The sequence below is a fragment of the Caretta caretta genome, chromosome 5 (assembly GCF_965140235.1).
Source record: "Caretta caretta isolate rCarCar2 chromosome 5, rCarCar1.hap1, whole genome shotgun sequence".
Classification (NCBI taxonomy): domain Eukaryota; kingdom Metazoa; phylum Chordata; order Testudines; family Cheloniidae; genus Caretta; species Caretta caretta.
Window position 1 is genome coordinate 16217348 of NC_134210.1, and position 72089 is coordinate 16289436.

The 72089-nt window shown below is 43.3% G+C and overlaps 1 long non-coding RNA gene across 3 annotated transcripts; it reads right to left on the reverse strand.

Annotated features, from left to right (window-relative positions):
* Positions 1–20098: 20098 nt before the first annotated feature.
* Positions 20099–56830, reverse strand: LOC142072100 (uncharacterized). 3 transcript variants are annotated; one of them, XR_012668370.1, is made up of 3 exons: positions 56619–56830; positions 22031–22084; positions 20099–20676 (listed from the first exon to the last, which is right to left on the reverse strand). It is a non-coding gene; the product is annotated as an uncharacterized LOC142072100 (long non-coding RNA). The 3 variants fall into 3 exon arrangements; XR_012668372.1 differs by lacking the exon at positions 56619–56830 and adding an exon at positions 56382–56608; XR_012668371.1 differs by lacking the exon at positions 22031–22084.
* Positions 56831–72089: the final 15259 nt, after the last annotated feature.

Below are 72089 nucleotides of genomic sequence, written 5' to 3' on the forward strand. Positions count from 1 at the left end.
GAGAAGCCTGTTTGCCTCCCACAAGGCCCAAACACCCTGGTTTCCTTCCATAACCCCCGTGGGGGAAGGAATTAACTCCAGACAAATGCTGCACTCAGCTATAAAAACATTTTATCTGGGCAGAGGCAAACCCATGATTAGCACAAGGGACCATTCGGGGACATCTGTGTGGAGTCCCACATTCCTCCTCTCTGAGCAGTAGCACGATGGGCTGAGTCTCCAATTTCTAGATAGAGAGAGGAATGGTCTCTAACCCAACCAACTCCAAATAGCCCCCCACCCCAGTTCCGGTCTTAGTTCCAAGCACGGGCACCCCATGCCCTTTGCACTGGTAATTGGTGCTGGGTACAGTGCAGGCTTAGAGGGTGAAGCTCATGCCCGCCCCTATGGTCACCATATTGGTCAAAACTCCTGTTCTGGGCCTTAGCTGTTCCTTCGGGCTGGCGGTGGTCACGCCCCTGGCCTGCTTGCTAGGTCAGGCTCTTAGCTCTGGGTTCAGGCTGCATTTGTGCCTGTTGCTCCAGCAGCAACTGCATATCCCCAAGCCTCAACATGTGTGTCCATTCTCCAGCCCCACCCCTGTCTCATCTGACTGGCCCAAAGCAACCAGGTGGCCTGAAACTAATACCCTGTCTCAACTTGGGTAATGCTGAGCTCCAGCTCTGGAGTGGTCTACCTCCTCTCCAATACAGAGATGGGCTGGCACCAGGCAGTCGGGGTGGGATTGCCTCCCAGACCTCTAACAGTCCGCTGGGTCCAGTTCCTCTGTCTGCCTACTCCCTAACCAGTCAGAGTTGGCCTTTTCTCATGCTGCTGATCTGTGGAGTGGGGCTCCATGATTGTATAATTCCACTGAGCAACAAAAGATTCCACTTTCCTGGTCTGTAAATCTGGTCCCTTTCACCAGCACCAAATTCATTTGAAAAAGAAAGAAGAACTAGCTATGAGATGTCCACCCATGAGAGGTCATCTTCTCCCACTATAGTCAGGTCCTGGGTGACTTCTTGCACTCTCACAACTTCATTTGCCACCGCTTTGCTGACAATTCCCAAATCTCTCTGCCATGTGCCTCTTCCACTCCATTCAGTGTTGTCTGCAACTGTCTTTCTGACAATTCATCCTGGAAGTCATACCTATGTCTCTTAGCCTGCCCTGAGAGCAAACAGTCCTTGTGCCCTTACTGGGTAACACTACCGCATATAGGGAAAACTGAGACACACATAGGATTCATAAAAATATTACAGAAAATTCCCACTTCATCACAACATGTGCTTCTAAATTATCTCATCATGTGAACATTTCACGTAGAAAATTAAATATCTGATTAAATTTGCTGCAGATGCTACATTCAAATGAATGCAAACAAGGTTCCAGAAAATTAAAACAAAACCTCTTCATTAGATCTCCTGAGAAACAAAATGTTTTAATGGCAGTCTGGTTCTTCCTATAGGGCCTGAATTGTCTGGGAGGCAGAGAGCGAGAAGAGAGAGAAAAAAATCTTAAAGCTGGTCCACGCACAAATTTTCACTCTAAGCCTACAAACTGATGTTCTGTCCACACAAGGGTTTGCACTGGTTTAACTACATGGATTTGAAAATGGATTTTAATGAAACCAGTCAAGTTGGTTGTGTGAACTGGCCTTTATATAATAAATAATGTCATTCAAACTGTGCCTGTTGGTGTGGCGCTGATGTCATAACCGTTGAGCTCTTTGGCATAGTTAGCGATCAATTCACCTCACAGCGGAGGGTCTTCAAAAACCTCTTTAGGGAGAGGAATGGATACTGCTTTGTATTTAGATACAATCAAACTTGGGAGGTTTTATACCAGACCTACCATGAAAATAAATATCTTTAATCCTTCACCTTCAATAATCCTTTTTTCAATATTTAAAAAAACCACCATCAAAAACTGAAAATCCTTCCCAATGGCAGAGATAAGAAAAGAATCCACAAGACTTTGCCAGATGCACAATACATTAGAAATAGGACAGAACTAGAACCTTTTAACCTCAACTGGCCTCTTGTATCCACCCCCAACCTGGTAGCTTAGAGATAAAATGAATCCTGGACTTGAACCGCTCCTGCTTTTGCAAAAGCTAGATCTGAAGGATGAGGTTTTGCAAAACTGCTTGTTGCCTTATTATAGAGATGGGAACAAATCCTAACCTTTTATTCAACCCACTAGCGATCTTTGGTCGGTTGCCGAAAATAGAATCTGAATGCAAACTCCTGAATTTGAAGTTTGGTCTTGCAAAACCAAAACAACCTTCTAGGCCCATCTATAAAATAATGCTTTGCACTAGCTCTGTATCTCAGCAGGTTATTTTCAACAGAGATAATGAGTGCACTGTAAAAGCAATAACATGAGACAGAGATAACATGCTGTGGCTGAGACAGTGTACTAGATCAGGGGTAGTGTGCCATGCTCAGGATAACGGAGAGATCAAAAAAAGTCCTCTTACTGAGAGAACACACTCTGACAAAGACATCCGTCCTCTGATTTGTTTACTTTTATTTGCATGCAAATTCAGTGGGCATCTTCCCCTCCATGTTTCTCAAATACAAGCGCTCAACTTTATCTTTCTTCCAAGTATTTCCAGTAATTAATTTCTGTGCAATACTTTTGTGATGGGATCCCCAGGGTGCAGCCTGGGACTGTGGGACCGCTGTGCCCCCCGAACTCTCTCCAACCTAGGCTATTTCTCACAATGCCTTGCTAGTGACCAGCAGCAAACCCTTCCAGGTGCTGTTATCACTCAGTATAACCGGATGTGGAGACCCAGCACCAGCTGGATTGCATGAATGATCCCAGAGCCACTCATGAATCACACAGAGAAAGGCACCAGAGCCAAATTCCCCCAGCTCCCAGCACTGTACCCTCAGGAATATACCATCTTGTACTGCTCAAGACGAGCAATGCAGATTTATTAATTGGTTCATCACTTCATCAATGGAAAGTGGATATACACCAGTCTTTATAAAACCTGAAGCAGATTTACCACACACTTCAGACAAGCTCACTGGTAAAGATAAACAGTTAAATAAATTTTTGACTACAAAAGACAGATTTTAAGTGATATTAAGTGACAGGCAAAAAATCAGAGTTATTTACCAAAATAAAATAAAATATAAGCACTCAGTCTAAATTCTCAACCCTATTAGACTGGGCAACATCTAGATTAAGCAGTTTTTCTCCCCCGCCCCCCGGATATTTCAGTTCATAGTTCACAGATTTCACCCTTGAAATCTGGCCCAGTCTCCTCTGCTTAAGTCGTCTCAGTGTCCTTGTTGCTTGCAGCATAGGTGGGTGAAAGAGAAAGGAAAAGCCTGGGCCGCCTGTGTTCAGTTTTATACCCTCAGTCCATGTGCTTGTAGAACACAAGTCCAGGCATGTCTGGGGGGCATTGCTGGGTCTCCAGGGGAGGTTGAGCAATTTCTCTCATGTGGGGATCTACTGACCAGACATCCAAAGTCCAGTGACTGCAGGCGAGGGAGGCGGGGAGACACTGAGTCATCACCCACACCAGCCGCTACTCAGCTGAGGCCGCCTCCTACCTGCATTGGACAGCTGCAGCTCCCAGCCCTGGCTTTGCAGGCAAGTCCTTCGCAACCCACGCAGGGAGGAGGGAGAGGGGAAGAGCAGTGAGTGATATGGGGAGGAAACAGGAGCTACTGGAGGGTGGGGCCTCGGGGGAAGAAGCAGGGCAAGGGTGAGGCCTGGGGGCTAGGGTGGGGTCTAGGGGAGGGACAGGGAAGGACAGGGGCAGGGAAGGTTCTGGCACTCCTGCTGGAGTGTCTGTTTTTTATATGTTACAAAACTGGGACTCAAATATGTGGCCTGATTTTCAAGAGTTCAACAAGAACTTCTTCTGAAAACCTGGTCTTTATTTAGGTGCCTAAATTCTGAACCCCCCAAGCCTGCTCCCACTGAAGCCAGTAGCAAAATTTCCATTGATTGCAATGGAGCAGTATCAGGGCCTAACTGAAGAGTTTCCTAAGAATAGGGCCCACCACTTTGCAGCATTCACGGTACTTTTCAGTGGAGAATAGACAATCTCATCGAAACTTTGTTTTTCTGGAGACTCAGCTAGTAACAATGTACACAACCCGCAGGCAGCAATGTTCTTATCCTACAACCAGGCACCCTTTCTATAATTATATTAAAGAATGTTAAATCCATATGTATTAATGGTTTTATGCTGATGGTTTAGGAATTGCAAGGACCCCAGTTTGTTCCCTCAAGCCTCATTAAGAGCAACTGCAGCATTAGTACCTGTGGAACAATTGCTCTTTTGAGTTCAAAAAGCCAGAATGAAACAAAAGAGCCCATTGTTAAGTTGAAGGGCCACTACCATGCTGGGGCTGAAACATTCAAACAGAAAGGAATGTCCTTCAGCAAGATTTCAAGTTATACCATTCTGGCAGCGTTCCTTCTGATTTGCAAATCAGACTCACTCAAGCAGCCAGTGAATGAAGGAAACAGGCTTGTTTGCTGACATTTTAGCCACACTTAACTAGGCAAGACTTTAAATATCCAGCCTTACATTTTCCCTTCCTCACCTCATTGTCCATCTCTCTCCCCGATGAACTAAAGCAAGAAGAAATCTTTAGCTTATCAGGCCTAGCCATTAATTTTTGATGTCCACTTTGTGTCTGGGCAGCATCTTTATTTGACATGACTCCAGGCAGAAGGACCTTTCGATTAGTCCATGGTACCAGCTTACAATCATACCCTTTGATTTTACCATAGCACAGCAAAGTCCTCCAGTACAGAAGCCCCAGTAAAACGAATAAGACCAGCAGCAAAGTAACTTATGAGAAACAGAACAAAAGTTCTAATAGTGTATGTATAGTGTCTATCATATAAACTGATAATTGGACCTATATCCCATCAACAATTCCCATAAGCCATTTATTTTTCCCATAGGAATGAGCTAATGTTGTCAATGCTCTCTCAATGGAATGATACCAACATTGATGCAAACAGTATGGGCCAACTGTGGCCTATTTACTCCTTCTAGCCTGGGAAATGGGAGACCCTGACAACACCACCATTCGTTTTAAGGTAGACAAGGCCAGATACAACCTCTTCATTCCAGTTCCTCACAATGTGTTACATTCACTGTATGCCTTATGGAAAGTTAATGTCATCCTAGCTAATATATAACAGCATGTTTTTCTTCAAGGGATCCCATTAAATTTAAAGAGGTGGGATGCTCATTAATGTGTTCTGGAGTAATAGTACATTTGATCAGTTATCAGAACTGAATTAATCCAGCTTGACGGTGACCAGTCTAAGAAAACCCATGTGCTATGCACTATTTAGCTTCATTACTAATCTTATGCTATGATTAGGCAAATATGACTTTATACACTGTACAGTGGTTGCGTTGAAGCAAAAAGAGGACATTGGAAGACACTGTCCAGTGTCCACATTACAAAGAGCTGCCAAGAGACACAAAGTTTCTTCCTATACTTATTCAGAATAAATGTTTACCTAAAACAAGAATTTTCCTAACTTGGTTGCATGGATGCAACTGAGGGTGAATTTTGGCCTATAGGTTTTAAGTTGCCACACACAGGAGCATGCTTTTATTGGGTTATTTTATCAAGCAAAAAGAAAAGGAGTACTTGTGGCACCTTAGAGACTAGCCAATTTATTTGAGCATAAGCTTTCGCGAGCTACAGCTCACTTAATCGGAGTGAAAGCTTATGCTCAAATAAATTGGTTAGTCTCTAAGGTGCCACAAGTACTCCTTTTCTTTTTGCGAATACAGACTACAGGGCTGTTACTCTGAAATTTATCAAGCAAGGCATTCATGCTCCCCTGAGATGCAAAGACACAAATGTTCATGGTGAGCCCTCCGGCCCCAGTGAGGATGTGAGTGGTGAGGAGATGCCTGATCTTCCAGTTAGTCAGACTGCAGGTGACCTGGCAGCTACTGCAGCATCCATATCTCCATCTGAAATGGATGTAACCATGCACATTCCTGAAGAAAAGTGTAGATCAGAGAACAGTGTGGTGGAGGCACAAGAAACAGCTGCTGCTGAGTTTAGTTCCTTAAGTCTAGATGATCCAGGACTGTGGACCCACTTGAGTAGTAGCCTGAGGGACTTCCTTGTACTGCATGGGCCACAGCACGTTAAAACCTTCCTGTTTAGATAGAAAATCTTCCTTTGCTTTCTCTCTTTTTCTGAATGCTGCCCCAGAGGGGCGTTTTCTTCTTTCACTCATGACTGCTGTTCTGTGCCAGCTATAGTGGCTCTCAACACTCAGTTGAAGGGGACAAATAAGCAGGCTGGTAGCAGGGCCTGAGTGAGGGAAGATATCAGCGTCTTAAGGGCCTAACTGGCTCCTACTACTTCAGCTGACTGCCTGTTCTCCTCAGGTGGGTTCAGAGAGCCAGCAGGAAACAGGAAGCTCCCTGAGAAGCTGGGGTTAATCAGTCCAGGCTCCTGGGGTGCTAGAGAGGTACATAAAAGGCTTCTCCTCTCTCTCTCCCTGCAGCTTCTGCTGCTTTCTGTTATTTCCTCTCACCTTTTCTCCTGCCTGCCTGTTATGTCTCTTGTGCCCTCCTTCCTCCAGCACAGCACTCCACCATCTCTGTGCATCTAGAGCAGAGAGAATACAGATGCACCAGCAGCAGATACAATTTTCTACACTCTGGGTCCTAGTGGCGCCCCCTCCCCACAGTCTGGCACCTGAGGCGGCCGCCTCAGTTCGCCTCATGGTAAGACCAGCCCTGGTCTACAGCTTCTGTAGTTTTTAACTTTTTTTAAAAAACTTAAGAAATTTTGGGTCATGTGCTGCTCTCTGACATATACAGTCACCTTCTACTCTAACCAATGAGAGAGAAGAATTTGGCCCTCAATTTGAAGTTTAATAGACATATCTATCTCAGATATTCCTATAGCAGTAAACACCACAGAAGCTACCTTAAAAATAATTTATGAAATAAGATGAACTGCTAGCTCATGGTCTAGCTCATGGTTGCAGAAAAAAAGCTGAGAAGTATGAACCTAAAATACTCCGACACATAGAAGACAAATAACTCCCCCCAAAGTATTTTTTGAAATCATGTTTAAGCATTTTTCATGATTTGGGTGGGGCCTTACTTGTGACTTTTGAACTATTGGGGTTGATTGCCATTGAAACTATGATAATGCCATACAAGTATCTGAAGTGCAGAAGCAAAAGAGGACTTATTTAGAGTAGACTGAATATAACTAGTACTAATGGGGAGAAATGGAGCATAGAATAGTTTTCCAAGGGAAGCAGTAGAAACTTCATTGCCTGGGCCATTTAAAAATAGAGGGGACCAAAGCAGAACCTAAAATGCAATGACCCCTTAAACTTCACAGGATTTTGTATTTGCATTCCTGGATCTGAGCTTCCCCATTACTGGGATTTCTCACTCTTCAGCCATTTAAGACTGTGCACGAGATTTTGGGGCAGGGGGGCACATGTACTCCCTAGGTCACAGATATCACCGCCAGCTGCAGCCCAGTGCCTTCAGCTATAGACACTGCGGGGCTCACAAATTGAAAGGATTGGCCACCTAACTATAATGCACTATATAGAGACCTATATAAGTCCAACAAACTTAGGGTATGTTTGCACTTAAAACACTGCAGCGCATCTCTGTAGCGCTTCAGTGTAGACACCTATTCCGATGGGAAGGCTTCTCCTGTTGGCACAGGTAATCAACCTCCCCAAGAGGCAGTAGGTGGGTCGATGGAAGAATTCTTTGTCAACCTAGAACTACTCTGGGGGCTAGGTTGGTATAGCTACGTCTTTCAGCAGTGTGGATTTTTTACACACCTGAGAGAACTAGCTATACCAATGCAAGTTTCTAATGTAGAGCTGCCCTTATTACGTGGCACTATCAGTGGAACAGAAATGTGGGTGGTAATGGATATTTTAAGGGAGTGGGCAAAATTTGCCAGATCACATTATCATATTTATCACGGTAGTGCCTACGGGCCAACCACGAATGGGGCCCCATTGTGCTAGCTGCTGTATAAACAAGAGCAGCGAATGATATCTGCCCGAAGAGCTTACAATCTATATAGATAAGACAGACACAAGGAGGGGGGAGAGGTAGAACACACCACCAGAGTCAACAATGGGATGGTAGCTGTGTGAGTGTCACGGTTTTTTGTCCGAGGGGGGGGAGATTTACTTAGGAGAGATCACCTAAAGGGAAAGAGCAGAGGGGACAGGGCAAGGGAGGAGAAGGAAGGAAGGAAGGAGGGGCAGGTGTCGCGTGAAGCTGAGGTAAAAAGACTAGCAAGGGATGGGGAAGTTTGGAGCAAAGAGCCGATCAGCACAGGGCAGAGAAAGCCAGAACATTCCATAGATTTAACTGGAATGCTCAGAGCTCCCACCTTTGGCTGGACTTCTGAGCTGCCTATGGCTGGAGTCTCTGGCTCCTCTCTGCAGTTGTCCCCCAAGGTCACATGTCGGGGGTGGAGGGGGGTGTGTTTCTGAGCCATCACCCTGTGTGAGGAGTTAGACAGCCATAATCTTCTGAGAGGCTGTCAGAGGGACACACACAGAGATCTGTTATGGGATGCATCTTCATTAGGAAAAAGGTGTGTTCTTAATTGTGTGTTAGCTAACATGCAGTAACTAACACAAGGTAAAGTCCTAGTGAAGACAAGGCAGTTTGTAGCTTTCACACATGAACAGGTTGAGGTAAAGATGGGGGAGGCGGCTAGGGTCTAGCTTGATCAGCTAACTTGTGTGGAAAATTACAGATTCTCTTGTCTTCATTGGGCTTTTACCGTGTGTTAATAGCCACACACCGAAAACAAAAATACAGGTCTTTGCTGTTAGAGCTATACAAAGAAACCCCTGAGCTAGGTAGCAGTAGCAGGTTACACACCCTCTCTATTGACCAGCTACTAGGAGGCAACATCAGACACAAAGCCAATATATTATATAGCCTCCATATCTGACACAGCTGTAGGAGTTTGGTCACCTCTGTGTCCTGTCACTCTCTGTAATACTTAGCACTTATTTTCAAAGTGCTGTATTAAACTGCAGAATTTAAGTCCAGAAAAGACCATTATTATCATGCAGTCTAGCCTCCTGCATAAAAGAGTCACTGACTAATCCTCGCAGCTCCACAGTGAGGTAGTTTATTAGCAGTGAGGAAAAATGAAGTACAGTGTGGTTAGGTGGTTGCCAAAACGACAGAGCTGGGCTTAGAACTCAGCAGTCCCTCGCTGCTAGCACCATGCTGTTGCTCTGTTTTTCATTCCTCTTGAGGTGTGTTTAATGGTATAACTGTACAGACTGGGAAATGGGCAGTCAGGCCTAGTGGTCAGAAACAGGGTTTGCCAGGAACCAAAGCCAGAGTCAGAGTTGGGGTCAGCACTGGAGTCAGAGAGCTGTGCCAAGGGTGAAGCCAGAGTCAAGAACCAGGGAACAGTGCCAGGGTCCAAGTCAAAATCAGAGTCAGATAGCAGCATCAAGGATCAAACTGGAGTAGGGAACAATGCCACTGTCAAACCACAGTCAGGAGTTAGATTTCAGAGGAACAGCCGTGTTAGTCTGTATTCACAAAAAGAAAAGGAGTACTTGTGGCACCTTAGAGACTAACCAATTTATTTGAGCATGAGCTTTCGTGAGCTACAGCTCACTTCATCAGATGTATACCGTGGAAACTGCAGCATCATATCAAATGTTCACTCAGGTGGTCAAATAACTTCTTGTGTCTCCTTCTGGCTTAAATAATGTGTCCGGGCCAATTGGTGGGGCTGGATGTCTGCTCCAATCAGGAGTTTCATGGGCAGCAGTTTCATGGTGAGCCACAGTTCTGCTAGTCCCCTTCTCTGGGGATTCCAGAAAACTGTTAGTGATAGTTGCAGTCTGGGTACCACTTAGAGACCTACTGACCTGGGTTCAGGACCTGTGATCCTTCACCGTAATTCCTTTTGTCCTCATCAAGGTGGTGATAAACTAAACAGGAGTCACCAAAAAAGCCCACTTTGTCAGTGTTTATTTTCACATTGTAAGAGTCATATTTAATTACAGTGTGAAGCGTAGTTGTTTGGCAGTCTTTGTAATAGTGTCTCATCTCCATTATAATGCTCTTCGCGGATTCCCTACAGTAATGTTATGTTTATGAAATTGTTCCAACCTCTGCAGTCCAGCCCTCATTTGAACAATGTGCTCAGTGTAAGCTAATGAATAGAAAACATCAGACCATGGTGGTATAACACCGGTCAGTGCCCAACCCAACACATGGGATAAATGTGCTTTTCAATGCATTCTTAAGGGGGAAAAACTGCTTACACAGTATTCCCTTCAATCTGCTAATGCTACTAACAGCCATTGATAGTAAGAATTAGCATTAATCTTAGCAAGCAGTTCCAATGATCTTTATGTTTCTGAAATGCTACAATTTTTCTTAAAATTATCCTTGTGGGGGAAACAATGGAAAATATACCGAAGAATTTCATGGCAAACAAATGGACACTTGTTCAAAAGCCAGGAATCTTATAACACTAGATTTGCCTTCTGATTATGGATCTGTTCCTGTGGCTAGAGAAATCCACAATATTGATGTATTAAGGGGCAAAACAAAAGCAAGTCTAATCTAAAGATTGCAATATACTTTTTATACATTGGGGAACTCACTGCCACATGATATTTAAAAATTAGACATTTTAATTTACGAACAGGGCCAAGTGATCATGGCAACCCTCTCTTTTTTAAAGACAGCCTCAGAAGATGATCTCAACATTTATATTCTCTTGTAACATGGGGTTAAGATCTGAGGAAGGCAAAGAGAACCAGTGGTTTAGACTTGAGATCATAGAATGAATTCTTTAGGAGAAGCAGTACAAAGCAATTACACAGAGATAAAGTATTGAGTGAATAGAGGATTGGATTGGAAAAACAGACAGAGGAAATTTCCTCTCCCCAATTTCTTTGTATGCAACAAATGGGAGTGTTGAACACTAGTTGATACCTTTCTCAGAGAAAGCTGTTATTCTGGGCTTCACATGACCAGACACTTGCTGAACTGAAGTCTAGAGGAAATATGACAACTGGAAAAAAATGGAAATCCTGGCAAGGAAAATTCAACAAAGGAAAATGGTACAAAAATGGTTACAGGAACAAACCCTGAGAGATTCTGCACCAAAATTAATCTGACAATGGAAACTATATGCAAAGCTGCCTTGAGATGGGAAGAAAAAACATTCTAGAAATGTGTCACATCAGAACTAATTAAAATTTCAGGAACACTGAAAAATCATTGACAGCAAAATGGAATAGTCCCACTCTTTCCACAATAAATGAACAATTTCATATCAGACCTTTTTATAAACATAATGATTCAGCTATTTTTTTATGATGTGGAACAAAATTAAAAGTTAGGTCTTATCTTTGTAGTTAAGATCTCGGAGTTATATGTTTCATTTTTGCTAAGACTCCTACACCCCTAACTGTGTTTGACTGAACATCTTCTGTTCACGCACATGTCTGTTATGGGGGCTGGCGCCAGATCCTGAGAGGTGCTTAGTATGTTCAGATCTGAAATCACAGACTGCCCTTTTTCCTCCCTTGACACCAGCCCAGGGGAGAGCAACCTTCTACTCAATTCGCTTCCTGAACAATTCTCTCCCTTCCACTCCAACTTAATTCTCCTCAGCCCCCACTACTTCACATTACATTTCCCACCAACCTAGCAATCAGCTTCTATGGCCCTCTGACAATTAAAACAAAATGAATTCCTCGCCCTCTCATATCACTGTCTTGAGCACAGGAAAAAAAAATCACCTTTCAACACTCCCTCTCCATATGCATTGTCCCTTAAGGTTCTTGGCCCCTCTCCTCCTTCACCTTTTCCAAGGTCTTGGCTCATTTATGGCCAGCTCTTACCCCTCCTGCCCTTACCCCTTCCAGAGCCCTCCTTCCTCCCCCAGCCTTATCGTGGGCCTGTTTCTTTCCTCCTACTTCCTTTCCACAGTCCTGTCCCAGCTATGTCCTAACTCCTAATCATTTTAGGGACCCTGCTCCCCAGTCCTTCTTGTTTCCGATACCAATCTCCTCCTATCCTAAGACGGTAACGGGGACTGAGCTTCTCTGCCTATATCTGCCTGAAGAATAATTCAGAAGGAAGCATAGTAGTCTAGCTTGGATGTGACTATAGTGAGGCCCACTTCCAAATGAGACTATGCACAACATTGGCACTCCTTAGAAACAGCAAGAAACTTAAGATATAAAAGATGAGCCTACCTTCATGCAAATATGACAGAAAGCATATCCGGACCTCAGGACAATACTGGACTCTTGTCCGTGAATCCTATGAAGAAGGCCTCACTTGGTCATTGTGTGTGTGCGTGCACTCATGGATGTCCTAATGTTGTGTCTCATTACACCAGTGTGCATTTTGTGCTTTATCTACAAAAACCAAAATACATGTGCTATGCTAGGCCTTGGGTGCTGGAGGACATAAAAGTCAACATACACATGCTCCTGGATGGGGAAATCATTGTGTCACCCCATGGAAATCTGTATACCAGAGGGCTTTTTCCTTGCATGTGTTTTGATTTTTGAAACCTTACACACAAGTTGGTTTTTTTTTTTTTAAAAGGATAATGAATTGGTTCTAGAAGAACCCTCCCTCATTTTAATCCAGTTTTAGAAGAAAGTAACATTGAACCTTGCTTGTCCCCTACTCTGATTGCAACTCGATTCCTTTAGGTGTCGTATCTTTTAAATAGCAATTATGATCCAGAACTGCAGTTCTTATTCAAGCAAAACTCTTTGGCCTTGTCTACAGGAGAGGGTTAAGTCACTGTAAGTTATAAAGCTTAAAGTTACATAATGTACACAATGTAAGTCAACGTAGTTTACATCGACTTAACGCGGAGTCTATACCGCACTGTGTCAGCGGGAGACGCTCTCCTGCCGACTTAGTTTCCACCTCTCGTTGAGGTGGAGTACTGAAGTTGATGGGATAGTGTTCTCCAATTGACTTATTGCGTCTTCACCAGACCCGCTAAATTGATGTTGTTGCATCAATTGCAGCAGCGACGATTTAGCCTATAGTGAAGACAAGCCCTTTGTTGCAGTCAGTAAAGAGTTTTGTCTAAGTAAGGACAAATCATACACCTGCTGCCCTGGACATCATTTATATAGCTCTCAGTCAGGAGTAACCACTCTGCTTATTAGATGTTGCCAGTAAGAGTGAGAAAGACCTTAAGAAACCTTGAAGATACTGAGCCAAATTGAGTCCTTTTTCAAAGAGGTGAAACGGCATTGTCCTGACTATTTACTCCATAGATCAGTGGCATTTCACCCATTTGCCATCTTGGATTATAGCTTATTGTTCCCAGTAACAGCTTGCATAATGATGGCTAGCACAAATTTAAGCTGTCAACAACTGAGAGGATGGAATATTTGCAAACCTTGTTCAATATTTCTTATTCCATTTGGCATTTCATCCACGATTCATTTTGGGAAATTTCTGCTGCTGCTGCTCAGGGCTTTTCATCTGGACGGTGGAGTTCTCCTCAGGAAACTCTTCAGTATGAAGGAAATTAGATAAACAGAAATCACCAAACAGCTCAACCAGGGATGAGAAAAGAAAGGATTTTGCTTTCGTAATAAAATAACTGTCAACTTTCCGGGGAAACCTTCATGGGAAATTCCCAAGAACTCCTACTGTGGGGCTAGTACTAAAATGATCCTGAGTGAGCTCAAGATGGCTGGTGTAATAGATGAGGCCCATGTAGCTGCTGGCCTGTAGGGCCAGGGCATCTAGGAAGAGTTTAATTCCACATGGAACAGCCACAACTCTGTCCTGTCTTTATGAACTGAAAATCACGAGTACAGCATTATCTCTGCATAGGTCATAAAAAAAAAAATAGATTCACAATAAGCCAGCAGGAGCCAAGGAACATGTGAAGTAAGGAAACATCTGAAGCAGGCAAAAAGGCTTCCCCTTCATAAAGACTGTGTACACTGTTTAGTCTAATGGTGTTACAAATGCTGGAAATATGCCCAAGCTGAGCCCTGCAGTTCAAGTTGAAGCTTTCGTAATTTTCATGCCAGGAGACTAAATTAAACCTCAGCAGACTAATCCTAATTCAGCATTGTCAGCTCTCATTCTTGTATTGTGAGTATCATGATATTTGGTGTTTTTCCTTAAAGCCTCTGGAACTATGACTACAAGAAAATCTCAGCTTTCATTTTTTTAAAAGTATGGTGAGAAAAGTAAAGTATGGAGACGTAACCCATGTGTACCCTAAAGGCTCGAAAACCAAAAGGAAAATAAAAGAACCCAAAAAGTGTATTATTTTAAAAAAATAAAATCTCATGATTTTTGAGCCACTCATATTTTTTGGGGGAGCCCGTCTTCTGAATCTTGAATACTTGAGGCTGATAATATTGCTAGTTCTGAATTCTAACATTCCTACATGACAGAAAAGGGAGGGAATTTCTAGATTCAAACTTCCTGTAACTTCTGGATTCAAGGGTTTGGTTCATGCCCATAGGTAAAAGCTGACAACTTGTCTTAAAGGTTAGCTTTAACTTTGTCTTTGGACAAAAATGGAAATCTTGCAAGAATAGGCTCCCTTATTAGGCTGGAAAGACCATGAAAAGAGCCATTCTCCTGGCACTTCAGCATCTCCTCTCCCTGCTCCAGCTAGAATGTGGAAATGCAGATGTGTGGGGAAAGTGAACAATGTTTAAAAAACAAACAAACAAACAAAAACCCTAGTGTGTTGTGAACTTCAAAAGAGCGTTTAGGCCTAATTTAGGGCAAACATTTGGGGTGAATTATTTTCTTCCATCAGAATTAATGTAGCTATTCTTAGGTTCATGGGCACAGTAGTTGATTATAACAGAGACAAACAGCAAGAAGAGCCTCTGTTTGGAAATGGTCAAGGAATGATGATGTGATTGGAATAACAGAGACTTGGTGGGATAACTCACATGACTGGAGTACTGTCATGGATGGATATAAGCTGTTCAGGAAGGACAGGAAGGGCAGAAAAGGTGGGGGAGTTGCACTGTATGTAAGAGAGCAGTATGACTGCTCAGAGCTCAAGTATGAAACTGCAGAAAAACCTGAGAGACTCTGGATTAAGTTTAGAAGTGTGAGCAACAAGGGTGATGTCGTGGTGGGAGTCTACTATAGACCACCAGACCAGGGGGATGAGGTGGATGAGGCTTTCTTCTGGCAACTCGCAGACGTTACTAGATCGCAGGCCCTGGTTCTCATGGGAGACTTCAATCACCCTGATATCTGCTGTGAGAGCAATACAGCGGTGCACAGGCAATCCAAGAAGTTTTTGGAAAGGGTAGGGGACGATTTCCTGGTGCAAGTGCTGGAGGAACCAACTAGGGGCAGAGCGCTTCTTGACCTGCTGCTCACAAACCGGGAAGAATGAGTAGGGGAAGCAAAAGTGGATGGGAACCTGGGAGGCAGTGACCATGAAATGGTCGAGTTCAGGATCCTAACACAAGGAAGAAAGGAGAGCAGCAGAATACAGACCCTGGACTTCAGAAAAGCAGTCTTTGACTCCCCCAGAGAACTGATGGGCAAGATCTCCTGGGAGAATAACATGAGGGGGAAAGGAGTCCAGGAGAGCTGGCTGTATTTTAAAGAATCCTTACTGCGGTTACAGGGACAAACCATCCCGATGTGTAGAAAGAATAGTAAATATGGCAGGCGACCAGCTTGGCTTAATAGTGAAATCCTTGCTGCTCTTAAATACAAAAAAGAAGCTTACAAGAAGTGGAAGATTGGACAAATGACCAGGGATGAGTATAAAAATATTGCTCGGGCTTGCAGGAGTGAAATCAGGAAGGCCAAATCACACCTGGAGTTGCAGCTAGCAAGAGATGTTAAGAGTAACAAGAAGGGTTTCTTCAGGTATGTTAGCAACAAGAAGAAAGTCAAGGAAAGTGTGGGCCCCTTACTGAATGAGGGAGGCAACCTAGTGACAGAGGATGTGGAAAAAGCTAATGTACTCAACGCTTTTTTTGCCTCTGTCTTCACGAACAAGGTCAGCTCCCAGACTACTGCACTGGGCAGCACAGCATGGGGAGAAGGTGACCAGCCCTCTGTGGAGAAAGAAGTGGTTCGGGACTATTTAGAAAAGCTGGACGAGCACAAGTCCATGGGGCCGGATGCGTTGCATCCGAGAGTGCTAAAGGAGTTGGCGGATGTGATTGCAGAGCCATTGGCCATTATCTTTGAAAACTCATGGCAATTGGGGGAAGTCCCGGACGACTGGAAAAAGGCTAATGTAGTGCCCATCTTTAAAAAAGAGAAGAAGGAGGATCCTGGGAACTACAGGCCAGTCAGCCTCACCTCAGTCCCTGGAAAAATCATGGAGCAGGTCCTCAAGGAATCAATTCTGAAGGACTTCGAAGAGAGGAAAGTGATCAGGAACAGTCAGCATGGATTCACCAAGGGCAAGTCATGCCTTACTAATCTAATTGCCTTCTATGATGAGATAACTGGCTCTGTGGATGAAGGGAAAGCAGTGGACGTGTTGTTCCTTGACTTTAGCAAAGCTTTTGACACAGTCTCCCACAGTATTCTTGCCAGCAAGTTAAGGAAGTATGGGCTGGATGAATGGACTATAAGGTGGATAGAAAGCTAGCTAGATTGCCGGGCTCAACAGGTAGTGATCAATGGCTCCATCGGCAGCCGATATCAAGTGGAGTGCCCCAGGAGTCGGTCCTGGGGCCGGTTTTGTTCAATATCTTCATAAATGATCTGGAGGATGGTGTGGATTGCACCCTCAGCAAGTTTGCAGATGACACTAAACTGGGAGGAGTGGTAGATACGCTGGAGGGGAGGGATAGGATACAGAGGGCCCTAGACAAATTGGAGGATTGGGCCAAAAGAAATCTGATGAGGTTCAACAAGGACAAGTGCAGAGTCCTGCACTTAGGACGGAAGAATCCAATGCACCGCTACAGACTAGGGACCAAATGGCTCGGCAGCAGTTCTGCAGAAAAGGACCTAGGGGTTACAGTGGATGAGAAGTTGGATATGAGTCAACAGTGTGCCCTTGTTGCCAAGAAGGCCAATGGCATTTTGGGATGTATAAGTAGGGGCATTGCCAGCAGATCGAGGGATGTGATCGTTCCCCTCTATTCAACATTGGTGAGGCCTCATCTGGAGTACTGTGTCCAGTTTTGGGCTCCACATTACAAGAAGGATGTGGAAAAATTGGAAAGAGTACAGCGGAGGGCAACAAAAATGATTAGGGAACTGGAACACATGACTTATGAGGAGAGGCTGAGGGAACTGGGGTTGTTTAGTCTACGGAAGAGAAGAATGAGGGGGGATTTGATAGCTGCTTTCAACTACCTGAAAGGGGGTTCCAAAGAGGATGAATTTAGACTGTTCTCAATGGTAGCAGATGACAGAACAAGGAGTAATGGTCTCAAGTTGCAGTGGGGGAGATTTAGGTTGGATATTAGGAAAAGCTTTTTCACTATGAGGGTGATGAAACACTGGAATGCGTTACCTAGGGAGGTGGTGGAATCTCCTTCCCTAGAAGTTTTTAAGGTCAGGCTTGACAAAGTCCTGTCTGGGATGATTTAGTCAGGGATCGGTCCTGCTTTGAGTAGGGGGTTGGACTAGATGACCTCCTGAGGTCCCTTCCAACCCTGATATTCTATGATGCTATGATTCTATGAAATTAGGGTTACCAAGTAGCAACTGTGAAAAAATGGGACAGGGGATGTCGGATAATAGGTGCCTATATAAGAAAAAGTCCCAAAAAGTCCCTTTAAAAATGGGACATCTGGTCACCCCATTGGGAATCCTTCCGAAAGGGCATTAACATTAGCTTGGAGCTGGAACAGAATTCAGTTTACAAGGTGAAGACGACCAAAGGCATAGTTAATGCTAACCTTAAGGCTCCTTGCCAGTTTTGCAGCAGCTGGGCATGTCTGAAGAGGAGACAGAGAACAATGGAGAGTCATTACAGATAGGAAATGTTGTGACGAAAGAGAGACCTTGCGATAAGTATAAAATGTGTCCAATAGATACTTAGACCAAATAAAAATCTCACGCTCACAGAAATTTCCTGGGCTTAAAAAGTTCTGCCTGTTCAGATATTAAAAGCTTAACTTGCTTCTTTTTGAGACGGGCCCAAGCCAAAAACCCGATCCAAAACACTTCTGAACTCTGAGGTAATTTGGATCCACTGTCCACAATTTTTGAATGTTTGGGGTTGGCAGTGCTGCAGCAGACCAATAATAATCTTTAATCACAAGAACAAAACCCCATCCAAGTTAGTCGATTTCTTAGAAATGTTTCTTGAACATGGTAGAGGCAAATTAAAGATTTTGTTTCACGTTGCTAATATACTGGCCTCCACAACCACCAGTCCAACCTAAACTTGTACCAAAATTGCAATCATCTAATCACTGGAGCAGAACTCAGCAGATGTTTCTGTTTCTGCTAGCAAAACGGTATGATGGGATTTTCCTCTACACAATGGCAGCACATCAAATTCCCTACACCAAGTGCTATTTAGGGAAATGAGAAAGCTCACCAGCTCATCCTGACTGTTCTGGTGTTACAGCTGATTTTCTAGAAATCCCCCTAAGTACTGTACTGTTTGTTAGTCAACTGTCTCCTCTTAAACTGCATGCAGAAGTTTATAGCTGAAAAACACACAACAAATGCTGATTAGCCGGAAATAATCCATCTACTCAAAGTTTACCAGAAGGAAGATTTCATAGTTGGCTATTTTTAAAGAATTAAACGCATATAAACTCTTGTTTTAAATCTGCTGCCTATTCGTTTCATTTGGTGACCCCTAGTTATGAAAAGGAGTACATAACACTTCCTTATTTACTTTCTCCACACCAGTCAGGATTTTATAGACTTCTATAATATCACCCCTTAGACGTCTCTTTTCCCAACTGAAAAGTCCCAGTCTTATTAACCTCTTCTCACTTGGAAGCTGTTCCATACCCCTAATCATTTTTGTTGCCATCTTTGGGCTTTTTTCAATTCTATATATCTTTTTTGAGACGGAGTGACCACATCTTCATGCAGTATTCAACATGGGGGCATACCTCTGATTTATACAGAGGCAATATGATATTTTCTTTCTGATTATTTATCCCTTTCCTAATGATTCCCAACATTCTGTTCGCTTTTTTGACTACAGGTGCACACTGAATGAATGTTTTCAGAGAACTATCCACAATGACTCCAAGATCTCTTTCTTGAGTGGTAACAGTTAATTTAGACCCCATCATTTTATATGTATAGTTGGGATCATGTTTTCCAATGTGCATTCCTTTACATTTATCAACATTGAATTTCATCTGCCATTTTGTTGCCGAGTCACCCAGTTTTGTGAGGTCCCTTTGTAATGCTTCACCGTCTGCTTTGGACATAACTATCTTGAGTAGTTTTGTATCATCTGCAAATTTTACCACCTCACTGTTTAGCCACTTATCCAGATCATTTATGAATACGTTATGATTTCTCCAAACCCCCTAATCCTAAGGTTACTAGTTTTTGATGCTTCTAAATAAAATTTAAGGTAAAACTGAATACACACCCTTTACATGTTAGTCACAAGAACATTTGGTTCCAATTTTGCCTGGGCTTTGTTTAGGTGCATGAGAGAAACAGAAGGTGAAGGGACTCTGGTAGTGGAAAAACTCTGCAGGGCTTGTGCCTGCATTCTGCTATCCAGGATTTTATATTGGCGCCCATCACTGTACAGTAGCATCAGGGCCTGTGCAAATGAGGAAGGGCACAGGAGGTGAGCCAGGACAACCTTCTCCCCTGCATTAGACTGGGAAATTGGCCAGGGGCAGAGGGATGCATAGGTTGCACCATCTTTAAGGATGGTATGAAGGCTTTAGCCTCTTGAAGCTGAAAAACTCGGGCTTAATGTCAATGTCAACATTTCACCTTTGAGCTCTTTGTGTAATTCAGGTTCTGCAATGAAGCCACTACATAGTGCCTTCACTCAAACCTCCATGCTACAATTATGGGTCAAGTCTCCTAAGGCAATTAAGGGCGTATTATGCCGGACATTCCAACACAAGTGAGAGAAACAAAATCAAGGAAAGGAACTTTCATTTGTTTAACCATGTTCATTTATTTTAACACTTAATATCAAAAAGGATTGACTGAAACCAGGTGACTGGTCACATTTGTAAGTCAACAAAATATGCATGAGAGAGAGAGAGCGCGCGCACGTGCGAGAATACTCCCAGGGTCTCTAGTCATGCAAACTCATCTAACCTTACAGATAAAGCGGAGTCAATACTTATAGATGAAACCTCCAAGAAAAATCCATGCTGCAGGGCATAATTCAATTGAAGGCCAACCAAGTCAGTATTGAACCAATGACTTCATGTGGTTGAAAACAGAGCTATGGTTCTCATTGCAATTTTTATGCATAGCCCTATTTTGATTATTAAATTATGCATTCTTAAGTATCTATTCCTGTAGAACCTGGCATAAATTCCAGCTCCAGTCCACCTTCGAGTTCTCTTCAGCTATGAAATTCTTCACTTCCTCTCAACTCCTGTCGTACGTTAGTGGCACAGAATGCCGTCATCTCTCTCTGTTGCAAAGTGGATATCAGCGGTCGGTGATCGAGTACTGGGTGAGCAACCCAGAGATGCAGAATATTGATGGATGGTCTGCTGTAAAGACAATATAATTTTGATTAGAGAGAGATCTTCAACCCATTCACACATTGAAGTCAATGTAAGGTGATCAAGATTTGGCCCCTGGAGACAGAGATATGGGGCCTGATTCGGATCACACATCACCATAAATCAAGAGTTACACCAGCGTAAAACAAGCACTCAAACATCAGGCCCTTGCAATTTATCAAGGTTTTGGGGATGCTTCAATGGTCAAAGGCACTTGTGACAGGAGACACTCATCTCCTGTGAGCGCCTCCATTCGCTTGGGTGCACACCTGCACTCTCTCTCTGCTCCTGGCTTCTCCTTTCAGCTATTAACCTCATCAGGTGGGTCTTCAGTAGCCCAGCCCTCCAGCTAAGTCACACAAAGTCTAACACATGAAGGGACCCCTTCCGGGGTAAAAGATCCAACAGGGCCTATCCACGTGCCCTTCTTAAAGTCTTTACCCCTGTCTCTGGGCTCAGTCCTCAGCCCCTTCTGGACTAGCTTTATGTCCATGCCTGCCCTGTTATAAAGCAGTGCCTCCAGGGCTTTCTCTAGGGAGACTCCTTGCCTAATCGGTTCTTATTGCCTCTGCTCTCCAGCCAGGTCACTCCAAGTTCAGAACCCTACCCGGGGTAACAAAGTTCAACCAATGCTTGGCCCTCTTCAGGGTCTTCAGCCCCATCCTAGAGCCCTTGAAACTCCAGTTCTATGCTTGGCTTCTACAAGAAACTTGTCCCCTTCTGGGGACTTTGGCCACTCTGCATGTGGCTGGTGGGGAGAACCAGGCCCATCCATTACTCTGGGTCCCAACCCAGGGACCCTACAAATAGCAGCCACATGCTGCCTCCTTTAACTCCACTGCTGCTGCTATTCCCTGAGCCACTTCCCACATAGCACCTTCCTCTTCACCCTGGCTGAACCTCAGGGTTCTCGGTCTGTTCCCTGCTTAGGCCTGGGAGAGACCCTGCTCCTTTTCTCCATTGAAGTCAATGGCAAAGCTCCCACCAATGTCCCTGGGACCAGGATTTCACCCTGAGTTTATTGCACAAGTGGTTCACTCAAGCAACACAGCCTGTTTTTCGAAAAGCTGGTCGGGTCAGCGTTTTATGTTTATGGCGACGTTCTGTATAGATTTACTTTAGTTGCAAACTCCAACTATTTCTTATAAACAAGCTCGGACTTCATGATAGCACTTCCGGCCAAGTAAGCATCTTCTGGGAACGCACAGCATTTAATAAACAGTAGGTAAACACTCACTTGGGTTTGTATCCAAAGTAAACACGAACAAATGCATGTGCAATAATGACCAGAAGGCTGCTGCAGCCATTCCTTGGCAGTTATATTTTCATGCTGCATATTTACCTGTGTAATCAGGCCTTGTCTTCCACCTTCCACATCATTATACTGACGAAGAACCTTTAATAAAATGGGGACATGGTCACAGTGCATGGTGTAGCTGCACAACTTTTTATACTGTGTATCTGGCAAGCCATACAGATGACAGGAGAGGAAAAAACAGGACTTCTCTGAAAGTCAGGCTACAGTGTACATTAATACCTTTCCCAAAGAGGAGGAAAAACATGTACCTTTGGGACTGACTGATCTGAGAACAGGGATGTATGTTACAGAATATGTAACTGTCCTGTCATCCTGTGGACTGGACCTAGTGGAATCCCTGCTTAGGGGCATATTTGAGGTAGCTGCCATCCTGTGCACCATCTCTGGGACAGACTGTTACAAAGTGAGTCACCATGCTCCCTCTCTTTTATGAAGCCTCTTTGTTCTTTGTTTTCCTTCATCTAGACTGAGAAATCACACTTTGCTCACTGAGCGGGACAGACTAGAGGCAAGTATCAGAAAACATAGCATTAGCCATTTAAAAATGACCAGAAGTCACTATGTCCAATAAATCAATATTATTCCTGAATAATTTACTCATCGGTAAATCCCCTCTTAAGAATCAGAGGCCCGGACTGAGATTTTCAAAGCAATCTAGGACATTTAGGCACATCTCTTCATTAATTTTAACAGCAGATAAGTGTCTGAATCCCTTAGACTGCTTGGAAAATTTCAACCCTGGTTTCTTTCTCAGTTCTCTCTATTTATCCCTCTCTCGGCTACATCCTTTTTTTCAAGTCATTGTTGATATAGAGGCATTATGAACATTTCATTCAGGTTAATGTTAGCATGCTCTACGGTCTAACTCCCCTATTGTAGTTTACAGTGTTGTAGCTGTGCTGGTCTGGGATATTACAGAAATAAGGTGTGTGAGGTACAGCGTTCCCTTTAATTTTTCCCACCCATGTGCAGAATGAATTTTTTTATGTGCACCAATATGGGGGTGAAGTATGACACATCACCTTCATAACGGTGCACATAACAAAATTCATGTGGTGGGGGTGGGGCTGAGGGGTTCTCAGTGTGGGAGGGGACTCAGGGCTAGGGCAGAGGGTGGGGGTGCAGGCTCTGGGATGGGGCCAGGGACGAGGGGCTCAGGGCTGGGGCAGAGGGTTGGGGTGGGGGAGTGAGGGCTCCATCTGGGGGTTCTAGGGTGGGGCCAGGGATGAGGGGTTTGGGCTACAGGAGGGTGCTCAGGGGCTGCGACGGAGAAAGAACTCCCCTCAGCTCTCTCTCCCCGCAGCAGCACCTGGGCTGAGGGCGGGGCTGGGGCTGCGGGAGAAGTGCCCCTTCCCTGGGCTGCTCCAGCCGTGCCTGGGGCTGGGCCGCGGCAGTTCCAGGCCGCAACAGAGTGGAAGTCGGTGGAGGGGCACCCTGGACGCGGCAGATCCGGGCCACCGTGGCTGTGCCGTGTTGGTGGTCAGGCTAGGTTGGGGCTGGACAAGGGGCGCCCCTTGTCCAGCCACTCCCTGGCCACGACAGGTCCCCAGACGGGTTCCCCAAGCGCCTGCATGGCACTAAATAGGCTGCTGCGTGGCCGCACAGCTTCCAGGGAGCTTAGGAGAGATAATACCTTATATTGCACCTACTTCTGTTAGCAAAAGAGCTCTGTGTAAGCTTGAAAGCTTGTCTCTTTCACCAACAGAAGTTGGTCTCAAAAAAAATATTACCTCACCCACCTTGTCTCACTTATTATAGCACACTTATTCTAGATAATGATGACTGCAATTATTCATTACTAGAGCTTTGCAAAGTTTTTGGTCCAAAAATAAAGATTTGGGGACACTGAAACGTTTAGTGAATTCACGTTGGTTTCACCAAATGTTTTGTTTAAAAATACAATTTTAAAAAAACTTTTGTTTCAACATTTTAAAACAAAAGGTTTCAATTTTTTGGTTTGAAAGAATTTTCATTTCAAAATATCCTTTAATTTTTTTTACAATTCAAAAATCTATAAAAATGTTTGAAATCAAAATGGAACATTTCAGTTTTGTCCATTTTTTTTTTTTTACTTAAAACAATTTTTTTCTTCAACTTTTCAATTTGTTGAAAGTTTTGAAATTTTTCATTTTCTGTCTAGCCTGAAATCATTTTTACTTCAACTTTTCAAAATTGCCAGTGAACCAAAAAATCTCTTATTCTACTCGGCGCATTGGCTTTTCCATTCTCCAGTCTGCTCATTGTTATGAATTGCTTGGTTCATATTTACTTGGACTTAGTCACTGCATACTAATACACAGGCTGCATTTCTGTAAAAACATTCATTCCTTCCATCTCCAGAGAAAATCACAAAATATAGACCTCAAACATAACTCGACCTTTTTGGCTTGAAAGCTTGTATGCTGCAAATTAGCTTCTGCTCTAATAAAGGGTGTCACATTCTATGCTGGCTTTATCCATAAAATTGTTAAGTCTTGTCAATTACTGAGCTGCCTTTCATTTATTGCACTGCTTCCCAGCCAGCATTGTTAAAGTACCATAAATTCACCAAAAAAATTCCAGTTCTACAGAGAGGTTATAATGGTCTCAACATGCATACAAAAAACTTGACAATCATTAAGGCGCTCCATCATGCTGACTACAATTACTTCCTTTTTGTTCTGTGTTTGTACAGCACCTAGCACAATGGGGTCCAGGTCCAAGAATTTGGGCTCCTAGGTGTTACCAAAATACATGTAATTCAGAATATGTCCATATAAAGAGTATTGAAAGCCCTCATAGCCCCTTTTTATTCCTAGCTGGTTTTCAGGTTACATTTTTGTACTTAAGTTGTACATCGTATTTTGGTGCTGGACTGCAGGGTATTTAGATAGGAGCCCCAAACAAAATTTTAGACCTGAGTAGCCTGATTCTAAAAGACACAAAGATAGTTGTAAGAGAAATGGATGGCATCGTGGGTGGAGTGGAACTGATATGACAAGAAATTCACTAATCAAGATTTAAGTACCAGCAATAATTTTAAAGAGTGCTTCTTATGTGTGCACATCTGAAATATGCTACAGGAGTTAAAGAGTATTCTTAATAATAATTTTGGGGACTGGAAGTCAAAGGCTAAGCAAAATCTGCTGAAAAAAAAAGGGGCTGCTGTTTGTTAAACAAAAGAGGTACAAAATAGCCACTGGATTTACTACTGTTGCTTCCCCCTCCTGTGTTTTAACCTGTAGGGCCAGGGCCTCTAGGGAGAGCTTAATTCCATATGAAACAGACACAACTCTGTCCAGTCTTTATGAACCGAAAATCACGAGTACAGTATTATCTCTGCACAGGTCAGAGGAGATGTACAATAAGCCAGCAGGAGTCAAGCAACATGTGAAATAAGGAAACATCTGAAGCAGGCAAAAAGGCTTCCCCTTCATAAATGCTGTATACACTGTTTGGTCTAATGGTATTACCCAGTGCTGGAAATATGCCCAAGCTGAGCCACACTGTTCAAGTGGAAACTTTGCTAATTTTCATGCCAGGAGACTAAATTAAACCTCAGCAGACTAACCCTAATTCAGCATTGTCAACTCTCATCCTTGTATTGTGAGTGTCATGATATTTGGTGTTTTTCCTTAAAGTTTCTGGGACTATGATTACATGAAAATCTCAGCTTTCATTTTTTTAAAAGTATGGTGAGAAAAGTGTGGAGACGTAACCCATGTGCACCCTAAAGGCTCGAAAACCAAAAGGAAAATAAAAGAACCCAAAAAGTGTGTTATTTAAAAAAAATCCTCATGATTTTTAAGCCAGTCTCATGCTTTTGGGGGGAGCCTGTCTCCTGAATCTTGAATACTTGAGGCTGATAATATTGCTAGTTCTGAATGCTAACATTCCTACAAGACAAAAAAGGGAGGAAATTTCTGGATCCAAACTTCCTGTAACTTCTGGAGGTGTTCAGATCCAGGGGTTTGGTTCATGCCCATATGTAAAAGCTGACAACTAGTCTTAAAGGTTAGCTTTAACTTTGTCTTTGGACAAAGATGGAAATCTTGCCAGAATAGGCTCCCTTATTAAGCTGGAAAGACCATAAAAGAGCCTCTCTCTTGGCACTTCAGCATCTCCTCTCCCTGCTCCAGCTAGGATGTGTGGGGAAAGTGAACAATATTTAAAAAACACAAACAAAAACAAAAACCCTAGAATGTTGTGAACTTCAAAAGAGCGTTTAGGTCTAATTTAGGGCAAACAGTTGTGGTAAATTGTTTTCTTTTATCAGAATTAATGTAGCTGTTCTTAGGTTCAGGGGCATAGTAGTTGATTATAACAGAGACAAACAGCAAGAAGAGCCTCTGTAGGAAATCCTTCTGAAAGGGCATTAACATTAGCTTGAAGCTGGAATAGAATTAGGTGAGGAAGACCAAAGGCATAGTTAAAGCTAACCTTAAGGCTCCTTGCCAGTTTTGCAGCAGCTGAGCATGTCTGAAGAGGAGACAGAGAACAATGGAGAGTCATTACAGATAGGAAATGTTGTGACGAAAGAGAGACCTTGCGATAAGTATAAAATGTGTCCAATAGATACTTAGACCAAATAAAAGTCTCACGCTCACAGAAAGTTCCTGGGCCTAAAAAGTTCTGTCTGTTCAGATATTAAAAGCTTAACTTGCTTCTTTTTGAGAAATTGCAAATTGTTTTTTACCAAAATTGCAATCATCTAATCACTGGAGCAGGACTCAGCAGATGTTTCTGTTTCTGCTAGCAAAACGGTATGATGGGATTTTCCTCTACACAATGGCAGCACATCAAATTCCCTACACCAAGTGCTATTTAGGGAAATGAGAAAGCTCACCAGCTCATCCTGACTGTTCTGGTGTTACAGCTGATTTTCTAGAAATCCCCCTAAGTACTGTACTGTTTGTTAGTCAACTGTCTCCTCTTAAACTGCATGCAGAAGTTTATAGCTGAAAAACACACAACAAATGCTGATTAGCCGGAAATAATCCATCTACTCAAAGTTTACCAGAAGGAAGATTTCATAGTTGGCTATTTTTAAAGAATTAAACGCATATAAACTCTTGTTTTAAATCTGCTGCCTATTCGTTTCATTTGGTGACCCCTAGTTATGAAAAGGAGTACATAACACTTCCTTATTTACTTTCTCCACACCAGTCAGGATTTTATAGACTTCTATAATATCACCCCTTAGACGTCTCTTTTCCCAACTGAAAAGTCCCAGTCTTATTAACCTCTTCTCACTTGGAAGCTGTTCCATACCCCTAATCATTTTTGTTGCCATCTTTGGGCTTTTTTCAATTCTATATATCTTTTTTGAGACGGAGTGACCACATCTTCATGCAGTATTCAACATGGGGGCATACCTCTGATTTATACAGAGGCAATATGATATTTTCTTTCTGATTATTTATCCCTTTCCTAATGATTCCCAACATTCTGTTCGCTTTTTTGACTACAGGTGCACACTGAATGAATGTTTTCAGAGAACTATCCACAATGACTCCAAGATCTCTTTCTTGAGTGGTAACAGTTAATTTAGACCCCATCATTTTATATGTATAGTTGGGATCATGTTTTCCAATGTGCATTCCTTTACATTTATCAACATTGAATTTCATCTGCCATTTTGTTGCCGAGTCACCCAGTTTTGTGAGGTCCCTTTGTAATGCTTCACCGTCTGCTTTGGACATAACTATCTTGAGTAGTTTTGTATCTGCAAATTTTACCACTTCACTGTTTAGCCACTTATCCAGATCATTTATGAATACGTTGAATAGTACTGGTCCCAGTATGGACCCTTGATGGACACCACTATTTACCTCTCTCCATTTTCTGTGGTGGCTGAGAAAAAGTCAAAGAGAAGGTTACAGGTTTGCTATTTCTCTGTTTACTTCCTGTTCCCGAAATAAGCAGGCACAGAAAAAGCAGAAACATAAGTGAAAGTGATGCAGTTGCAAAGTTGGAGCTGTACAGACTGAGGCTGCAGAAAAAGAGAAAGATCATCATCAAATCTTGGAGCTAATAGAGTTGGAGATAAAGAAAAAAGAAAAGAAAATCTCAGAAGCAAGCTGATGAGTTAGCACATCAGCAGGCCCTCAAGCTGAAAACCCAGGAAAGAAAGAGAGCAAAAGCACCAATTGGACTTGCTAAAAAAGCAGAACGAGAACCCTTCTACACCATTGATTCCCACTGCTCCAAAAATCTACAAATGGGAACAATTGTGTCCTGCATACTTGTAGGATCATATTAAAGAAGTTCTGTATTAAAATCACAAATGAGTTTGATTCCCCATAGTTTAAATTCCAGGGTATTACTAATTAAAAGGTCTCTTGGTTTTTGGTACTGTTTCTCTCCCTCTATGTGTGAAACTTGCAAGCTGCTAATTGTGTTAGTACATTCTAAGACAGAGTCTGTTCTCAAACCAATTCCTTGTAACAACAACTACTCACAGAGAGAGAGACTCAAAGCAATACTCTGTAACAATAGAAACAGCACCCAGAGACTCCCCGCCCTTTTGTTGTATTCATCTCGCTTTGTTAACAATTGTGATTAAAATAGAGATAGAGGATGTATGTGGATGGATGCTTGGTGTGGATAATAACTGAATGATCAGGGAGGTGCCAGCCTAAGAATCCAGTGTCCATCGGCTGAAGAAGGTGTCAAGTGGAAATAACCAGAGGACCCCCAGAGAGCAGACTGGAATCCACCCAACAGCCTCAAGAATGGGAGAACCAAAGAACAAGATAACATCTGGCAGCACGGAGCCGTCAGGAATGTGCCATCTGCTGATTGATTCAGCAACAGCATGATGAAGCAATTCCCATAGACTGGCATAGGAAGAAATTCCTATAAAAATGGACTCTAGAAAGTGAGAATTTTGGGGTCTGATTCTGCAAACCAACTCCCAGGAGCATCAGATGTGCATCTGACAAGGCCCTGCTCCCTCCTCATGTCCAGGCCACCTGGCCAGTAGCTTGGCATGAGCAACTCTAAGGCTGGTAACTATGATAACAACCTTGCAGAACCTGTGTGTGTGTATGAATGAATGTGTGAATAAATATGAGATTGAATGGAATGTTATAGCTATAACTAACTGCTTACTATGATTCTTTCTGTATTCACAATAAATGTGGTATTTTGCCTTTTCTCCTTTAATAAGATCCTGCTGGTTTTTATTTTATTGGTATAACATACTAAGGGACAGACTATGTGGCAGACTATTTCACTACTTTTGAGAGGCTGTGTGTGATTCAGATTCCTGATCACAAGAGAATCCCCACTTTGGTTGCAAATTTAACTGGTAAATTTCTGGATATATTCAATAAAATGCCAATTGGGGATGCTTTAGATTATTCTAAATTCAAAGAAACAGTTTTAAATGATTTCAGATTATATGTTTCAGGGGTAGAGTAAAATTTAGGAATCTTACAAGGGGTATGAATAATGGGGAATATGTGAACAAAATGAAAGATTTGATGGGAAAAATGGGTAGGGGGAAAAGGGGTTGCAAGTTTTGAAGAAATGTTTGACCTTATTGCTCAGGAGCATTTCCTAACCATATGTAAAGATGACGTGAAACAGCATCTGTGGGACAAAGATGTGAAAACCATGGATGACATGGTGTCTCTGGCTGATGCCTTTGAGCAGGCATCAACTGAGACTAAATCACAGAAAGAGGGGTTTAAGCCTGGTTGGAAGCAGGGCTCCAGTTTTACCCCTTGGAAGAAAGAGGGTGACTGGGAGGCTGGACACTCACTTCCCCCAAACCATTCCTCTCATCCCATCCCAAATCTCCTGCGAAAACAGAAGAGCCCAAAAGGTGCTATCACTGTAATTCCACTGATCACTTGAGGAACAAATTCCCCGTGCTTAGAAGAAGCAAGCAACAAATAGCCCATGTGAATTCTGCTGTCCTCAACACAGAAACCTCTCAGGTACCTGTCACTTATCACTTGGTTTTGTGAGATTAGCCTCTGCAGAACCAGATATGGAGCACAGTAGGGTTGTCAGGGTTAATGGCAGGGAATGCTTAGGATGGAAGGATACAGGAGCTCCAATTTCTCTGGTTAAGGAGAGTGTGGCCCCAGATGCCAACATATTACCTGGTCAAATGGCAGAAACTGTAGATGTGGGCAGAACCACATTCCCTATGCCACTAGCTTGAATTTGTGTGGTGTGGGAAGATTTGGAAAGTGTTTTGACTATGGGGGTGATAGAACACCTAGTTGACATGAAGAAAAGGAGTACTTGTGGCACCTTAGAGACTAACCAATTTATTTGAGCATAAGCTTTCGTGAGCTACAGCTCACTTCATCGGATGCATACTGTGGAAAGTGTAGAAGATCTTTTTACACACACAAAGCATGAAAAAATACCTCCCCCCACCCCACTCTCCTGCTGGTAATAGCTTATCTAAAGTGATCACTCTCCTTACAATGTGTATGATAATCAAGTTGGGCCATTTCCAGCACAAATCCAGGGTTTAACAGGAACGTCGGGAGGCAGAAAAAACAAGGGGAAATAGGTTTGAATAGAGACTGGGAGTGGCTAAGGCATTATGCAAGGTAACCTAAGTTAATTGTATCCAATTTGCAAATGAATTCCAATTCAACAATCTCTCGCTGGAGTCTGGATTTGAAGTTTTTTTGTTGTAATATTTCAACTTTCATGTCTGTAATCGCATGACCAGAGAGTTTGAAGTGTTCTCCGACTGGTTTATGAATGTTATAATTCTTGACATCTGATTTGTGTCCATTTATTCTTTTACGTAGAGACTGTCCAGTTTGACCAATGTACATGGCAGAGGGGCATTGCTGGCGTATGATGGCATATATCACATTGGTGGATGTGCAGGTGAACGAGCCTCTGATAGTGTGGCTGATGTTATTAGGCCACAATTTGATACAAAATGATACAACCGCAATTGCTCCAACCCCTCAGACAGAGACAAACACCTACAAGATCTCTATCAAGCATTCTTACAACTACAATACCCACCTGCGGAAGTGAAGAAACAGATTGATAGAGCCAGAAGCGTTCCCAGAAGTCACCTACTACAGGACAGGCCTAACAAAGAAAATAACAGAACGCCACTAGCCGTCACCTTCAGCCCCCAACTAAAACCCCTCCAACGCATTATTAAGGATCTACAACCTATCCTGAAGGATGACCCAACACTCTCACAAATCTTGGGAGACAGGCCAGTCCTTGCCTACAGACAGCCCCCCAACCTGAAGCAAATACTCACCAGCAACCACATACCACACAACAGAACCACTAACCCAGGAACCTATCCTTGCAACAAAGCCCGTTGCCAACTGTGCCCACATATCTATTCAGGGGACACCATCATAGGGCCTAATGACATCAGCCACACTATCAGAGGCTCGTTCACCTGCACATCCACCAATGTGATATATGCCATCATACGCCAGCAGTGCCCCTCTGCCATGTACATTGGTCAAACTGGACAGTCTCTACGTAAAAGAATAAATGGACACAAATCAGATGTCAAGAATTATAACATTCATAAACCAGTCAGAGAACACTTCAATCTCTCTGGTCACGCGATTACAGACATGAAAGTTGCAATATTACAACAAAAAAACTTCAAATCCAGACTCCAGCGAGAGATTGTTGAATTGGAATTCATTTGCAAATTGGATACAATTAACTTAGGCTTGAATAGAGATTGGGGGTGGCTAAGTCATTATGCAAGGTAACCTATTTCCCCTTGTTTTTTCCTACCCCCGCACCCCCAACGTTCTTGTTAAACCCTGGATTTGTGCTGGAAATGGCTCACCTTGATTATCATACACATTGTAAGGAGAGTGATCACTTTAGATAAGCTATTACCAGCAGGAGAGTGGGGTGGGGGGGAGGTATTTTTTCATGCTTTGTGTGTATAAAAAGATCTTCTACACTTTCCACAATATGCATCCGATGAAGTGAGCTGTAGCTCACGAAAGCTTATGCTCAAATAAATTGGTTAGTCTCTAAGGTGCCACAAGTACTTCTATTCTTTTTGTGAATACAGACTAACACAGCTGTTACTCTGAAACCTAGTTGACATGCTTCTTGGAAATGATTTTTTAGGTGTAGCTCAAGTTGTTAAGATATTTGCCTGCAGCAATAAGGAGTATTATGCTGGGACCACTGAGGAAAAGGGTAAAGTCCCAGGAACTGCTGAAGAAAGAGGGAAAATCTCTTCGATTCCTCTGCAGCAGGGGGAAGCAGCATGCTTCCAGGAATGGGGGAGGATGAGCCCAGCTCCCATACTGCAGCTGTAGGCAACAGCACATTAGGGTATTGAATAAACCAGACTGTCCAAGCAGAAGGTGTGGTATGATAAAAATACCTGGCAACGCCTCCCTATGGTGAAATATTTGGTATTATTGTTAAATCTTATGATAAAAAGTTATATGCTAATGGTAAACTTTGCCAAATTCTTTGTCATACTGATGGTAAATCCTATGAAAAGATATAACATGCATGATTTCAGGGAAAAGCTTTTGGACATGCTAGGAGCAGTAAATAAAAACCCACCCTGTGTTAAGAACCCATGTTGTTACCTGTCAGTTCTGTGTTCTTGGGGAACCAAGGCACAGTACCAACCACCTGTCCAACTCATGAAGAACACCCCCCCCCCCCCCCCAGCCTCTGCTTGAATCAAAACAGATCAGAAGAAAGACTTACAAAAAGCAATGAAAAGGCAGTGGGGAACACACCTAAACCCCTCCGGATAAAGGTGACAGGATTAAGGAAACTCCCATGGCCTCATTTGCATTGAAGATGGGACAGAGAGGCATATCCATTAACATACAGAATGGAGAACAGAAATTCCAAGGCAAGAACCGCACAGAACTCTGGGACCAAAAAAAAGCAGGGAAGCACTGCATGATGGGGAAATCTCTGCTCCAAATGTTAATGAACCCACGCCTGCACACACCCAGCTCAGTAGTTATCAGACCAATTCTAGTAATACATCCTTTATTGGTATCCAAAATACTGAAGCTGCCTAATTGCATTGTGAGCTCCCTCGAAGGAACACCGCCCATAGCCAGGAATGATCAGCTCCTATTGTCTAGCCTGAACAAAACAACTTTGGTATACTCCCTTGAGCCATCAGGTTACCCATAAACAAATCTCTTGTTCTCCCTTGAACCATTGTTCTGTCCCTACAAAAACTGCTACCCATGCTCAAATAAGTGCTTTGATTCCTGGATCCAAAATCTTCATCAGTTCCATTGGGACTTCATCTTCTCCTGACTTATCGTGCTGGGGGCTCTGCCTGTCTGCAGCACTCCAGACCTCAGCTACCATCACCCTCAGCTACCTGGGAGCCCCAATCGATTCAAGCTTCACGGAGTGGTGAGAACTCATCTCTCTCTCAGTGTAGCCTTCTGACCCTGACGTGTGTGATCAGTTATAGTTTTCTAAACCTGACTTTTATAATCAAAGTTAAGTTAGATTTAACTGTTTTGTTTGTTTGGCTCCCCTTGTATGGTTATTACCTGGCAATATATAACTTTCATGGTTAAGCTGGTTGCTTCTCTCTCTCTCATATGATACAAAGAGATGCTTTCTAGCAACCCAAACATGATACATTTGCTAACTTTTGAAATTACCAGACTGATCCACAAAGTGTTAAAAAGTACACAGAAGTTTGCAAGAGCACATGGGGGTAACACAACAATGTTTAGCAACGCTTGGTAGTTGTATGGTCAAACGCTAAAGAGGACCTTGGGCACACTCCCTCCACATTAGTCAGTGACTAACAGTCCTGCAGTAAACCATCAACAGTGGGTATAATAGAGCCTCCCCTGGCACTGCCATGGCTGCCGGACCCCCAGTTGCTGAGTTTGGGGGGCAAGTTTTTGCTTTATTATGCCCCATGCAAGTTCCAGGGCAGCTGAGGAGGTGGGATGTGCTATTCAGCTTCCCAGGTTCATCAGTAATCTCCCTGGACTCCAGAGAGATTACTGAGGAACCCAAGAAGCTGAGTAGCACATCCCACCTCCTCAGCTGCCCCAGAACCTTCCTGGGGCATACCAAAAGCTTCTTTCCCCAGGGGCTTGGGGGCTTGGGACGGGAGGGGAGGCGTGGTGCAGCTGCGGCTGGCCCGGGGATCCTCCGGGCAGGTAGGGGGCGAGTCTTGGGGCTTTGGCTAGACTGGGAATCCTATGGGGGAGGGGGGAAGAGAGAGAGCATTCGGGCCTCCAGCCAGCCCAGGGTTCTTCTCGGGGCTCCAGCTGCAGGGGGGTGGATGCAGGAGCGGAGCTGGGGGCTAGGCTCCCTGAAGGAGGGGTCCACCCGCCACCAATGCCGTAAACTAAGGCGAGAGGTGTGTCCTGGCTGTGGACGTCTATGTAAGTGCAGCACCTGCCAGAGGTTTGTGGCTTGGCACAGCATCACCGTGTGAGGGGGATACCGCAGATTGGTAGGACAGAGACCTCAGCAGTCCCACGGTCCAGGTTGCACTCCAGAGACCCCGTCACAGGCTGGTAATAGGATATGGAACCTTTTTGTCTGTTGGATTCCAATCCAAATGGTAACTAAACGTTAGTATTATTAATACTGCACTCGTTCCCAAAGGTCACAGTCAGGACCCCATTATCAAAGGCACCATACAAATAAATAGGAATATATTAAATTCAGCCTCTGATACCTGCACTGAAGAGAATTCTGTGGTCTGCATTCTGAAAAAGGTCAGTCTAGATGATCATAATGATCTTTTCTGGACTTGAGATCTATGGGCCTGAGTCTCATTTACAGTACTGCAAAATAAAGAGGACTGAATGTAAATGGGAATCCTGTGTAAAACCGTGTTTTTGTTCTGTGTTTGTATTGCACCTAGCCCAATGGGGGTCATGATCCATAACTAGGGCTCCAGGGGCTACGGTAATACAAATAATAATAAATGAGAATCAGGTTCTATGAATCTACAGTTCTTGCCCTGATGAATTTGCAATCAAATTTGAGACAAATGCAGAAAAGGAATTGTAACAAATAATAGGATGAGGGCAACGTTAGTAAGATTATGCGGTCACCTACATTTGCTATGTGAACAGCCTCTAAATAGTTATTTCCAACTGTCCTATGGTTAAGCTGCCACCATACTTTGGTGGCCAGGGTGAAGTAAGCCTTAACTCAGTTCCGCTGGATAGGATACAAAAACACATTGCGAAAACCAGTGCTGCAATGTAGACAGATGTTCCAGTGTCCAAAACTATAGATCTAGCCTCGACAATGATCCATCCCCCACCATGCACACATACTGCATCACAAACCACAATTTCTAACGGTTTTTATATATTCTTGTGACATGCAGGAGATGAGCTACGTCTTTGATGCAAGCCTGCAAAAGTGCTGCTGAACTAGTAAGCAGTTCTGCCTTATTCACAGAGGCAAAGGTTTGAACTTTTTACACAGCAGGGCAGAGCTATTGTTGTTCGTGAATTGTGCTCAATCTGAACACTTCTCAGATGTATTTTCATTCTGTCAGTGGGGCTGAAATCTTGGGGTTACTCATATAACCGATTATCTGGATTTTAACAGCATCTTATTACAGAGGATCTCAGGAAATAACTTTCTAGCTCTTTTCTGTATGAAGAGCCTAGAAAATGCAACCAGTATAAACAAATGACTACCACTGAGAGCAGCTGGGCTCTGCTTCTGCAGGACTCAGAGGCAGGGAGGATCTGAACATCCTGGCTACACACACTCTTTATGTAAAATGGCTTGGCTAGGTTTGGATGCATGTCAGCCGGCCTCATGCAAGGTGTTATGATAATGGGGGACAGGAATCTGTACTGGGGAAAAGGAGACCGACCCCCCCCACACATACACACACCCCGTTTTGCAGTCCCCACCCCAAAACACTAAAGCAATGTTTATCTGAGGAAATAGTCAGTCCTCTATGGGACTGGGTCACCTATGTCTCATTAAAATTGCAGCAGGATTATGTAGGTAGAATATAATTACCCCAGTTGGAATTTGGCCAGGACACCAGGATTGTTAACACACGCGCTTTAGTGGGGCTCACCATGGAACCTTTAATTCTCACAAGTGATCAGGGCCTCTGTTTTATGGATACCCTGAAAGGCAGTCTCTCCAGCAGCCTGAGTTTCCATGTTGGGGGCTGGCCATGAAGGGCCTGATCCAGTTCCCATTGAAGTCAATGGCATTCTTTCTATTGACTTTAATGGGAGTCAGCATCAGAGTCAGCACTAGTACTTGGACAGAGCTGGCCAAGAAACAAGTTTTTCCCTCTGGAGAAAATTTTTCTGTTCCGTATCGGGATGAAACAAACCAAAAAGTGCGGGGCTCAGAGCAGTCTCCCCGGTGTACCCTACCCAAGGGACAGCTCTGGCTGTGACAGATTCAGTCTGGGATGGTTCAAGAATATTCAAGATTCATGTGGAGCCACTCTGTTGGAAAACAAATGATTACATAGGAGAGGCCTCCTTCACCTTAGAGCACCCCTTTCCCAGGGCATTTCCTCTTCTTCATTACCCATTTCTCTAAACTGTTGGCGGTCTTCTGGCTCAAGCGAGCAGCCAAGGGTTTTTTTTTAAAGCTATTTTTACTTCCCTTATCTCACTAATGATCCCTACCAAAAGCCCTTTCATGCAGGCACAATATTCCTCCAAAATCTTTACTTTTAAGGCACAACTCTAACTCCTTATTTCATGGACCTACAGTTATTCTAAGCATGATTCTTAACTTAAAAGTTACAGGACATTGCCAAATATTCTATGAGAGAGGGACCTCACTAAAGGAGCTTAGTCTGAAAAAGGAAGAGACCGTTTGCTCAGGTCTGTGCCTCAGTTTCCCCACTCTGCAGCAACTACTCAACAAGTACCACGTGATTAGGGTCACATGCTGCCCGCATTCCTCCACCAATTTGTTACCAGATTTTCCATTACTTTGGGGTTCACTCATTTGTTAGGGTTACTCTTCTGTAATTCTATCAGCCTACTGATTGTTTCACTTGTGTTCTCATACAAAGCTCTACTTCTCCCATCTGCAAGTTCCCTCCCAACGGAGCTATTCTGCAGAATCTAGGTTTCCCAGGGCTGGGTTCTTCCAGCCCCAGAATCAGATGAACACAAACACACTCACACATGTTAACAGAGCACCTCTGAGAGGACCAGGTTAATCAACACTCCCAAGCTGACCCCTTATATGTTCCTGGACTTAGCAGGCTGGGTCGAGCAGCATTTCCAAGCTGACACCCTCATATGTCCCAGGTTCAGCACATCCCTATCCCCACTTTCACGTTACAATTGTTCTGGTAGTAACCCACTTGATGAGCAAACCCCCCAGGATTTGTGTGTGCTGCAGGGATCTTTAGCTTAGGTACAAGGAGTGTTGCTACAAAGCGAATAGGGAAGCCAAAACACACCCTCAAAAGGAGAGAGAGAAAGAAACAACCAGCTTAACCATGAGAGTTATTTACTGCCAGGTAATAACCATACAAGGGGAGCCAAACAAACAAAACAGTTATATTAAATCTAACTTAACTTTGATTTTAAACGTCAGGTTTAGAAAACTATAACTGATCACACAGGGTCAGGGTCAGAAGGCTACACAGAGAGAGAGAGAGAGAGAGAGAGATGGGTTCTCACCACTCCGTGAAGCTTGAATCGATTGGGGGTCCCAGGTGGTGATGGTAGCTGAGGGTCCGGAGTGCTGCAGACAGGCAGAGCCCCCAGCACGATAAGTCAGGAGAAGATGAAGTCCCAATGGAACTGATGAAGGTTTTGGATCCAGAAATCAGAGCACTTACTCGAGCTTGGGTAGCAGTTTTTGTAGGGACAGAATAATGGTTCAAGGGAGAACAAGAGATTTGTTTATGGGTAACCTGATGGCTCAAGGGAGTATACCAAAGTCGTTTTGTTCAGGCTAGACAATAGGAGCTGATCATTCCTGGCTATGGGCGGTGTTCCTTCGAGGGAGCTCACAATGCAATTAGGCAGCTTCAGTATTTTGGATACCAATAAAGGATGTATTACTAGAATTGGTCTGATAACTACTGAGCTGGGTGCGTGCAGGCGTGGGTTCATTAACATTTGGAGCAGAGATTTCCCCATCATGCAGTGTTTCCCTGCTTTTTTTTGGTCCCAGAGTTCTGTGCGGTTCTTGCCTTGGAATTTCTGTTCTCCATTCTGTATGTTAATGGATATGCCTCTCTGTCCCATCTTCAATGCAAATGAGGCCATGGGAGTTTCCTTAATCCTGTCACCTTTATCCGGAGGGGTTTAGGTGTGTTCCCCACTGCCTTTTCATTGCTTTTTGTAAGTCTTTCTTCTGATTGGCTTTGGTACAAGCAGAGGCGGCGGGGGGGGGGGGGGGGTCCTTCCTGAGTCAGACAGATTGGATTCTGTGACCTGGTTCCCCAAGAACAAAGAGCTGGCTGGCGTTAGGGGCTTATTCCTTCACCCACTTACTTCCCTCATCCTTCTCGCATGAACACAGAGCAACAACACCCAAAGTCCAAAGGTGCAAACAATTCGATGTTTATTGGAGTGAACTTCCAGCAAGCATGATTCCAGTTTCCTTTCTTAGTGTCCCCCTTCCCAGCTCTGACACCACAGAGCCTTACCTGTGTCACTGTTCCCATTCCCCCACTTAGCAAAACATGATTCCAATTTCCCCACCCCCATTTCCTGTTCCCATTTCCCCCACCCACACACTTCCTGATTGACTGCAGACTATATAGTAAAACTTGAGTTCTGCTTAGCTATACCTTAACCAATCATTTTACTGAAATTTAACTAATCAATCCTAACATATTGTAACATGATTATTTAACCAATTATATCCCACCACCTTAATTAGTTTAGATCCAGCAAAATTAATTATACAGCAGACAAAATCACAGAACGAGACAGAGACCATGCCAATAAACAATAGCAAAGTGGGAACTATAATGACAAAACAATACAGAAGTGAGGATTTCACATCCCAGCTATTGATAAGTGAGTTCTTGCCAGACAGGATGCTATCAAATTAAGTTTCCTTTTACATTTTCTAGGCACTTCCCTTTCTCTGGAAGCGACAGAAATACAATCCTGTCCTGATAATGCCTAACAGCCCAATAGCACCTTCTTTCAAGTTTGGAATGTAAGGATGTGACCGGTCGCTTCCCAGCTTATGGCTGCCTCTGCTGCTTAGCCAAAGGCCTTATACAGTCAGACAGTGATTTTGATTCTCTCTTTTATACCTCTAAAACTAGCTAAGTGATAAGAATACACCTAAATTAGAGTATAGGCCTTTACAGACAGGCCTGAATATCTATATCCTAACAACTGGTAACAAATCCCCGCTGTTGATGGGTTGCTTGTGCCAAGCAAGTATCCCTATCACATCCTTACTCAGTGGTACCGGGTTTGATCTTCAATCCACTGCAGCCGCCGCATCAGTCGCTGGATCCAGCAATCCAGTAGAACCAGACCAATTGCTAGTATAATTTGGAAACTGATCATCACCATAATGGGGTGAAGCATGATATTTAAAAGACCTGTTGCACTGGGGCTTCACCCAAGCAAAGTCTCCCACCGAGAGTGATGGCCTGTGTTTTTAACTGCAGCTGCTAGCCTAGAGATCTCCTGGTTGTGGTGTTGAATCTCGAGTTTGCCATTCTCCCCCAAAGTTCGAAGCTTCTGCAGCTCAGTTTGTAAGGAGGGATGAGTTAATAGTTCCTTAATGGCAGTGAGACCCATTCCCAGTGAAATGGGGGAAATCTCTTTGTAGAGCTCAGGATACGCTTTCAAATGTTGTACAGTCCATATAGGCACAATAAACAATAGTGGTTACATTACAGAAACAGCGATTAACTAAGGCACCATGGGTTGAATCTGTAACCCTTCTGCCCGTCAGAGTTGGCAGCAACAAGGGCCGGGTTCAATATCTAGGGGATCCATTCCAATAACACAATGCAAACCGGCTCGAGCCCCCACCCAGTGACCTGGGACAAATATATACCACGCCCGCTGGGCGCCTCCAAGAGGCGATACTTCCCCTCTCGCAAGCACCTAGTCTGAGTGTAGCAAAAAGCCTTTTAATAAGGGAGAGAAACAATGTGGCATTATGCTGGGGAAACACCACCAACAGGATTCATAACACAACCCATGAGCAAAAAACCCACCCCAAGCAAATTGGGGCATGCCCTTTTCCCTTTGGTTCTTGAGTCCAGCAACCCCAAATCACCCAAAGTCCCAAAAGTCCAATGACCCAAAAGTCTCTGTCCCATGTCAGGGCAGCCCCAGAGTTCGAAAGTTTATCTGTGGAGCTTTTCCTCCCACCTGGGTGGAGATGGGACAGGGGCAAGAGGCACCTTACATGATCTGAAGCTGACTGCCCCACAGCTCCATAGGCCTCCGCTCCGCTCCGTTCTGCCCTGCCAGCCGCCCCACAAACTCCTCCGCTCCGCTCTGCGGCCCACCAGCAGCTCCCGCCGTCCCACGACTGCTCCACCAGCCGGTCCACAAGGCACTCCAGCCATCCCGCAAACTGCTCCACAATATATCTTCAGGCTCCCCCACTACTTAACACAACGCTCAGTGATTTCAGCTCTTAGTTCAGCTCTTTGGTGAATTCAGCTTGTAGTAGGGGAGCCTCAGTGCTGGTACACCATTAGCCCAAAGTGAGCTCAGCAGCCTGTAACTAGACTCCTAATAGAATCAAAATTAGCTCTGATATTCCATGGTGGAGAGAGGAGAAAGTGCAATTAGCATGTAAGGCCCTCACCAAGGGGCCCATACCACCAAGTATTAATACTTATCCCCAGCCTCTCTCTCAATTCACAGAGTTTTAAAACCCATGACCCTTGCCTAGCGAGTGCTACTTAGTTGATGATGAGTCCCTCCATCATACCAAAAGGCCAAGTACAGTTCCAAGCACAGTTCCCATAATCAGGGTAATAACAATTTATTCTTCCTGCCCCAATAACAGAGACACTGGGGATCCCACAGCAGCCAAAGTGACCATTTGGGCAGCTATGGCCTCATTCTAGGCGGGGTGGGTGTGCCTATGCAAATGAGATTGGCCCCTGAAGTTCTTTTCCACAACTTGCCACACCTCACCACCAGATGTCAGGGTGGAGCTCATCCTGACACTGCTTACAAATCCAGTGTTCATTAATTAATACAATATTACATCTCATTTTTATACACACACACACGCTTTACCAACATAGATAAAAACAGACCCCTTTTCCTGCATAACATCAAAGGAACAGCGAGACTTATTCCCAGGTTGTGGGAAGAAGCATTCATCTTGTTCCTCCAATGCTTGGTCTTCACAGATATAGCCCAAACCTTCTTTTCTCCTACACCCCTTTACATTTCTATGTTCCACACATTATCTGTCTGCCAGGCCCAAGTGTTAGGATCTCTGGAGTACATTATTGAGTTATTATTAATCTGTAATCCCAGTGGGACTACTGGGTTGATTACTCTAATTTCTTTGCCTGTTGCAGTTATCAGGAATAACTGCAAGCTTTGCTGGTGTTGATTATACAAAGCATTAACTAGTCTTCACTAAGGCCGGAGGACTAATTTTTTTCTCCATTTCATGGGGCTCAATCGAGTTGATGGCCTCCCTGGGAATTTGTCCTGCTATGGCTTGACAAATTATTTCCATGATTATATTCTGGGTGAGAGCCTGAGTTTGCTCACATGCTGAGGTCAATGAAACATTATTCTGGAGGGACTGTACTTCAGACATTATTAACTATTTTTTTAACGAGTCTTTCCCACCCAGGAAATACCTTACTTATTAACTGCTGTTCCGTACTTAACTGTTCCACAGATTATGTTAATGGGGTTTTCATCTTTTCTCTATTTTCAGTGGCATATGATAGTTTATTAGCCAGAACTTTTATGTTTGCAGCATTAACTAAAGAGATTCCTGTTCCTACAGGTGCAATCCAATCACTTATTTCCTTTTTTACTCTATTAACATTGTCGGCCCCTTGCCACATTCTTACCCATTCATCCCAACCCTTATGGCTAGTTCCAATCAAGGAAGCGCATACAGGTGCAATGTGAGAGATTTTCATGCCTTCTCAGTGGATTTGAACCTCCTTCAGAGAAGTATGAGGTTGAAGAATCAAATGTTCTTGTTGATCCAGTTTCAACACATGGGGTCCTGAAATTGGGGCTCTTAAACGTCAGAGGGGAGCGAGGTTTGTGATCAGAGGGTCAAAATTTAAAACTGTTTTTTGTTGCTGGCCCAGTTCCATTCTGTACAATCTGGACTCATGGAATTCCTCCGAAATGGCAATGTGCCTACAGAATTTAAACCACATTGTTGGTATGAGTTTGCCACAATGTGTGCCCTTTAATGGAACTACCCAGTCTGGGGGACCTTGCTGAATCGGGTCATGTCCAGCTAAAGTCCAGTTCAGCAGTTCCCAGTTTACGGGATGCCCGCGCCCGGCTGCACTCCTCCCGCCCCACCCCGTCCTAGTACTTAGAATTAAAACTCGATATTGGATGCATTTTTATAAAACGAACCATAGCAACTTTGGGGGCAGGGACAAGCTGATGTGGAGAACAAGGACAGCAGGATCTGGGGAAGAGTGGAAAATGGCAGCATTGCACAGGTTAATAGGAGAGGAGGGTAGACTGAGTTAGTTCATAAGTTACAGAGACAAGGGAAAGAACAGGTTTAATTTACATGCTGAAAAAAATGCCAGAAACCACTGGAGACTTGTCTGCTCTAGGGATTCCATTGATACTAACAACGTTGCACTTGGAGAAGTGGTAGCATAACATGGAATACTTTGGTAAAATCATGAAAGGTGTAGTGAAAATGAATAAGGAAGTGTTATTTAATCCTTCACATAACACCAGAATCAGGGGTCACCCAATGAAATTAATAGGCAACAGGTTTAAAACAAATAAAAGGAAGTACAAAAGAACCCGATTTATCCAAGCCTCCATTATCTGGTTCTCTGTATTACTTGAGCCACCAGCGCACACACAGGAATATAGGAAATTGACACTTCAGCCCCTGAGCAGTGGGGCTCCAGCTGTCAGCCTCTGAGCCCCGCCGCCCAGGGGGCTGACAGCATCTTAAAATAATGGATAGAAAGCTCTTTGCCCAATTTCCTGATTATCCAGATTTTTGATTATCCAATCCAGCCTCGCTTCCAATTAGATTGGATGAACAGGGTTCCACTGTACTGCTCCACACAACACACAGTCAACCTGTGGAACTTGTTGCGAGGAGATGTTATGAAGGCCAAAACCAGAACAGGGTTTAAAAAAGAATTAAATATCTTCCAGGAACTTACGTCCATCAATGGTTATTAGCCAAGATGGTCAGGGCTGTAATCCCATGCTCTGATTGTTCCTAGCCTCTGAGTGCCAGAAGCTGGGCATGCATGACAGAGGACGGATCACTCAATGTTTGCCCTCAGGGCTGTCCTTATCCATACACAAACTACAGAGCTGCATAGGGCACCAGGAAATTTGGGGTACCAAGTTGCCCCAAATGTCCTGGTGCCTACGTAGCTGCAGGCTGCTCCAGCAGTCAGCCCAATCTCCCGACCAGCTGAGCCAGCCAGGAAAGCTGCCCTACCCCTTCTCCGGCCCACCCCTTCCCCAAAACCCCTGCCCCACCTCTTCCCAACCCTGCTCCGCCCCAGGCCCTCCCCCGCTACACCCCTTCCCCTGAGCTACATCCTGGGGGACTGCAGCAAGGGTCGGGCCTGACCCTTGCACTCGCCAGGTGGCAGGAAGTGAAGTGACCTGGCCCCAGCCTGCTCCGCTCCGCTGGCTCCCAGTGGTGCCACCAGTGGGGGGCAGGGGGGAACCACTCCACAGCCCTAAGTCCCAAGGCTGGGAGCCAGGGGAGCAGAGCTGAGTGAGTTGGGGCCAGGTCACTCCACTTCCCACCACCCCTTGAACACAGGGTCAGGCCCGCCCTGCAATCACCGGGCGGCAGGAAATGGAGCGACCCGGCCCCAACCCACTCTGCTCCACCGGCTCATGCTGGGGGGTGGTTCCCCCCATCCCCCAAGCCTGCTCCTGCCCCCCACAGAGCTTGGGTGTGCCCCCCACAGAGGAGGCCTGGGTCTAGCCTCCTCAACCCCCCGCGACGGGGCTGTGTAGGGCACCACAATGTCTAGGGATGGCCCTGATTGCCCTGTTCTGTTCATTCCCTCTAACGCACCTGGCATTGGCCGCTACCAGAAGACAGGATACTGGGCTAGATGGACAGTTGGTCTGAGCCATTATGGCTGTCATGTTCTAAAATCCCTATTGTAGGCAAATCTCAGAGAGAAGCCTGTGGCTTTGGAACTGAAGAACTTTCTAGTCTCAGCTCCCTTGTATAACTGAATGTTCTCTCTACAGTTAGGAATTCTAAGGCCATTTGTGACTCACGACCTCTGCATTGTTACAGTATGAAGGGGAGGATGGTTATTGCAGGAATGCCTTCCAGAAAGTAATTATTGATATACACCAGTAAAATCAGATCTGAGGGGAAGTGCTTCAAGCAGCTCATTAAATGCACCGAAGGCCAGATCTACCCTCCCTTAGAATCTCTAATACTTTCACTTGCCTACAAAGTTTCCATAAAGTTCTGCTGAGAAATAATCTAGACCAGGTGTTTCCCCAAGATATGAGGCTTCTAGATAAGCATTTCTCACACCTGTGATAATTGACCCCTTGATCCAAACTACACCCTATTCTCTCTCTAAGAGTAGGCAGAAGAGTATCTTTCAGCTAGGACCAGAATCTACATTTTCAGGGGCTGCTTCTTCTGATCTCAAGACTGTTTTCTTACCACAAGAGGCAAAATTTGTAGCTGCTTACGTCTTACAGGGAGGTAAGCATGACATTCTGTTCATTATGAATTGCTAGTAATATCAAGGCATTATTGATTTTTTAGCCCATATGCCAGTAGCTTTTTAGTTTCCTTTCTTACCTCCGAGGCCCTACATTTTCAGTTTTTATTTTGTGTCAAATAAAAAAAAATATTTAAAATGGGTGAGAATCAGTGCAAAAAACTAACTTCACAGTTTTCTGGGTGAATATTGGGGTCAATGCTGGGGGATGGACAGATAGAAAATAGCAACAAAGAGAGAAAAGTAAAAGTAAAAGCAGTGTAATGCTTTGGTTTATTTCATGAACTGTACATTAACAGGACATACATATGCATGCGTGTATCTTCCACTACTTTGCCTTACTTTAACAGACAGCTTCACATTTATAATTAGACTAAACTTACTATAAACATGAACATATCTACCTAATGTAATGGACTGGGTTTTCTTAACATAATCAGTATTTCCATGTACTTAAGTGGTCCAAACTTCAAGTGAAAAATCAGTAAAAAACAAATAATCACTTTTGTAAAACCCAGGAATTTCTCAGTAAAAGCTAAAAATGAAAGGCCAAATGAAGGGCCTCACTTATTCCTTACACCATACCCAGGCAGTTACTGTTTATCTCTCAGCATATCTGCTGGGCTGAATAGAAGATTGTGTGTTTGAAGGAACCTATCTGGTTCCTGAACTGTGATATGTGGTTCAGCCAGAATGCAGAGTCAGTTTACGAAAGCCTAGAGATTCAGGGCTAGAGAGATCTAAGAGCACTTAAACGTTAGAACACAGTGTCCATAGTTTGATGGCATGTTAGATATGGTAAGACACTCGGGATCCCTACACCCAGCCTCAGTATTGCATCACATTGGTAGGGTGACCTGGGGAAGCCTGGACTGCCATTGTCTGTAGTGTACTGTGCCTTTCTTATGGCTAAAATGAAGACCTCATTCTCTAAGGCTGTGTGGTTCTGGTACATTTCATAGACACTACAAGAAACATGCACTGTAATGCAAAACAGAAATCAGTGTTTCACAGAAAATCAGGCAATTTTGCAACAGATAATGAGAAACACATTTTCTTCATTGTAGAATACATGCCTCCAAAGACAGAAGAATTAGAGAACAAAGCAATAGGCTTAATATTAAAGCAAGATAAATAATTCAAAACCAATACATTTAATCTGGTAATATAGCTCCATTCCCTGTTTGTAAATTGGCCACAGACAATGTTTTTTTTGGACTTTAAAAACTTTGGCCTAGATGTCTTGTCCAAGATCATACAGAGACGCTGTCCAGGATGGGAACAGAATCCTGCTGACCTGAGTCAAAGTCATTTGCTGTGGACCAAGGGTTTTCCAATTAGGGGTCTCACCAGGGTGCCAAGGGGTTGAGATTGCCCCACCCTTCCTGTATTGCTAAACGGGAGAGAGGTGTCTGCTAGATGGGAGAGGGATTGTGTGCGCACGCATTGGGGTGTGTCCCAGCATGGAAAGGGGGGTTGCAGTACAGAAGAGATTGAAAACCCCTGTTGCAGACCATACCCCCTCACTGAGAGGAAATGGAATGCAACCTGTTTCAATGAAATTGCAAGTAATGCTAGTTAAGAATCCTTCAGTCTGATCACTCCATAATTCATATAATCATATAGTTGCCTGTCTTTGTGCAAGATTAGAATTTCCTGCTAATAACTGGGTCACCCAGTAAGTACTGTGATAACATAATATATCCGGGTCAGCAATGACTTATGTTTCCAGCATGAGAGAATCAGTTTTCTCATAAATGATTCTTCCTCCGCCTATTTCCACACCCCTGCACTTTCATTTCTGTATGAACAAAAAAGGAGATTAAAACTGTGGATACAGTATTAATATTGTTCTTTCATGTAGCTTACACATCCCTTAGGATCCAGCTCGCCTTGCCAGACCACAAACTTGCAAATCTTTATGGTGTGACTCATTGTGTTTCTTGAATCTCATTGGTTAACTAACTCTCCTGATCCCACTCTGTTAAATTTGCCTGTTTTCTATTGGGGGAGAGGGCCTGAGCTGTTACCTGAAGAGTTACTAAAGTTCACTGACTTGGAATAACCTCGGATGTTGGTAAACTGTCTTTCATGATTTCACACTCCTTCCTCTTATTCATTCATAGCTGAAATGTTAATGATCCTTCTAGTAAATACAAGTAAGGTATAAACTGTAGCAGAAATGCCTCAGAGTGTCGTATTTGTGGCTAAGCTATTTCTGCAGGGTAAAAATATCTGCTAGGCTGACAAAAATCCTCTTTTCCTCTAAAGTATTAAACCTGTAGATCTGCTTGGGTACATTTTGAACGAAACAGACCTTTATGAAAAGTCTCAACTTTCTTTGAATTACCTTTAAGTATCAGATCTTACTCAGGAAGAACTCTAATCTAATCAAGAGAGAGAAGGGCTGAAGATAAATTCAGTAAAGGTGGCCTGCAGGCCAGCTCAGAGGTCCTGCTCTGAAAGACTTGAAAATGCTGGTGATTAAAATGCTGGAGGATAAGTGGGTGAAAGGCTGCAATTAAAGGGGAGAATTATAGAATATCAGGGTTGGAAGGGACCTCAGGAAGTCATCTAGTCCAACCCCCTGCCCAAAGCAGGACCAATCCCCAACTAAATCATCCCAGCCAGGGCTTTGTCAAGCCTGACCTTAAAAATATCTAAGGAAGGAGATTCCACCACCTCCTTAGGTAATGCATTCCAGTGTTTCACCACTCTTCTAGTGAAAAAGTTTTTCCTAATATCCAACCTAAACCTCCCATACTGCAACTTGAAAACATTACTTCTTGTTCTGTCATCTGGGACCACGGAGTACAGTCTAGATCCATACAAATGCACAAAGCCTTGGAAACAAGCAGGGAGAACTGGAGGTCCTGGTGATGTCAAGGAACTATGACGTGATTGGAATAACAGAGACTTGGTGGGATAACTCACATGACTGGAGTACTGTCATGGATGGTTATAAACTGTTCAGGAAGGACAGGCAGGGCAGAAAAGGTGGGGGAGTAGCACTGTATGTAAGGGAGCAGTATGACTGCTCAGAGCTCCGGTATGAAACTGCAGAAAAACCTGAGTGTCTCTGGATTAAGTTTAGAAGTGTGTGCAACAAGAGTGATGTAGTGGTGGGAGTCTGCTATAGACCACCGGACCAGGGGGATGAGGTAGATGAGGCTTTCTTCCGGCAGCTCACGGAAGCTACTGGATCGCATGCCCTGATTCTCATGGGTGACTTTAATTTTCCTGATATCTGCTGGGAGAGCAATACAGCGGTGCATAGACAATCCAGGAAGTTTTTGGAAAGCGTAGGGGACAATTTCCTGGCGCAAGTGCTCGAGGAGCCAACTGGGGGGGTGCTTTTCTTGACCTGCTGCTCACAAACCAGGTAGAATTAGTGGGGGAAGCAAAAGTGGATGGGAATCTGGGAGGCAGTGACCATGAGTTGGTTGAGTTCAGGATCCTGACACAGGGAAGAAATGTAAGCAGCACGATACGGACCCTGGACTTCAGGAAAGCAGACTTCGACTCCCTCAGGGAACGGATGGCCAGGATCCCCTGGGGGACTAACTTGAAGGGGAAAGGAGTCCAGGAGAGCTGGCTGTATTTCAAGGAATCCCTGTTGAGGTTACAGGGACAAACCATCCCGATGAGTCGAAAGAATAGTAAATATGGCAGGCAACCAGCTTGGCTTAATGGTGAAATCTTAGCGGATCTCAAACATAAAAAAGAAGCTTACAAGAAGTGGAAGGTTGGACATATGACCAGGGAAGAGTATAAAAATATTGCTAGGGCATGTAGGAATGTTATCAGAAGGGCCAAATCGCACCTGGAGCTGCAGCTAGCCAGAGATGTCAAGAGTAACAAGAAGGGTTTCTTCAGGTATGTTGGCAACAAGAAGAAAGCCAAGGAATGTGTGGGCCCCTTACTGAATGAGGGAGGCAAACTAGTGACAGAGGATGTGGAAAAAGCTAATGTACTCAATGCTTTTTTTGCCTCTGTTTTCACTAACAAGGTCAGCTCCCAGACTGCTACGCTGGGCATCACAAAATGGGGAAGAGATGGCCAGCCCTCTGTGGAGATAGAGGTGGTTAGGGACTTTTTAGAAAAGCTGGACGTGCACAAGTCCATGGGGCCGGACGAGTTGCATCCGAGAGTGCTGAAGGAACTGGCGGCTGTGATTGCAGAGCCATTGGCCATTATCTTTGAAAACTCGTGGCGAACCGGGGAAGTCCCGGATGACTGGAAAAAGGCTAATGTAGTGCCAATCTTTAAAAAAGGGAAGAAGGAGGATCCTGGGAACTACAGGCCAGTCAGCCTCACTTCAGTCCCTGGAAAAATCATGGAGCAGGTCCTCAAAGAATCAATCCTGAAGCACTTGCATGAGAGGAAAGTGATCAGGAACAGCCAGCATGGATTCACCAAGGGAAGGTCATGCCTGACTAATCTAATCGCCTTCTATGATGAGATTACTGGTTCTGTGGATGAAGGGAAAGCAGTGGATGTATTGTTCCTTGACTTTAGCAAAGCTTTTGACACGGTCTCCCACAGTATTCTTGTCAGCAAGTTAAGGAAGTATGGGCTGGATGAATGCACTACAAGGTGGGTAGAAAGCTGGCTAGATTGTCGGGCTCAACGGGTAGTGATCAATGGCTCCATGTCTAGTTGGCAGCCGGTATCAAGTGGAGTGCCCCAAGGGTCGGTCCTGGGGCCGGTTTTGTTCAATATCTTCATAAATGATCTGGAGGATGGTGTGGATTGCACTCTCAGCAAATTTGCGGATGATACTAAACTGGGAGGAGTGGTAGATACGCTGGAGGGGAGGGATAGGATACAGAAGGACCTAGACAAATTGGAGGATTGGGCCAAAAGAAATCTGATGAGGTTCAATAAGGATAAGTGCAGGGTCCTGCACTTAGGACGGAAGAACCCAATGCACAGCTACAGACTAGGGACCGAATGGCTAGGCAGCAGTTCTGCGGAAAAGGACCTAGGGGTGACAGTGGATGAGAAGCTGGATATGAGTCAGCAGTGTGCCCTTGTTGCCAAGAAGGCCAATGGCATTTTGGGATGTATAAGTAGGGGCATAGCGAGCAGATCGAGGGACGTGATCGTTCCCCTCTATTCAACATTGGTGAGGCCTCATCTGGAGTACTGTGTCCAGTTTTGGGCCCCACACTTCAAGAAGGATGTGGATAAATTGGAGAGAGTCCAGCGAAGGGCAACAAAAATGATTAGGGGTCTGGAACATATGAGTTATGAGGAGAGGCTGAGGGAGCTGGGATTGTTTAGCCTGCAGAAGAGAAGAATGAGGGGGGATTTGATAGCTGTTTTCAACTACCTGAAAGGGGGTTCCAAAGAGGATGGCTCTAGACTGTTCTCAATGGTAGCAGATGACAGAACGAGGAGTAATGGTCTCAAGCTGCAGTGGGGGAGGTTTAGATTGGATATTAGGAAAAACTTTTTCACTATGAGGGTGGTGAAACACTGGAATGCGTTACCTAGGGAGGTGGTAGAATCTCCTTCCTTAGAGGTTTTTAAGGTCAGGCTTGACAAAGCCCTGGCTGGGATGATTTAACTGGGAATTGGTCCTGCTTTGAGCAGGGGGTTGGACTAGATGACCTTCTGGGGTCCCTTCCAACCCTTATATTCTATGATTCTTTGGAACTCCCTTTCAGGTAGTTGAAAGCAGCTATCAAATCCCCCCTCATTCTTCTCTTCTGCAGAGTAAATAATCCCAGTTCCCTCAGCCTCTCCTCATAAGTCATGTGCTCCAGTCCTCTAATCATTTTTGTTGCCCTCCGCTGGACTCTTGCCAATTTTTCCACAACCTTCTTGTAGTGTGGGGCCCAAAACTGGACACAGTACTCCAGATGAGGCCTCACCAATGCCAAATAGAGGGGAATGATCACATCCCTCGATCTGCTGACAATGCTCCTACTTATACAGCCCCAACTGTCGTTAGCCTTCTTGGCAACAAGGGCACACTGTTGACTCATATCCAGCTTCTCATCAACTGTGACCCCTAAGTCCTTTTCTGCAGAACTGCTGCCTAGCCATTCGGTCCCTAGTCTGTACCAGTACATGGGATTCTTCCATCCTAAGTGCAGGACTCTGCACTTGTCCTTGTTGAACCTTGTTGAATTGACCCACAAAATATCAGCTGGTTCAAAGGGGTGTGGAAGTCTGGGATGCAGAGAACCTGTCTGCCTGGTGACTGTTGTGCTAGTAAAACCTCAGTATGATGTGATGTTAAATTGTTAACGGCCTTGTCATCCAGTGGGTTGCGTGAACTGACAATAGGTTTAAGCTTGTGTCTAAAATAACTAGATTAAACTGACAATGCAGTTAAAGAAACCAAGGTCTTATGGAGCTAAGATGCTCACAGACTTTTCTCTATTGCAGATGCTTGCTGGGACTCCAGCACTCCATCGCAGGAGATTGAAGGCCTTTTCAAATTAGGAAGTGAGGCAAGAGAAATCCTTAATTTGTTGTGGGGTTTTAGATAAAGTACTTAACTTTAAAGGAGTTCTGCTTACATGAGATCACCAGAGTTTTGAAATGGGCCAATCCCTTTTGATATGCAAAAATATCAATTGGGAGGGAAAAGGAAAACATTGTCTATCAAGACCCAAGAAATAATTAACTTAATCTAAGATCTTTTAATTTGGAAAACAGCCTTGTGACTGTAGTAAAATCACAGGATAAAATATCTGTATATACACTGTCAGGTGTCACCAGGTAGTGGTGATTCACATAGTTTTCCAAGTTCTTTTCCTTAGCGTGAGAGCAAATGTTCAGTCTTGGGCCTGTCATCAGTTTTTCTTATGCAAGGTTCTGCGACTCAGTGCAGTGGCCTTTAGAGAGGGAGCTCTGTGAGTGATCTGCAGCTGAGTTAGTGCTCTACCTTGATCTCAGAGACCCTGATTAGTGTCCAAGCTTGAGGCAGAGTTCTTCTCTGAGAACTGGCCACTGATGCTGATCTGAGGTTCCTGAAAGAAAGGACTGACCTGCTCTGTTCTGGGACTGACTGGTGGATATATATACAAATAAAACAAGTTACATTTAGAATATATCCAGATTCTGTGTCACTGAGTTCTCTTCAACTGGGAAGATGTCCTGCAAGGCCCTGGACATCTGCTATTACTCTGCACTGGTGTCAAGAGTGCGACGCTGGTGGCGGAAAACGGGGCAACACTGTAATGTGTATTCCATACACTGAACACACATGCACATAATGTAGATAGGTTGTGTGTGTGGGCTCATGCACATGGTAAGTTTGGAGAATAGGTTACTAAGAAGATCTAATATATATACACACACAGGTATACTATATAGTCATCTGGTCTGTAGGTTATTTTGTTTAGATACATACTTTAAAACTATTTCTCTGTGTGTGTTTTTATATAATCTTAATGTTATATTAAACACAAATATAGAAATCAGTGGACAATTATTCAAGTCATGCATGGTGAACACCTACTAGATCAAAGAAACCACTCTGCTACCCTCTCTATTTCAGCTGAAGAATTTCACAGCTTTGATTAACAAAGTAATACAAAAAAACAACAAGCAGTGACGTTCCTCCACCATCCTGACTTGCCGAATCTTGTACCTCTGATTAGCACATCTGAGAGGTGTGTGGAACAAGTCCAAAAGGGACTAGGAGAGGAAGGAACTGATTTTCAAGTGTGCTATTCCTTGGCTAACAGGCAAAGTATGTATGTTAAATAAACACAGTGCTTTCTCTTTTATTTAAAAAAAAAAAACCACACCACACACAAACCTAAGAACAAAAACAATCAAGAAGCTTCATATGTTATCACTCCTGAGTTCTGTGTAACGGGAACTTTCTCATCTCCAGTAACACTATGGTAAGTGATGTAGGCTGCACCTTCTTTTAGATGAAATACAGTTGTTCATGGGCTCTTGTTTGTACTGCATCTCTGGAAGAAGTTATATTCAGTTTTAAATAATCAGTTTGTTAACCCAGCTCAGAATCCTTTATTTTTAGAATTAGAGATAATTACATGGGGTAGGAGATGGTGTAATATACAGCAGAAATATTTAGGAAGCTAGCTACTTCCACCTCTTTCTTCCTTTGTCTCCTCCAAACTCAGCTTTACATATTCCTAGTCCTAGAACAGTCCCCTTTTCCTCATTCACCATCTCTCCTACTTAATATCCTTTCTTCAAGCAGCCCCTCCTCCCTTTTCATTAGTAACCCTCACACTCTTTCTTCCCAGTCTTGTGTGCTCTTTGGGACAGGGAACATTACTTGGTGCTTTATAAACACACACAAGGTTATTTTGACTGTTACATACATGTTAACTTTTGGGGGGCCACAATTTTGTGGTTCTATAAAAAATAGGTTCTAATATTTCATGGAGTAAGGATCTCCTTAAACCCCCAGTGCTGACCACACAGTATCCATATGCATCAGTTTTTCCTTTATAAATCGCCTGAGAAATCCACTCCCACTATCCTAATTTTAAAAATGTTTCAAAATTAATTGTAAATCACCTCTCTCTGTACTGAATTTATCTCCAGCCCTTCTCTCTCTTGATTAGACCAGAGTTCTTACCAAGTAAGATCTGATACCTAAAGGTAATTCAAAGAAAGCTGAGACTTTTCATAAAGGTCTGTTTCATTCAGATGTGGGTGAAGATGGGCACCTTCCCAGCCTACATGCTGAGTGAAGGAGAGGGACCTGGATACTTCTGCTTTCAGCCACCCAAGCACAGCCCCCACATCCTTGATCCCCCGGACCTTAAGTCAGCTTGTCCCAGACCAGCTGACCCCCTAACATGGCTACAGCACAGCCTGCAATAAAGAAGGAAGCACTGTACTGAATAGCTACGGCAGCACTTTCTCCTTCTTGGTGGGTCACACAGACCTTGTGCGAGGTTCTCCCTTCAGTGCAGTGATCCATAGAAGGGGAAGTGGGAGGTCCAAAGAATGGATGGGGATGTGAAGGGGACACCCTCTTCCTAGTGGTTTCCTTTGAACACTATATTCTTCTCACACTGATAATATGATGGGTATGGCACACAGAGAAAGTGACTCTCATACCACTGATTCATCAAAACATGCTCTGAAGTGTTCCTAGCCTTTCTTTGCCAGAAGCTGGGAATGGGTAACAAGGGATGGATCACTTGATCATTACCTGTTCTGTTCATGCCCTCTGAAGCACCTGGCATTGGCCACAGTTTGAAGATAGGATACTGGGCTAGATGGACCATTGGTCTGACCCAGTCTGGCCGTTCTTATCCATCAACCCTTCACATAGGTTATTTTCATAGACTCATAGAAGATTAGGGTTGGAAGAGACCTCAAGAGGTCATCTAGTCCAGCCCCCTGCTCAAAGCAGGACCAACCCCAATTATATTGTAGGTGGCTAATTTCCCCATGATCGGTTATCAGGCTACAGTGGTTTACACCCTAAACCACTAGTTACAGATGAGTCTCTTTGAACTCTCAGTTCTCAGTAAGAAGTGGATAATTGCAGACTTGTTCCTCTTAGCACCTCTATACTCTCCAAATGCCACCTACAAACAAACAAAAAAAACCCCACCAAATCATCTTCGCTGAAATCCAGAGAAGCAAAGAGCGAAACAATCAGATGTTATTCCAGTCTGACTCGTATGCTGAGGAAAATACCTAATCACCCCATACATTCCGATTAGCAAGCATCATCTGACAAACAGCAGATAGGGTATGCAAAGGGTGAAGGTGCTTACTCATTTTGTAAAATGTCACATTACTGATAATATGCAATTTTTAATAGAAATGAAATGCCTTATTTGGTCACCTGCACTGATAGAGAACACTATAGAATTGTCCCTTCAAGTATCTTCTCTACTGTTTTGTCCAGACAATCTTATATAACCCTGCATCATCTGCAAGTGTTTAATACTGAGGGAGATAGGGAAAGGGCCACTATTGTGTTCCAAGTCACATTCAGCTCTTTTCAGAGAGAATTTGATCCTTATTGATATCCTCTGTGCCATTGTCCGGCTGAGTCATTCTCGGAGTCTAGGGTGCTGCTTATGTGATTCTTACCCTGTGCTGTTTAACTGGCTTCCTAATCTGGCAGAAAGTGACCCAGAAAGAGGCAAAACAGAAAGCAAAGAGAGCAGCAGGAAAACTAATGCTCAGGGAAAAGTTTTATGACTTGTTGGGGGCTGCACATAAAAGTCACGGGAAAGATACTCATCCTATTTCTTTACACATTAAGTTTAGTCATCTAGACAGCAATTGTCCTCCTGTATTTAAACAACTGATTTCACTGTGTAAGCAATTTAATTAATAAACTTAATACCCCAGTGAGGCAGGAAAGTATCATTATCACCACTTTACAACTGGAGAAACTGAGGCATAGAGGTTTAGTGACGTGCCCAGGATCACTTGGGAAGTCCATCGAAGCCAGAATAGAATCCATCTCCTACCTCCTCAGCCCTGTACTTTAACCACAAGGCTATTCACTCACCAACACTGACTCTTATGGCACTTAAGGCTTTTCCTGGAGGTTTGTTCTAGCAATTTTATTACCCATTCATCTGGGATTTGGGGTGTGGGTACCACAGACAGTGAGATAAAAGCAAGCGATACTGTAAAGAGGCAGAATAATCTGGGAAAAATCCAGAATGAGTGTTTTAATTAACATGAGTCATGAAATATGGTTACAAACCTGAAAGCGTTCACCCCACCCCATATGCTGAATAACTTTGGGCAGCAGCGACACGCAAGGCATTACACATTGCAGGGAAAGGCATCAATTTCTTCATAATTGGGGATTGGTCCTGCTTTGAGCAGGGGGTTGGACTAGATGACCTCTTGAGGTCCCTTCCAACCCTGATATTCTATGATAAAGGGAAGGTAACCTGGTAACTTCCATGCCAAGTGAAAGCAGCTAGCAGCACTGAGAATGAACATGACAGTGGATGATACACACTGGGCAATGTTTCCTTCCATGATCTGCCAACTAGCCTATAATCCTCTCTGAGGATCAAAATCAAAAGTAATTATCAAACTACTAATGGGAGATGTAGTGGTGTATTCTTTGTTACAGCTCAGGGAAAATTTGACTACTTTGGTTTACAGGGGTTCTGCCAAAAGGATCTATCTGGTCTGACTCCAGGCCTGTCTGCTGCCTCAGTTTCCCTCTCTCCCTCAGATGGGAGACTTTGTAAGGGATGGCTTAGTTCAACAAAAATAAACCTTTACTTTCAGGATTGCAGGCTGGGAACTTGCTACTTTATTCAGATGCATAACAATGGGGTGGGGAAGAGAGGGGCACTCCTACTGACAAAACAGGAGGGGAAGGGTGGAGCATGGCTCCATACCATAAGTCTATTGGTAACCCTGTTAACCTTATCATGTTCACTTTAGTGCAGTCAGCCACTAGCTTCCAACACTTTTTAGATCTCTAAGGGTACTTGCCTTCCTGCTTAGTCATAAAAAGAAAGTCCACCCCTTCCAGAGCTTAATCAGAAGTCCAAACAGAAACACAAAACCCAGTTCTCTCACCTCAGCCTGGTGCTGGCCACAACCCTTCCAGCAAAGGTCTGTCCTGTTCCACAATCATCTGCAGCTGTTCTCCTGTATTCAGCTTCCCACCTTCCTAGACTACAATCAGGCACTTTGTCCCCATCTTGTTGGCAGGTAGCTGCACCACCTCACAAAGCAGCAGCACAGGAGGGAAACTCACCAGCACCCTCTACTATGTGTTCCCAACCCAGAGACCCATAACAATTCGCTACCTACCTCATAAATCAAATGGTGCTGTCTTTCTATCTTCCTATGCATCCAAGCTAATCCTCCTCACAGCCCCTTTCCTGGCTACTTTTTAATACAGCACTCACTCCTAGGTCTGCCCTCCTTATAGTCTTCCTGCTGACTGACCACAGGCTGCCTTTTTATCTCTCAGCACACCTGGTTTAATCACATGCTTTTCCCTTGTTATGTGGCCTGTATGCCCATTCCTTCCACCTAGGGAGGTAGTCTAACCATAGCACAGGTGCAGTGGAGCCCCCATCCCTTTGAAGGGCCAGCCAACCCTCTAACAGGTTCATGTGAACATTGTTTTCTAGTTTACTCACATGAGTTTTGCTTTGAAGTTTGAGCAAAACCCCTACTGCAAAGAGAAATCAAGCTGAAAGCTACTAGTTTCACTTCACTCCAGGCCAAACAGTCCAGGCTCAGTCAGAACACAGCCCAACAGAACTCAGCTCACTGAAAAGCATGAAAGCGTTCTGCAAATCTGGAGGAAGTTTTGGATTTGCTTTTGTAGTGTCTATGAAAGGCCCACTGAATGACACTGTGTGAAAAGCCAGCTGGGAAATTTTCAGTGCAACTGTTTTTTGTCAGAAAATGCCAATTTTTTGATACCTAAACCCTTTGCAGTAATGTACTGGCTTTGATGAGACTTTTGTTGGGAAGGAGTTCTCAGGTCCACAATAGAATTTCTGGACAAAGCCAGAGAGACCAGAATAACCAATAGCTTGGTTAGTACTCTGACCTGTGATGGGTGTGACTCAGGTTTAAGGCTGACCCGAATCAGGCAGAGCAGGGACTTGAATGTGGCTCTTTCACATCCCACATCAGTGCTCTAACCACCAGGCTACTGGTTGTTCAGGGGTGCTCTCTCGAATCCCTGAACAGGTCTCAGTTTTATCCCAGTGCAGGACAGGAAAACCGTTTCCTACCCAGCTCTAACTGGGGCCTGTTTTTGAAAACTAAATGGTCATGTGGAGGCTTGAAATGAAACCTCTGCGGTCCAGATATCTAGCAGATGAGCTGAACATTCCCTCCCTTAGCTACACCTGTGAGAACTGAGCGAAGCTCATCTCAGCCAGACATTGCTGTCACAGCACATCAAGCTGGGAGACATGCAGACCTGTTCCGTTTCATTACTAAGCAGCTCTACATGTGTCCATAATGCTTCAGATTACAAATTAATTTATTCAGGTGAGCTTCTTTCAGGGACAGACATTTTAAAATATTGTTAAAAGGAACCTATAGGATGGAAACTAGATTAGATTGAGGTTTCTAGTCTATTGGATAGCACATGAGACTAGGGCTGAAATCCTGGCCCCACTAAAGTCAAGGAAAGTTTTGACATTGACTTTAACAGGGGCAGTATTTCACCCTAGGTGTCACTGTAACCCAGTTAAGTGTATGTTATGCAGCACCCCCTGTGGCTGAGCCACATGAATCTATTACAGCTGGGGGTAGAGGATTTAGTCCTGTAGCTCAAGCTGCACAGAGAGCCTGTGTATACAGCAGCAAGCTGGGGCGTAAATCTACAGTGCAAAGCACACCATTGTGTGGACCCTGCTGCTGAACACTGGGAGTTCCCCAGTGCCAGGGGTAATCTGAGGTGTTAAGAGTCATTATAACATCAGGAATTCAGAGTCATTTCCAGCTGTAGCACTGCTGTGTGACCTCAAGCAAGTCACTGAACCTTTCTGCCTCGGTTTCCTTACCTGTAAAATAAGTCTAGCCACACTCATGAGGCTTTGCGGGGTTTAACTGATGTTTGTAAAGTGAGTTGAGATCTTTGGGTGAAAAGAACTACATAGTGCATGTCAAGGTTCCTTCCCCACTCTGAACTCTAGGGTATAGCTGTGGGGACCTGCATGAAAAACCCCTTAACCTTATTTTTACCAGCTTAGGTTAAAACTTTCCCAAGGTATTTTACCTTTTGTCCCTGGACTTTATTGCTACCACCATCAAGCATCTAACAAATATAACAGGGAAAGAGCCCACTTGGAAACATCTTGCCCCCCCAAATCCCCCCAAGCCCTACATCCCCTTTCCTGGGGAAGGCTTGATAAAAATCCTCACCAATTTGCATAGGCGAACACAGACCCAAACCCTTGGATCTTAAGAACAATGAAAAAGCAATCAGGTTCTTAAAAGAAGAATTCTAATTAAAAAAAAAGGAAAAGAATCACCTCTGTAAAATCAGGATGGTAAATACCTTACAGGGTAATCAGATTCAAAACATAGAGAATCCCTCTAGACTAAGCCTTAAGTTACAAAAAGACACAAAAACAGGAATATACATTCCATTCAGCACAACTTATTTTATCAGCCATTTAAACCAAACAGAATCAAACACATATCTAACTAGATTGCTTACTGACTTGTTACAAAAAGAAAAGGAGTCCTAGTGGCACCTTAGAGACTAACAAATTTATCTAAGCATAAGCTTTCATAAGCTTTATTTATGCTCAAATAAATTGGTTAGTCTCTAAGGTGTCACAAGTACTCCTTTTCTTTTTGCGAATACAGACTAACACGGCTGCTACTCTGAAACCTGACTCTTTACAGGAGTTCTGACCCGCATTCCTGCTTTGGTCCTGGCAAAAGCAACACACAGACAGAGAGAACCTTTGTTTCCCCCCCCTCCAGCTTTGAAAGTATCTTGTCTCCTCATTGGTCATTTTGGTCAGGTGCCAGCGAGGTTGTCTGAGCTTCTTAACCCTTTACAGGTGAAAGGGTTTTTCCTCTGGCCAGGAGGGATTTAAAGGTGTTTACCCTTCCCTTTATATTTATGGCAGTGCAAGATACATATTATCATGCAATAATGGCCAATATTCCGACTGTGCTGGGTGGGCATTGTCCCACTGACTATAGCTGCAGGTGGAATGCTCACTGTGCAGAACTGCTTTTCATCATCACTGCTGAGGCAAACCATGTCATTGCAGCAGCCACTCACCCTCCTTTAGCGACTTCTTTCAGGAGAGCAACAAATAAGGAGCGTGGGAAGCACGGAAAGACCAATGCATTGATCCTCGAGGACTCAAAAAATCCTGTTGTGCTTGCTTGTTCTTCTCACTAACCTTGGCCTCTTTGTAGTTTTGACCTCTCGACTACAAAGCTGATGTTTTCTTCAGTGGTGTTTCATCATCAATCAGGGGCCTGAACAGAGGAGCCAGAACACAGCTCTCTTTGTTCAGACAATTGTTTTAATATATGTAAATGAGGGATATAAGGGAATGGGAGTTAAATGTGTATGATTTGAGCCCTTATGGTACATCAGCAGGTATCTATCTTTCCTTTGATTGACAGAAGATTGTGTGTGTACTCTGCAATCAGGCACATGTGTTTCTGGATCAATGGATCATATTCTTTGATCTTCCATAACAGCCTCTCATCAGGGAGAAATTCAACTACCTGAAAATATAGCAGTTAAGTCTGACATTTTGGAGGCCGTGACTTACTTTCCTCTTTCCAGGAGTCTGAAGATTTTGAGGATATCATGAATCTTTGTAGTGTTTCCTGACCAAAACTAATTTCACAGTAATACTACTTTGCACTTTTACCTTTCACTTAATGCTATACAGACATAGATCCTTAGATTCTAAATAGACTTCACTAGACAGACAAAGGATAGGAGGCCAAAAAGGGAGAGAGCAGGTCAGTTGCTTGTTCAGAGTCACACAGCAGGTAGGGAGAGCTTGGATTAGAACTCAAGTGATTTGAAATGCAGCCCAGTGTCCTATCTACTGGACAACGCTGCCTCCCCTTGCTGTTGTGTCTTGGAGTACCTGGGATGGTGCTGACATCAGAAGGACAGTGTCAGAAAAGAGTCCAGATAGCATGAAAGAAGGCAGGTTGCTAGTGAACACCATGTGAGTACTCAGGCCTATGGGGTGTGTGTGTGTGTGTGAGGTAAAGGGTGAGAAGGCCTCCTTTACCTTCTTCTTCCCTTCTAGTGGTGGAACACCTGCTTCTGACATTGAGAGCCGGAATTACAAGCTATGATGTTCTTCAGGGTGGACTCATTTAGGGACTGGATTCTGCAAGATGCTCAGCATTCTGACCCTGATCCACGTAAGCATGTCCTTAACTTTAAGCACATGCATAGCTCCATTCATTTGGTCAACAAACAGCAAACTCAAGGTCTGATTGATGAACATGAAGTTTCCGCACCCGTGAGAAAGGGGCCTCTGAGAAAAACTGTGGGCTTTCCCTGTCATGCATTTGAGACTGAGGTTCATCAAAGTCTACTGTGATACACTACCATGACAAAAAACAGATGAGTGGGACCATGGAAAGAAAAAGCATGAAAGGCCTGGCGGAACTCAGAAGCGCTTTACGCATGAGTGTCACATGCCCCATTTTATTTGGTGAGTTGTTTTGCATGTGGTAGCAAAGAATTCCAGGGCTAGTGGATTAGCAAAAAGGAAGCAAAACATGTTCTTAGGAAGGAGAGGAGCATGATCAAAAAACTGAGCACATGGAGTATTGAACAAAGCAATTCTCTTTTGATTTTTGATCTTGTTCCTTTTGATCACATTCTCCATCTCCTCCCCTAACTTCTTTGTTCAGTTATTGGGCATGTTAGAACTTTCCCTCTTCTCTCTCCCTCCCTTCCCCCCAAAAAAGAAAGAAATGTGAGAGGATGTAACGCTAGAAATTTTCAAGGGAGCTCCGTTCCATGTAGACACGTAAACATGGGCCAAACTTTCAAAAGGGCTCAGCACCTACTCTGAAGACCCAGCTCCCAGTGGCACCCAAGAGATCTGGGTCCTTTTCTTGGCTCCGCCGTACACTTCCTAGGTCAACTTGGGCAAGTCACTTAACGTTGGTTTCCTTGTATGTAAAATAGAGCTAATTATATTTCCCTGCCTCACAGAAAAACAGTTGGCAGTGTTTGTAAGGAAAGAAGTGTTCACTGGGGGGAGGGATAGCTCAGTGGTTTGAGCATTAGCCTGCTAAATCCAGGGTTGTGAACTCAATCCTTGACAGGGACATTTAGGGATCTGGGGCAAAAATTTGGGATTGATCTCCCTTTGAGCAGGGGGCTGGACTAGATGACCTCCTGAGGTTCCTTCCAACCGTGATATTCTATGATTAGTGTTTGTAAAGTGCTTTGAGATCTGCAGATGGAAGTTGTTATGAGCACAATGATTATTTAACAGTAATAGAATAGTCGTGTAGTGATTAGAGCAGAGTCCTGGGAAGCAGACTTTCTTGTTTCTACTGCTGATTCTATAACTGACCTGCTGGGTGACCATGAGCAACTACTTCACCTCTCTGGGCCTATTTCTTCTCCCATCCTTAGTCTTTCTGTTTAGATTTTAAGCTCTTTGGGACAGGGACTGTCCATTATTATGTGTTTGTACAGCATAGCACAATGGAGCCCTGATCTCTTTTGGGGGCTTCTAGGTGCAACTGTAATATGAACAGGGTGACCAGACAGCAAATGTGAAAAATCAGAACAGGGGGTAAGGGGTAATAGGTACCTATAAAAGGCAAAGCCCCAAATATCCGGACTGTCCCTATAAAATCTGGACATCTGGTCACCCTAAATATGAATAAACAATGATGTCTTTTCTCTTCTTGACAAGATATAGGAATTGGAAGACTAGTTATAAAAAACCTACAAAGTGGAGATGAGCAGACCTTCACTGAGCAGAGACCCAGGGCATAAGACTAATTATTAGGCTTGTCTAGCAACCTTAAATGCCTGTAAGTTGCAATACTTATGAGCAAAAATATTTAGAGATTGCTTGTCAAACATAGAAATTGCTCAACTCCCTGCAGAGTTTGTGTCTCTTGTTCAAATTTCAGGGGAGAAGGGTTAATAGGCTGGGTGGAGTACGAAATAAAGTCTGTCCTTGATTACTTTTTTTTTTAAGTATTGCTTCAAAGTAAGCTGTAATGAATGAGAAAATGTAAGGCAAACCCTGCTTCATAGCAGCTGCAGAAAAAATTTTGCTTACATTAAACAGCCACCCACTTCATGCAGTGATCTCAATCTCAACATTTATCTGGATGCCTGAGAAAGTATCTCACAAAGAAAATGTAATATCCATATTTTTAACTGCAGTGTAGAGTCATATGGAGAGGGCGATTTACTCTGCTGGGGAAGATGATGACTGACATAACCTACAGCTCTTCCAGTGGGATAACAACCCTCTTGAGATGCATGTTTGCACTGGGTGGGAATATGGCACTACTTCCAATAATGTTACAGTTGTCTGATTGGCCCTCAGGGAGGAGTCACCCATGAGCAGGTTAAACAGGTGTCTACAGTATGATATATGCAAATCACCACCCCCACTATCTTTTACTTCCCATGTTGCACAGTTGGGTAATACAGTCAATTTAAGGTTCCGAAACTGTCAGCAAGACCCAAAGACTTAATTTTCAAGGGGCAGATATAACTTTTAGGTGCTGGTATTAGAGATGGGCAGGAGTTTCAAAGCTGAGATTTTGATCCAACATTTCCTGCAGTTGGGAGGTGTTTTGGATCCAGAGTTTTATTGTAACTAGCTTACAGGCCCTTATACAATACTCACTGAATTCAATGCAAAGACTCATGTGCTTCACCGAGTGTTAGATCAGGCCCCTCATCCTTAAAATGCAGATATGGTTTAAAAAAAATTCTGTGAAGGTGGCACCTTCTTATTCCACAGATCCGTTCCCTATATCTGCTTGTACTATACTGACCAAGACAAGTCTTACTATTTCTTATTCCTGATATTACTGCAGAATCAAAGCAGCTTTGACAGTGTGAGATTGACCACTTTCTGCTGATGCATCATTAACAGAGTTGTTAATGAAATCCCAGTTGCAGCACCTTTCTTGATGTTGTTGATGGATGAGCATGAAATAACCCAGCTTGGCTCTCAGATCCCAGGCTGAGTTTTCAGAGGCTAGCAGTTAGAAAAAACATCTTTTTACCTGTAAAGTGAGCTTGTTTGAAAGGGAGGCTTTGAGAAGCAAAGAACTTCATGATTCCCACAGTGTTATCCAAACATTTCTGAATTTTTAGGCTCCCCTTATATTTCATCCCTTAATACCTCTATTAAACTCTCCAGAATGCACTGTAGAAAACAATAAGGACTGGATAGGCTGACGTTCTAGATGATCTAATAGGTCTTTCTGTCATTTTTCCATCACTGTAATTCTGTGGTCCTTTCCTTAGAGGTTCACAGAGTGACAATATTGTTATATCAACACTTATCTAATAACAAAAGAGTCTAGATAATTTTAAGTTTCTTTTTATGTATTCTGGCAATCCTCTCCAGGCCGATCTTCTCTTAACTATTATGTTATACCATGAGAAAGCTGCTGCCACTCCACATTTCCTTTCTTTTGTACTTATTTGCTATGTCTTACCTTACTCTACAAGAGGTGCAATTCAGACTTTCACATTCAAATATCTTCCTGACTTGACTCCCCTTTAAGATGGAACTGATAGAACCTTCCTTCTTTGCAGTCCAGCAGTGGGTTCAGAGACTCCAGGAAAGTGTGTTGGTCTTTATTTGCTAACAGGGGTGCTGTGCTGGCTGCCACCTATTTTATGACCTTTATGGAAGCATTCCCCCCCCCCTTACTCCACTGTTTCCTCCTTCATCTTTGAGTGCTCAGATTTAGGACATGACAATAGGCCTTCTTGACACTATTCCTGTCCTGCTGTGTCATGTGCTGCATGTTCTTTGGATTTTGGTATGTAGGGGTTGGTTCTACTTTTCTCCAGGTTTTTTTTTTTTTAAATGATTATTACTGTACGGTGCTTGAGTTACACTGGCGAGAGCTGGAGACACAGCAGCAGAAGTTAGAGCAGCATGCTGCTTCAGCACAGCACTAGCACCACACAGACTTGCAAAGCTTGCCTGAGAGCATGGGTGTAAGGGCAGTCAATGTAACCATTAACTTTCGTTTCTCCTTCTTTTCCTTGATGTTTTACTCCACAGCTGTTGCTGAACATTTCAATTACTTTATGCTGAGAAAAGCCTACCTGCTGAGTATTCAAGGAGCCAGTAAGTCCTAAAATTCCATTGATGACCATGGAATACCAGTGAATAAGTCAGCACATCAGATGCAGGCCAAGAATAGCCAGCAACAAAAAGATTAATGGTGATGTCAACTCCCACGCTTTTACTACAAGTCTTCTTGTGTTTTTGGGGGGGAGGAGGGCATTCTTTTTTCCTTACAACCCCAATACCTCCATTCACGAGAATAGGAGAATCTCAGCTTTCATTTAAAAAAAAACAACAGTTTTTAGCCTTATGGTAGCACAGAAAAGCTTAAGAATGAAGACCAAATGCAACCTGAAAGCTCAGAAAACAAAAGACAAATAAAATGAACCCAAAAAATGTACTTTTAAAATGATTTTAAAGCCAATCATATTTTTTTCTGGGGCCTGACTCATGATTTTTAAACATTTATCTAATTTACTCCTGTAATTACTGCCCCTAAATTCCAGCCCTTTAGATGCAAGGATGGAAAAGAAGCCAATCAAGCATCCAGCTCTTTTTATAGCTTCTTGATTAGTTTGGAAGGAGCACTGGGGCACGCAATACTGAGCCCCTTACCCACTTTGAAACTCAACACACCACCTCTTGGCCTAGCCTCATTGTGAAGTGCCATCTGGCTGGTCTGTGACCCAGATAACTTATTTTAATGGGTACTGACACAACACCATCTCATCTTGCAATATGTGAGGCATAACTTTTGCCCTCAAAACTCTGTAGTGTAGACAAGACCATAATCTGAATGTAGAAAGCAAATTTTAGGCACTCAATTTTGAAAATCTTGTGTGGTGTAAATGAATCCCAATACACCCCACCCACACAGGTTTGCGGTGTGATCACACTCCAGATATTAGATGGGATCACACGTTAGCTCAGAAACACATTACAAAGCTAAAAATAATATCTAGTGGAGCTGCTGAGTGCTTTTGAAAAAAACAGGATACTTATTTAGATGCTTAAATAGGGAAGCAGAAGCCCAAATTTAGACACTTGTTTATGAACGTCTTGGCCTGTGTATGAACATCTTGGGTAAACTTGCTAAAAAGGCTAGTCAGCCGTTTCCAAGCAGAAGAGCTCAGAGCTTGAACAAACCTTTCATTTTTGTTAGGCTATGAAGGAAAAGAATTATACAATGGTAAACCTGTGACACCAACTTCATAGCACAATACTTGATGCAGTTCACAGCAGCCACTGATTTTTAAAGGTGGCAGAATTGTGTATATTTTAGATCTTTACTTTCTTTTCCCCGCTCCTTTCTTACTGCAAAATACATTTCCAAGAATCCTCCTCTGAAGAACCTGTGCCAAAGTGGCTTTCATTTCCTCTTGAAGTTAAAGAATAAAACAATTGTAACTAACAGCTGCTAGTTCTTTGTAAACAATTCATAGTTCCATTTTAAGGAACACAGCATGTCATGTAGTCTGCCAGTTGTGGCTTTTTCCTGTATAAAACTTACTCAGATATAAATGATCACTTTCTTCCTTGAACAAACCCTGTGGCCAGTTAGTACGTCACAGTTCATTCAGAAAGAAGTTACAGCTGCTGCAGGAATTTGAGCCTGGAGCCCAGTTACCATATTTACCTCTGGTTTAACTTCGTTAACTTCAGTGGAGTTATATCCAGGATGTATTTAGCCCCAGACTTCCAATTTCCCAGGTGAGTAATAGAAAAGAACATTGGCTTATGAGTATAACCTAAATAGATCTATGCTGTGTCTTCCAAGAAGTTGTACAGACAGGTAATAGATTTATTGCCAGGGCATTGTCTAGCAATAACTTTCTGTTGTGCAGAAGCTAGAGGACACAGAGGAGTCCTGCAATGAGAGCTAAGGAAGGATACATGAAGGCAAGTTGCAAAAATCGGGTGTGACTGACACTGATAAATACCAGTGTAACACAAAACACCTGCTCCAACTTAAAATGTGCTAACATGCGTTATCTCTATCACTGCCTTCTATTAGATCAGATGTCAGACCTGCTCAAGCAGTCAACAGTTTCCACCAATCCTGCTCTGTAGCAGCTGGCCTGGGAAAGGGAAGTTATGGTACAATAGCGATACTATAGTTTATTGTTGAAAAGGCTGCAATGTGTCAGACTCTTTTTTTCCATTATACAAACCAAGGATATTAAATGGAAGAAGCTATATAATTGCATTGTTAGGATTGAGATGTATGTACAAATGTCAGGAAAGAAAGTAAGAGTTCCCAGTAACTTGACCATAGTAGTACAGTACATATACAGAGAGAGCGAGGTGGAAATAAGAGACATCAAGATTGCACCATATCCAGGAAATAGAGTTAAGGTAACTGGTAGACCCTTCACTGTAAATTGGCAGAATTTCATGTCTTCCAAAGACCAGTCATAATTTTATATCAATGACTTAAAATAATTTAAACCCAGTGATTGCTAATGGAGAATCTAGTGTAGTTCAAGATACAGACCTATATTTTTGGAAGATAAAACTTTGAATTTTATTCTCTATTGTGAAAGACTGTGACTAGCTACTGCCCACAGTGTTTATGGCACAAACTGTTATGCTGAGTTCTACCAGGAATATTCTAGATCACCTTTCTTTCTGACATCTGACTTTGAGGATGTGCTACCTTCTCAGGAATAAGGGACAAAGAAAACCAGAGTAAAATGGAAATAAAGCTTTTTACTAGATAGCGGTATGTTCACTCTTCAGCAGGGAATGCAAAATGTCTTAAAAGTGCAGCTGCCTCCCTCTGCCAGACTTAAAGGGCTGACTACCAGAACAGCATGCTGGGAAGTGATTCTATAAAAGGGTGAAATCGTAATGGAGCCTAGCTAATCATGAAGAAGAGGTGAAACTCCTACCTTTTGGGGGTTAGATGGGCTGGGAGGAAAAAGACATCAAGAGGTTATCAGTCTGTCACCTGGTGTATTTGAGATACTTGAGTCCTTTTGTTTTATTATTAGGTCTGTCAAGCGATTAAAAAAATTAATCATGCGATTAATCCTGCTGTTAAACAATAATAGAATATCATTTAACTATTTTTGCATGTTTTCTACATTTTCAAATACTGATTTCAATTACAACACAGAATACAAAGTGTACAGTGCTCACTTTTTTAATTACAAATATTTGCACTGTAAAAAACAAAGTAAATAGTATTTTTCAGTTCACAAATACAAGTACTGTAGTGCAATCTCTTTATCATGAAAGTTGAACTTACAAATGTAGAATTATGTACCAAAAAACCCTACATTCAAAAATAAAACAATGTAAAACTTTAGCGCCTACAAGTCCAATCAGTCCTACTTCTTCTTTAGCCAATTGCTCAGACAAACAAGTTTGTTTACATTTGCAGAAGATAATGCTGCCCCCTTTGATCATAATGGTCCCTTCTGACCTTAGTATCTATGAAAGTGAGAACAGGTGTCTACATGGCATTGCTGTAGCTAGTGTTGCAAGATATTTACATGCCAGATGTACTAAAGATTCATCTGTCCCTTCATGCTTAACCACCATTCCAGGGGACATTCATCCATGCTGATGACGGGTTCTGCTTGATAACCATCCAAAGCAGCGTAGACAAACACACGTTCATTTTCTTCATCATGAGCCAGCTGCCACGAGCAGAAGCTTGATTTTCTTTTTTGGTGGTTTGGGTTCTGTAGTTTTTGCATCAGAGTGCTGCTCTTTTAAGACTTCTGAAAGCATGCTTCACACCTCATCACTTTCAGATTTTGGAAGGCACTTCAGATTCTTAAATCTTGGGTCAAGTGCTGTAACTCTCTTTAGAAATTTCACATTGGTATCTTCTTTGCATTTTGTCAGATTTGCAGTGAAAGTGTTCTAAAACGAACAACATGTGCTGGGTCATCATCCGAGACTTCTATAACATGAAATATGTGGCAGAATGCTGGTAAAACAGAGTAGAAGACATACAATTAGCCCCCGAGGAGTTAGGTTACAAATTTAATTAAAGCATTATTTTTTTAACAAGCGTCATCAGCATGGAAGCATGTCCTCTGGAATGATGGCCAAAGCATGAAGAGGCTTATGAATCTTTAGTGCATCTGGCACATAAATATCTTGCGACGCCAGCTACAACAGTGCCATGTGAATGCCTGTTCTCACTTTCAGGTGACATTGTAATTAAGAAGTGGGCAGCATTATTTCCCATAAATGTAAACAAATTTATTTCTCTTAGCGATTGGCTGAACAAGAAGTAGGACTGAGTGGACTCGTAGGCACTAAAGTTTTACATTGTTTTTGAGTGCAGTTATGTAACAAAAAACCCCTACAATTGTGAGTTGCACTTTCATGATAAAGAGATTGCGCTACAGTACTTATATAAGGTGAATTGAAAAATATGATTTATCATTTTTACAGCACAAATATTTGTAATCAAAAATAATATAAAGTGAGCACTGTACACTTTGCATTCTGTGTTGTAATTGAAATAGATATATTTGAAAATGTAGAGAAACATCCAAACTATTTAATAAATTTCAGATGGTATTCTATTGTTTAATAGTACAATTAATCACGATTAATTTTTTTAATCATGATTCATTTTTTTGAGTTAATCGCATGAGTTAACTGGGATTCATAGACAGCCCTACTAATTATATCAAGTTTCTATAGTAAAGGTAGAGGTTTCTATGGGCATCAGCTGTTTCCTATGCTTATAGCGGTAGTAAACTATATCTCATTGACATATATGCAGTTAATGGTTGAAACCCAGAGCTGAGCATACTAGGATCGAAACTTGTGTTCTTACAATGTCTGTTGTACTATTAATAATGTTCATTAGCCTGACTCCTAACACAGTTATTTTAAAATCCATGCTGCATAGGTATCAGCTACATTATCTCCACTTTACACCTGGGTAAACAATTAAGTGACTCAGCCAGGGGGAGGAAGTAGGAAGCCAGAAAAGTCTGACAAAGAGAAGGTTTTAGAATGCAGCAATTCCTGGCTCAACTCCTGTGGACAAGAGCTGTTACCTTCATATAACTAAAATGATCAGTAGGAGATGGACTAATAAGTGCTGCATTCAAAGAATCCAAATTTAAAACGATTTCACCAAGAAAGGCAGATTTTAGACCTTAATTCACCGAGGGAGGGAATGCTTGCCAGGATACTAGGATTATCTCCCTACAGCTTTTTTAAAAGTTCCATAGGATCTTCTAGTTGTCCCTGGCTGGTATTCTCTATGATTTGGTTTAATGTTTCATGTAGAACACTCCTCCCACCTAAAGTGGATCAGAAGCAACCCCAACCTGCTAGTGGTACTGCAAAATCAGCATTGGATACTAGGTAAAATTTTCACCTGAGGCCCAGATCCTCAAAGATCAGGTTGTTGCCCTGGGATTTGGAACACTTGACAACTTGTAGTTACACACCTTGTTGCTTGCCAGGATCTCTACGGGTTGGGAAATCCTTAGCCCCGGTACAGAAAAACATCACTTATATGTAACTTACTGTTACACAGCCTCAACAGTGAAGAACTTGTGGGAACTCTGTGTAACCAAGACTTCAGTGGGAAAAGAGGTATATACAGTAGCATCAAGGTCCCATTCAGTGTTCAGCTAAGTCTGTTCTACAGGTTTCCCATACATTTTATGGGGATCAGGAAGCTTTGTAGGTGCTAATTTATTATGGCCTGAATCCAAAGTCAATGGAAAGGCTAACTATGCTTCTGAAAATACCCTTTTGTCCTTGGCAGTGGCTGCCAGGATGTTGAGTGAACATCCTTGAAGTGTTGCTGCAGCTGATTGGAGCCCCCTACGGTAATATGTGCCACACAATATGGGACACTGGGTCTTTAGCCTGGCAGGTGGAAGTGCTACACTATTAAATCAACAGCATATGTAATTGAGATGAAAGTACATTAATGTTACTCTATTTCTATTTACCCTGCAGTATCACATTTTAAATAGTAAAGGAAATCACCAAAGTGTTATACTCTGTGCCTCAGTTTCTCTATCAGTAAATTGAGATAACATTACTTTCCCTTCCCTGTGGATACTGTGAAGCTTAATTAATTAATTCAATATTATTGATTGTTCAATAAATAGACCACTCCATTCAGGGTATCAATCATCGCCAGAGTTTTAACCTACCTTTACTACCTACACAGTTCACCCTACCCCGCTATTTACATTGTGGGATGGTTGTAATCTTGTACTTCACTTATTTACTGTAGAGTACTGAAATCTCTTCCAGGGTTCCTCCCTTAGAATTTGATTTGACTCCAGTACACCTGGACGACAGCCACAGTAACCTGAGGATGACTAGCCAGGAAAGTGGGGCATCAAAAAGAGAGATAAGGTGGCCTACACCTCTAAGAATGACTTTTTTCTGTTCATAAAGTGGGCTGAACAGTGGACAGAGACTACTGAGTTCTAGTCCTAGTTCTGCTACTGACTTGCTTTAGGACCCTGGGGAAAGCTATTTAACTTATCTGTGACCCAGTCGACTTCTATGTACAAGGGGTACAGTAATATAACCTCAGATGAGTGTTGTGAGGCTTAATTAATGGTATGCAAAGTACTCTGAAGTGCTCAAATATAAGATGCAATATAAGAGCAAAGTATTATTAGAAAAAAACATAGGCTTCAAACAGTTGTCCCTTCCCACACAAATTAAGATGCAACTGGATGACATTTAGAGATTGACAGAGACTGCAGGGTTAACAACTGGGAATGAGGAGTCCGGGAAACCAGCCCATGTTTCTATTGCTTGAGCCTTTTGCTGCAAAAATCAGTATTACACATGCCTTGTCCTTTCTCATCCTCTGTTATTTAGCATCCAGCTGTCAGAGAAAGGAACATCAAGAGGGGAGCAGAAAGGTTAGGCAAAGAGGGGGTGTGATGGCACTTACACTGTTCTATTGGGATACCGGCTTTTCCATGAACATTGCCAGCACAGACCAAATGAGCACATTATGTGCTTCATTAAGCCCCATCTTCCCAAGGATCCTGTGTAAGAGGAGTGCTTGAACAAAAAGTGAAATGCTGCTTCTGATGGAAAGAGCAAAGAGCCAAGTTTGCTGTTAGTGACTGTTACTATTCATCCGGCTAAACAGCATCTGACATTTGGTCTTGGTGGATCTCAAGTTTCCATCTAGGAAGATGTGGGCTGACTCCTCAGCGGCCAATCTTGGTTGGAGTTTGCAGATTATGTTGCAGGAGGAGAGCTGAGGCATGCAGACATTGCAAATGACATGGCAAGCGCCTACATTGTGGGAGTGTAAGGAAATCCTCAACAGGAATGACCTCAGCTGCACTAGCTGTGTGGCACCACTTCTCATTCCTCCTGAATCTTTCTAGTATGTTGCTTTATTGTACAGCTGTGAATTGTCCTTCTGTGTTCACTTTGCTTCTTTTTTGGTTCCATTATGTAAGTGAGGGAACGGTCTGCTATTATGGGGATCTTTCCTGGCTTATACACTACCCCAGTGGAACTGGCTAGTGAAAGGAGCTGA